Here is a 72,089-nt window from a genome sequence, read left to right as displayed (position 1 = left end):
GTACATTTGCCTGTCCCTTTCCTCCAGGTAAAATGTTTCAGGATGGGACTTTAAAAGATACTCCTCTTACTAGCTACAATTATTAAAATGGGAAATCATTAGCTCCAACTGGTCCTGTCTCTCCCCTGAGCGTCATTAAGCCTGTACTCAAACAGAGCCAGTGGCAGCCCACCTTGAATACTCTGACATGCTTTGATATGCTTGAGCTCCCTACACAGGCTGGCTGGCTTAGTTCCTCGACCCTAGACCCTCCCTGCACCCCCCTTGTTCCATATATTGAGGAGGGGAGGATAATTCTATTTTTTGTTAAGACCTACCTAGGAAAAGTTAAGCAGCCTGCTGATTTTCTATAAACACCATTAGTTATTTTCAAGTCTCCTTGAGTGGCTCTGGAGGAGGATAGCAGAGAAAGGGACAGAGGGAGTACGTGACTTATGTTTGAGAATTATTCTACAATAAGGTGATTTTTAAAAAATTAGATTCCTTCTGTATGTGATTTTCATTCAATCAAACACAAAGCTCCTCTTTATTTAAGAAAAAAAAAACTAACTAGTACAATGTTTTGTACTAACATTGTGCATTACCAAGCCTTCAAATTAAATTATAATAGAATTGAGAAAAATAGGGCTATTAAAATACTTGATCGACTAAAGTTAAGTGAGGAGAAAAAAAGTCATTTCTGCTTCCTCCTACATTCTCAATCCTCCCCCTATCCCCCAATTTGCTTCTTGCTCCCCCGTCCCCAGCCAGGGGAGATAGTTTTAGAGAATGGTATGAGGGACCTTGGGTACAGGCCCTGCCATGGCTTTAATTGACTGCCATATGGACCCTCGGATGAAGTGTGGCGTTTACCTTCCCTCCTGCTTTGCTTCTTCTTTTCATGGCATTCCAATCATGCAGTCCATATGCACTTTCCTACCATGTCCAAAGCACTACGATCTGTAATTTGAGGGAAAGAAGCTTAAAGAATTAAAAGATATAGTCATCTTATAAAGAAAAATTATATTTGCTGAGGTGAAAGGATGGCTTGAACCAGGAGTTCAAGAGCAGCCTAGGTAACATAATGAGACCCTGTCTCAAAAAAGAAAAGAAAAGAAAAGAAAAGCGTGCCTAAAATAAGTAAAGTGCTGGATTTAATAAATCTATAAATATAAAATATCATGTTAAAAGGAGAGGGGAAGAGAGAGAGAGATGGAAGACAGCTAAGATGTATTATATGCCTCCTATTCTCCAGGCACTGCACTAGAAGATTTATATAAAATTTGTCATTTACTCTTCACATCAACACCATGACATAGATAACAGACCCCTTTTATATCTGGGGAAAATAGGCTTAGAAAGGACAAGGAACCTACCCCAAATCATATGGCCTGCAGGGAAGGGATTATTGACAGGAAGCAGAAGTTAGAGCAACCCAGGCTGAGCGTAGGAGTCCCTAGAGGAGCCAGGCATTGGTAGTGGAAGACTGGGTTGGCAGGGCTTGGGGAACAAAGTCAAAAAGTCACTTTACCCTTGTGTAATGGGTCCTGCACTCATAAGGAAACAGAACAGCTAGATCCAGGACTTGTCAGGAAGAAGACCCTTAAACTTACTGGCATCCAAGTTACTAAAATCTTCTAGACTGAAACGATACTGACCTGGCCCCTGGAGAACTGCTTTTATTGAGCTGGGCTTTGCTGTGGTCACCCCTAATGAGCTCCATTCCTATGCCTACCCTAAGAATTATTGCTGAGGGCCCTCTTCATTATATTACACAAAATTTTCTTTATGACATGCTTTGAGAGAATTCTTCCTGGCATTAGTATCGGCATCAGGGTGTAATGCTGTGTTTTAACTCACAGTCCCTATGACATGGGCAGTTAATGAGCTCCCCTCTTCTTATCTCATCTCCAGTGAGCTTGGCCACTGTTGGCGGCCCAGCAGTAACCAGGAGTTGGGATTCTTAGGGATACATTATTTGTATCCCCCTTATTCCTCACTCTTGTTTCTCCTTTCTTTTGTTCATCTACCTTTAATTTAATCTTAATCAACTGTATCACTATAAGAACCTTGAATCTTTTTCCAGAATAGGGAAGAGAAAGGGGAAGGAAGATCAGAGACAACTAAAAAAACCAAAAGAACTATGAAGGCTAAGTCAGAAAGGATGGCCAATTCTTCATAAGCACAGGGTAATGAATAAGATGGAGCAAAACAAACCTCAAGAAAACCAAATCAGAGCTAGCTAATAGGCAGGAGCCATGAAGCAAGCTGTGATGTTAGGAGGAGCACGGTGCTGTATGAAGCATGAGCAGGACCATTTGACTCCCACTTAGACAACTAGTGTAGCAAGAGAAAAGGGGGAAAAGAAAAGGGGAAAATATCATTTCTGCATTGCTATTCATTACTCAGAATGATTTGGAAATGCTAGTTCACTAATATTACCCTAGGATTGATCTTCTGCTTCTGATAGGTTCAGTAATCTTGTTAGACCTATGGTGTTAAAAGATGTATATTTACGTAGCCTGGAAGTGCTCAAAATCTCTCTCACCTTTCCATAAGTCCTATCTCATTCCAGAACACAGAGGTGCCAAACTCTTGCTTTCACCTCTTGTCATCTTCTTACTCAACTCTCTAGGAATAGCAGCTCATTCCACATGCTGTGCCTTAAATGTACACATACCCACATTCCTTAGCTTCCCAAATGTGGCTAACACTAGTCCAAGTGTGTCATAAATGCCTTTGGAAGAGGGCCATACAACAGAGAATAGCTGACAAATGCTGGTACATCACCACGCCCAAAATTTAGGCTCCACTTCCACCAAACCCAAAGGTCTCCCCTTTTTTCCTGTCCAGAGCCCACCTAATTTCTCTACCTCTATAGATGGGAACATCTACTGTATTTCATGTTCTTATAGGGTACATTGTGGTCTCTATTTTGTGACAAATATGGCCTACTCTAAACTAAATCAAACCAAGTGGCACAATGACCACGTAGTCCATGTCCTCTCCAGTCTGCTTTCTGGTGTGTAGCAGAGACAACTAGGCCTGTGAATCACACCTGCCATTTCTTAGCCTCCTGCTCTTGGCATGAAAATGCTCAAGAAAAAACCCTGTGCCTTTTATGCACACCAAATTTGAAAATATCAGAGCTCAAATCTGGATGTAGGAAAAAAGTTCTAATTCTGCAGGTAGCAAAGTCACACTCCAGATAATAGATCCAAATATAACACTTAATGTCTTTGAAGTAAATGTCTCTCAGGACAATGAATGAATATTAACCTTACATCTGCCTGACCAAAGAGATCACTAAGAATAGGGAAGGGTCTGGTCTTCTCAAAAACACCCTCCAGCTGCCCCACCCAAGAGTGCAGAGGCTGCTTGCAGGCCCCTAGTTGGCAGTTTTCCAATTACATCCATGCTGAGATCTACTCTTTCCTTGGCAACCTATTAATTACCCCTTTATGACTCCATTGTATGTGTTTTTGATGCTGGTTCTAACATCCTTCAAGGCAGTAAAAAATCTTACATACAAAACTTCAATACATGAAAATGCTCAAACCAGCTGATAAGCTAAATAATTATTGTCATAGCATTGCAGTGATATTGTGCATATCACAGTGATACTGTGATATTTTGAAATATATGCTTTTTCAATAAAAATTTGATCATTTTAGTTTAAGGTTGTGTTGCCATATATGGTTGGCTTAAATATGAGAATAAATATTTTTAAACTTAATAGACAGAAACTGAGTAATAAATCAATCCCTGAGAGAGTGAGTCACTCCAGATATCATAAAGACTAAAATAACCATGTGAGTTTAATTGACATAAGTCAGCCTTCTTAAGCTTGGATGCTCCTGCGGGAATGATAAAATGGATGCTTTGAAGCTGAAGACCAGACAGCTATTCATGATGAACTCCCAAAGTGGGCTGAGGAGAGTGTCAGGCTCCCAACTCTGCCAGGATTAGGGCAAAGAAGTCAGGAAGATGTGGCCAGGTCTTCTTGGCAAGAGAGAGGCTTCCAGTCTCCATTTTATACAGCTGTATCAGCTTTGTGATTAGCATCTCATATCCCAGAGGATCACCCAGGCAATATACAGCAAGATATAAATATATATATATACACAAACATATACCCACACACATATATACAGTTTTTTAAATTCCTTAAAAAATTTTTTTTCAACTTTATTCCCCCATAGATTTTTTCTTTTTTTCTTCTTTTTTTTCATGTAGTTATAATTTTTCATTGTTTCCTTCTATAATAATAAGGGCTTCATTTTTTCTAGTTTTCCTGCCCATTATTATTGTTCCCCCCAATTTTATCCCTTAAGGGTTTTTGTATTATTTTGATTTAAAATATTTTTGTTTTTCTTCTCTATTTTGTAGAGGTGGGGTCATGTGTCTGCTCAGGCTGGCAAAGGGACCCACCCAACCCCCCAAGAGGTTGGAATTTGTGGGTGTGGGTCAAAATACCCTATTGTACACAACTATTATTCTTGTCTCTCTCTTTCTGTTCCTCTCTTCCTTTTGTCAATCTTCCTTTTTACTCCCTCCCTTTCCCTTCTCATTTCTCTTTTCTTATCTTTTATCCCTTCTTGCTCTTTACATTTCTCTACCTTTTAGTCCTATGCCAAAAGGACACTTCAACATCTTAGATCAGAGGCACAGTAACTTAAAAAAAGCAGGAGTAAGTTAAAGGAAAAAGTAGGGGAAGGAAACAGACAAAAAGAAAACACTCATGAGGAAGAAATAGCAGAAAAATCCTGGCAACATGAAAACAGAACAGACCCCCCCCAACCCACCCCAAGGGATTATGAGGTAGCTACTGCAGAAGATTCTACCTATAAAGAAATGTTAGAAATGACAGAAAGTGAATTTAAAATGTGAATCATAAAAACAATGAAGGAAATTGCTGAGAAAGTGGAAAACAACGAAAAGGAAATTCAAAAACAGAATCAAATAAGAGATGAATGAAATGAAGAATATAGAAAGCATATAGTGGAGCTTAAGGAACTGAAGCAATCAGGCAACTTAAAGATGCAGTATCAGTAACAAATTAGACCATTAAGAAGAAGGAATCTCAGAGGTAGAACATAAATTATCTGAGCTAACACAGATAATTAAAGAGACAGAAAAAAAAGAGAGAGAAAGCAGAATGTCACTGACAGAATTACGGGACTTCATGAAGCATTCAAACATACAAGTTATAGGTATCCCATAAGAAGAAAAACACCCCAAAGGAATGGAGCCCTACTAGACAATATCATAAATTAAATTTCCCCAAGTATTACCAAAGATTCTGACACACTTCTTTCAGAAGGATATCAAACCCCAGGTCATCTCAATTCAAACAGAGCTTCTCTAAGGCATATTGTTATGAACCTGTCCAAAGTCAAGATGAAAGAGAAGATTCTGCAAGCAGCCAGGAGTAAGCACCAATTGACCTACAGAGGCAAATCCATTAGGGTGACAGAGGACTTCTCAAATGAAACTTTTCAAGCCAGAAGAGAATAGTCATCTACCTTTAACCTATTTAAACAAAACAATTTTCAGCCCAGAATTCTATATCCTGCTAAGCTAAGCTTTAAAATTGATGTAGAAATCAAATCTTTAACTGATATGCAAACATTGAGGAAGTTTGCCACAATACGACCCACTCTACAGGAAATACTTAGACCTATTCTACACAATGACCACCATAATGGACCACCAACAAACTAAACAACCAGAAACTAAGGACAAAAGCTAGCTTTCACAATGGTGCAAAATATAAAGCTAAGCAATGAACTTTCACAAAATAAGATGAGTAGAACTCCACTACACTTATCAATTATCTCAATAAATGTTAATGGTTTGAATTCCCCATTGAAGAGGCATATGCTGGCTGATGGGATAAAAAAAAGCACCAGTCATTCATATGCTGCCTTGAAGGACAAAGTAAAACTCAGGGTTAAGGGATGGAAAACAATTTTTCAGGCAAATGGAAATCTGAAGAAAGGAGGGGTTACAATCTTATTTTCAAATACAAGTGGATTTAAAGCAACTAAAGTCAAAAAAGACAAAGATGGACACTTCATATGATCAAGGGACCAATACAACAGGAAGACATTTCTGTTGGAGCCCGAATGCTAGGTCATTGGCTCCAGCCCATGAAACTGCCAGGACGCGGACCACTGTACAAACTTGCTTGGGGTATGGCTCCCCATAGGTGCCAGGGAGCGCGTTGTCTCAGTCAGGTCAGAGGTGCCTGAGTGCCTTAAAGGTACAGCAGTCAGTCTTAGTAGGAGCCTTGACTAGCTTCTCCCATGGCTATTTATAGAAGTGATCCTGTGGCTATATACACCACAGGTGTGGAGACTGCCAAGCAATGATGTATGTGCTCTCATGCTTTTTAAGGAGAGACCAATCCCTTCCCTGTTCCCTTATTACCAAGGTATCTCCTACACATTTCAATTCTAAATATTTATGCACTCAACTTAAATGCTCCCAGATTTATGAAATAGATCTTAATTAGTTTGAGTAATATTATATCTTATAACACCATAATATCAGGGGACTTTATTGCTCCTCTTACAGAGATGGACAGATCCTCTAAAAAAGACACTAAACAAAGATACAAGGGACTTAAACATGACACTAGAACAAATATGCTTAATAGACATGCACAGACAACTCCAGCTCAAAGCTAAAGAATATACATTCTTCTCATTGGCCCATGGAACATTCTACAAAATAGATCACACCCTAGGACACAAACCAAACTTCAACAAAATTAAGAGAATTGAAATTATACCTTGTATTTTCTCACACCACAAAGCAATAAAGGTGGAACTCAAATACAAGAATAGTTTTCATCCACACACAAAGGCATGGAAACTAAACAACCTTATACTGAATGACACTTGGGTCAAGGAAGAGATAAAAAAGGAAATCATTAACTTCCCTGAGCATAATAACAATGAATACACAAGCTACTAAAACCTGTGAGACACTGCAAAGGCAGTCCAAAGAGGGAAATTTATCACATTAGATGCCTAAATCTGAAAAACAGAAAAAGAACACATCAACAATCTAATGAATTGTCTTAAAGAAATGGAAAACAAAGAGCAATCCAATCCCAAACCTAGGAGAAGAAAAGAAATAAGCAAAATTAAATCATAAATAAATGAAATTGAAAGTAAAAGAATCATTCAGAAAATTAATGAAACAAAAATGTGGTTGTAGAAAAGTAAATTCTTTAATAATCTCAATCAGAAAAGAAAAGGGGGAAATAACAACTGATACCACAGAGATACAAGAGATTATCTCTGACTACTACAAAAAACTCTATGCCCAGAAATTTGACAATGTGGAGGAAATGGACCAATATCTGGAATCACACCATTTTTCTAGACTTAACCAGGAAGAAATAGATCTTTGAACAAACCAATATCAAGCACTGAGATTGCAGAAACAATAAAAAATCTTCCAACAACAACAACAAAAACTCAGGACCAGATGGCTTCACATCAGAATTCTAGCATACCTTCTAAGATGAGCTACCTATAAAACCAGAACCTATTCCAAAGCATTGAGAAGGAAGGAACCTTCCCCAACATATTCTATGAAGCAACATCCACCTTGATTCCAAAACCAGGAAACCCAACTAAAAAGGAGATCTGCAGACCAATTTCACTAATTAATATGGACACAAAAATACTCAACAAAATTTTAGCTAATAGATTGCAACTGCACATTAAAAAAATTATATATCATGATCAAGTAGGCTTCATTCAAGGTATACAAGGCTGGTTTAACATATGCAAATCCATACATGTAATATACCACATCAATAGAAGCAAAAACAAAGACCAGGTAATCCTCTCAATAAATGCAGAAAAAGCATTTGACAAAATTCAGCATTCTTTTCTAACCAGACCACTTAAGAAAATAGGCATAAGGTGGCACATTTCTTGAGCAGCTTGAAGCCATCTATGACAAACTCACAGTTAACATTATACTAAATGGAGTAAAACTAAAAGTTTTTCCACCTAGAACTGGAACCAGGCAAGAATGTCCACTATTGCCACTATTATTCAACATTGTGCTGGATGTTCTCACCAATGGAGTCAGGCAAGAGAAGGCTATAAAGGGCATGCAAATGGGGGAAAAGGAGATCAAACTCTCACTCTTTGCTGACAATATGATCTTATATTTAGAAAACCCCAGAGACTCAATTACATAACTCCTGGAAATGATGAGGAAATACAGTAACATCTCAGGGTATAAAATCAATGTCCACAAATCAGTAGCCTTTGTATATGCCAATAACAGCCAAGATGAGAAGCAAATCAAGGACACAATTCCCTTCACAGTAGCTTCAAAGAAAATGAAATACTTAAGAATATACCTAACAAAAGAGGTAAAAGTTCTTCTCAAAGAGAATTGTGAAACCTTAAGAAAAGAAATTGCAGAAGACACTAACAAATGAAAGAACATACCATGCTCTTGGCTGGGAAGAATCAACATTATTAAAATGTCTATTCTACTCAGAGCAATCTACAGATTAAATGCAATCCTCATTAAAATACCAACATCATATTTTGAAGAACTGGAAAAAACAGTAACTTCATTTTGTATGGAACCAGGAAAAAACCTGCATAGCTAAGGCTATTCTTAATAATAAAAACAAAGCTGAAGGCATCACCCTACCAGACTTCATGCTATATTACAAGTCCACAGTAACCAAAACAGCATGATATTGGCACAAAAATAGAGACAGACATATGGAACAGAATAGAAAACCAAGAGATGAAACCAGTCTCTACTTGCTGTCTGATCTTTGATAAACCAAACAAAAGTATACACTGGGGAAAAGAAACCCTATTCAACAAATGGTGCTGGGAGAACTGGATAACCACACGTAAAAGACTGAAATTCCACCCACACCTTTCAGCACTCATAAAAATTGACTCGAGATGGGATAAAAGACTTAAATCTAAGGCACAAAACAATAAAAATCTTTGAAGAAAGTGTGGGGAAAACTCTTGACAATGTTGGACTGGGTAAAGATTTTATGACAAAGACTTCAGCGGCCATCACAACAACAAAAATTAACAAATGGGACTTAATTAAGCTGAAAAACTTCTGCATAGCTAAGAACACAACTAATAAAGCAAAAGACAATCTTCAGAATGGGAAATGATATTTGCAGGGTATGACAAAGCGTTGATAAATAGAATCTACAGGAAGCTAAAATTAATCAACAACAACAAAAAAGTAAACAATCCCATCTACCACTGGGCAACAGATATGAACAGAACCTTCTCTGATGAAAACAGACAAAAGGCTAACAAACATTTGAAAAAATGCTCATTGTCCCTGATCATCAGAGAAATGCAAATCAAAACCACCCTGAGATATCACCTAACTGCAGAGAGAATAGCCCACATAATGAAGTCTCAAAGCTGCAGATGCTGGCATGGATGTGGAGAGAAGGGATCACTTTTACACTGTTAGTGAGATTGCAAACTAATATAACCTATTCGGAAGGAAGTAGAGAGAATCTTAAAAGAACTCAAACTAGACCTCCCATTTGATCCTGCATTCCCATTATTAGGCATCTACCCAGAAGAAAAAAAATCATTTTACCGTAAGGACATTTGCACTGTTTATTGCAGCTCAAATTAGCATTACCAAATTGTGGAAACAACCTAAATGCCCACTAACCCAGGATTGGATTAATAAGCTGTGGTATATGTATACCATGGAATACTATTCAGCCATTAAAAAAGATGGAGACTTTATATCTTTTGTATTAACCTGGATTGAGTTGGAACACATTCTTCTTAGTAAAGTATCCAAGAATGGAGAAGCAAGAATCCAATGTACTCAATTCTAATATGAAGGCAGTAGATGATTTAATATATATCCTCATAAGAGAAAAACTTCAATCAATTCAAGATGAGGGGCAGGAAAATGAGGGAGTGGAGAGAGGGGAGGAGGGAGGGAGTTAGGAGTTATGGTGTATGGCACACACCTCTTGGGTGCAGGAGACAATTATAAGACAACTTCTAAGAAACAGAAGCAGTGTAACCTAATTTTTTGTACCCTCAATGAATTCCAAACAATAAAAATATTTATTTAATAAGTTCATCAATAAATGAGAGAACACACACATTAGAATTATTAATTATAACAGAGGATTATGGTAAAAGGAATTGGTAAAAGGTAAAGAAGAGCTCAGACAACTCAATGATAAGAAGATAAACAACTTATTTTTTAAATTGGTATTTGAATAGATACTTCACAATAGAAGATAATATGAATGACAAATAAATGTATGAAAAGATACTCAACATCATTAATGCCGTGTCTGAAAGCAGCAGCTGCTACTTTACCACAGTCAATTGCAACGTGGAAATGCAGGCTTAGTGCTATTAAGTATTCTAACTTTTCCAAAAAAGATACAGATTCAGTTTTTACCTAAAATCTTTCCTTTTTCAAAGTCTGAATCAAATTCAAAATATTTTTAAAATATCACATAGGTCAAACAAAGCACATGCGCAGAACTATGGCTTGTTTGTGACTTCCATTAGGAAGTCTAGGTTTTCTATCCGGAGAGAGACATGATAGAGGGTGACTTTTGAGAAGATGTTTCTGGCAGCAGTGTGCACAATCTAGGCTGGAAGGGAGAGGGTGAAGCCAGGGAGAACAAGCCGCAAGCCCTCTCCTTGGGGAGGAGAGGAAAGGCCTAGGGTGAAGGCATGAAGCAGGGTATGCCCCATTCAATCCTCCCTCCATAAATGAACTGGACAAGGCCCAAGCAGAGATGGAATCTCTGTAGCATCATTTCCCCAAGGAACCCAGCACATGCTGTCTCCATTCAAAGACCACTCATCTACTGACATTTGTCAACGCCACTCAGCCAAGATCCCACCCCCTGAGATGCCCGAGGGACCTCAGCACTTTCTATATGGCACTAGTGAGGGAATCTGCCTACCAGTCCCAGAACGGTCATTGTTCTGTTACCTTAAGTAAACGGCAGGAGTGTGGAGGCTGCTCCACCTGGGTACCCAAGGGCAATCCTCTGGACAACCAGCCCTTCCTCTCAGATAAAGTAAAGGAGCAGTAAGAAAACATTTGCAAAGCACCCCCACCACCCCGCCACAGTTTGCAGGGGTGGGGAGGGGGTGCCCTGTAAATTATTAAGAATACTGACTTGAGCTAAAGGGAGCCATGGAAACTTCATTATTATGCGTGGAGTGCGGTTGTCTTTAGAATATTCTGCTTGCTTGGTTTCTAATTTCCTTTTCTTACCATGAGTCTTTCTTCCTCATAAATCCTTGCATCTCAATGTTCTGTTCTTTCCTCTTTTGTGTTCTGAACTAGGAGTTCTCACAACCCCTCCAAGGTTAATCTACTCCTCCGAACACCGCAGGCTGCAGGTGGTACAGTGCACGCAAACGGCTCCTGAAGGCAGCTGACGCCCTCCTGCCCTCACCCTCTGGAGGGCCGGCTGCTCCAGGGACCTGTCAGGGAGGGAAGGGAGGAGGGCGCGGGAGCGGCTGTTGGGAGAGCGAAGTGGGCAGGGAGTCCTCCCACTCTTCCCTCCTCCTGGTCCAGCTGCCCAAAGAAACACTCTCCAGCTGTTTTTCTAGAACAAATCAACCAGGCACCAAGGAGCATTTTGTTAATCTGACAGCCGGCTGATCACCGAGGCAGGACTTCCGGTCGCCCCCCTTCGCCCCCCAGCAATGGCACTTATCCCAGAAGAGGCAGCAAGTGCCCTCTAGTGGGGGTGAGACTCACCCTGAGAGGCACATTCTCAGATCCTGCCTGAATTGGGTACTCAGAGGCTTAGCAAATGACACCAAAAAGAAAAAAGAAAAGGGAGGAAATAGAGAAAATAGGCAAATAGGCGATTGGAGTCTTCATCTCTAAAAACCAGAGAGAAAGGCTGCCTTCGTATCAGGAGGAGTCTAACGTATGGTGCACCATTGTAATTAGGCCACACTTCTCAGCCAAAAGCAGCACGCTGGGGAGGGGCCAGCAGTGACCTCTGAGTAGGAGTGTGAGTGTGTGGTGGGCTCCACTGGCCGGCTCTAGGAATCTGTTCCCTGGTACAGAGAGTGCCAGACCTCAATTTGCTCCTGCCCCCTGCTCCTGCCTTTGAAATGTGTTGAAGCAGATACAGCTGTTTAAACTGGCGTCCTTGTTTATCTTTGGGTTCCCAGGACCTAATATTTAAGTACCTGAACTGAATGTAAATTGCTGTAAGCTTGTTTACTGCAAAATAATAGAAAAATTTCAGGGGATAGTGGTTGGGGCCACAATTCAACCATTCTGATTTCTCATACAAACTACCCTGCTCCCCAGTTTCCGCCAGATATTAAAAGGAGGAGGATGGTGCTGGACTTAATATTTCATGCCCTGAGGTCAACATAATATAATGGGGAAATCTTGGCTTTTGGAGTCAGACTAAACTGGATTTAAATATGAGCTCTTCCATTAACTACTAGTTGTGGGATCTGTAGCGGTTTAAAAACTTGTAGACATCGATTTCCTCATCTTTAAAATGGAAATATTAGTATCTATGTTAGAATCTATATATTTTGTTAAAAATAATGTAAACCATTTAAGTCATGCATAAGCATGTTTAATAGCATGGAAATTTTATGGTATTTTAAGTACCAAAAAAAGAAACATTATACAATGTCACCATTTCATAAAATGGAATAACACCATTTTGGGGGTGTCCCAAGTTTTCTGCATGTTTGTGCCCATCGCTACCACATACACATAACCCCATGTTGGAGACATGTGGGCCCACCTAGTACTTGGGTCCTGCAATGCCAGCGTTCTAATTTGGCCAGACTGAAGAGAAACTCAGGCATGGAGGGCAGGTGTAACATGTTTTATTCAGCTCAAGGGCAGCTGGTGAGCTAAGATATGTGGGAGGTCCACCCTGGCTCCTGGCAGCTAGGGAGATAAATTATACATCACAATCTGCATTCCACAATCCACCCAAGAAAAAGGTCCTGTACACCTTTATACCTAGAACAGAAGCAGCAACATGCCAGCTGCACTTGCACAAGCATGACTTCACTGTACGCTACTATGGCTACCTAGGAGCACAAGGTGCCTTCCCATAGGTGAGAAAGCCCAAACACTTTTCTTTACCCTCAGGTCCCTATCCACTTTTGCTGGGTCTCTTCAAGACCACTCCCTCCGTGATCGCTATTGCTTCCTCAACGGAGGAGTCGCTGCATCTTTACCATTACTGCTTGCTCACATTTTCCCCAGAAAAGCACGGTCTGGAAAAAAAAAATAATAAAAATTTAAAAAAGCACCATCTGAGAGTTCACATTCCAACCCCCACAATGAAAAATACTGGTGAGCGAATGAATAGCTGCCTTACACTTTCAGGTTTATACACATTGAGCTAAAGGGAATTAATTTAATCTAAGACACAAGAGACTTAGCACTGTCAGAAATTAGTATTTAACCAGTAACTATCTTGTTTATAAAATGATAGAGAAAATGTACTAGAATGGACAGTCTATTGGTCTGCTGTACTCTATTGTTAGTAAAAACTGGTTCAACCCTTTGGAAAACTATCTATCAAGAGTCTATAAAACAGCATACCGTGTATACCAGTCATTCTACACCTACAAATCTATCCCAAGAAAATAATTTAGAATACGTAAGAAACTTTATGCATAAAGATGTTTACCATACTATATTTATACCAGTGAAAAACTAGGGAATAAAGACTAGAAAAAGTAACTGCTCAAGGAATAAGTATATTATGATATAACCAAAGGTTGGAACAATTACTTAAATTGTGGCAAATGGTCCCCCCAAATGGCTGCCAACATTATGAGTGATCTTTTTATTTGAATATTCACCTCAACATATAAGAAGTGAGAATAATTTTGAATTCAGTAAAAATAAGGTTTACTATTTTTTTGATTCAACCAATATTTTATTAAATTACTTATATGGCCAACTCACTGTGTTAAGTATTGTGTGGAATTCACATAAAGGAGATGTAGTCTAGTAAACGCTTGATTTTTGTTCCATTTATTTGTTCCATAATAAGATTTAGTGAGCAGTGAGTTTTGAAAATTATAACACTTTTCCTGTATTGAAAAGGACTTACAGGCTTGTACATTGGGGTTTAAATTACATGCAAAATTGTGCGTGTGTGTGGCATGTGGGTGCATGTGTGCATACATTCATTCCTTTTTTTCTGAGAAGAGGTGAATTATTTTCTGAATTCTCAGAAAAGTTCAATGACCCCCAAACATTAAAACTTATGTGCACAATGCAAGATAAGCTTAGAACTGTAAGAGAGACTCAAACAAAGGGCTCTTTCTGCCCCAGGCCCTTCAACTGCCTACATGGCACTTGGAACTGGGCTACATGCTAAGAACCAAGTATTATACAACGTAAAAGAACATAAGCCTCAGGATTAGAAAGCAATTTTAAAAGTTAGTGTTAAACAGTTCAGTGTTACAGAAAAGAAGGTAATAGTTGGTAACTTCTGAAATAGGAAAGACAACTCTGAATAGAGTCTTGAAGGACTTGTAGGGCTTGTGCGATTGGACTCAAGACAGTGCATCCTAAACAGAGCTACAGAGGAGGCTATGAGCAGGAAATGGCCAGGGACAGAAGCTCCTTGCATCCTTTGCCAAGGGGCTTTTAGACCCAAACATTTTGCAGCCCAACTGTTCTTCAGCCCAGTTCCTAAGGTTGACACCCCTGTTACGCATTGATGGGTGGGCCAGAAAAAAAGCTTTACTATTTTAAAAAGATAGGCTTTGGATTAGGTAATCTCTAATATCACTTGTCACAGGTTGGGTTCTTTGGAAGCAGATGTTGAGTCAGAGTTTGGGTTTAAGATGCTTATTTGGGATCAACACTTGTGAGAGGAAAGAGGCTTAAGCAGCAGCAGAAGTTAAGCTGCAGTACAGACCCAAGGAAACATCAGCCACTCCACTCAGGAGCTCTAGAGCAGACACTTCGCACAAGAGTATGCCACATTGGGTCAGAATGGCCTGACCTTTATTTTGTCTCCTCGTTCAGTCACCAAATGCAGGCTGCATGCAAAAGGGCATGACCTCAGATGAGGTGGTCTTTTGCGCTGACGCCAAATCCCAAACAGCTATAGCTGGTAGCTGTCTGCTGATTACACTCCTCACAGCTGGGCAGCAAGCCTTTCCTGGAAAGATCTGGGTGATGCCTTTCCATATCTGCTACTTCTCTCCTAGGTCTGTGTCCTTATGCTACAATTTAATGTGCTTATTTATTGAACAAACATATTAGCAATGATAATGTTATATAGCATCTTTATAATGCTTTCACATATGGCACACTTCCCTAATTCATAGTATTGAACCAAGGAGAAGACTCTTGAGGGATTTTTTTTAAAGCCCTGCACATATTTTTGTGACATCTGCATTCACCATACTTCAGTAAGAACATTTCACCTAAGAGCAGTTAAAACTGTGAAAAAGTTTGTTTGTGCTTCCCTTTCTCAACACATCACTTTCTCCCTGCTAGTAACTTCTCCCTTCCCTCATACACAGCTATTGTCCTAATACTGGTAAAAAGTCCCTTCACTCATTGTGAGAGCCTACCCCAAGCTCCTCTTCATGTAGTTCCCTCTCTTTTTTTCTGCAACTGGCTAAAGTTAGAAAATGACCAATACATTCATTCATGTATTTTCTATGACAAATGACAAGGCACTATTCTTCCAAACATCCTCAATTTGAAACTCATTTCAATAGTGAGCCCTAGATATAATACCAAAAGCAACAGACAAACAAAAATAGACAAATTGGACTTTATCAAAATTTAAACTTCTGTGTATCAAAGACTGTTATCAATGGAGTGGAAAGGCAACCCTTTGGGAATGGGAGAAGGTATTTGCAAATCATATACTTGATAGGGACTGGTATCTAGAACATATAAGGAACTTCTACAACTTAACAACAAAAAAATCCAATTCAATACTGGGCAAAGGATTTGAATAGGCATTTCTCCAGAGAAGAAGTACAAAGCCAAAGAGTACATGAAAAGGTGTTCAACATCACTAATCATTAGGAAAGTTGTAAATCAAAGCCAATGAGATACCACTTCACACATCATTATAGTAAAACAAAAACAAAACAAAAAGTAGCCAATGTTGATAAGAATGTGAAGCAACTGAAAGACTTGTTCATTGTTGGTGGGAATGTAAAATGGTACTGCTACCATGGAAAACATTAAAGTGGTTGCCGAAGAATTTAGACATAGAATTACCAGATGATCCAGTAATTCCACTTCTTGATATATACCCCCAAAGAACTCAAACAGACATTTGTGGATCCATGTTCATAGCAGCATTATTCACAATAGCCAAAAGGTAGAAATAACCTAAATATCCATCGATGAATAACTGGGTAAACAAAATATGGTATATACGTATGATGAAATATTCTTCAGCCTTAAAAAGGGAGGAAATTCTTATATCTGCTACAGCATGGATGAACCTTGAAGACATTATGGTACATGAAATAAGCCAGAAACGAGAAGGGCAAATATTATACGATTCCACTTACATGAAGTACCCAGAAACTCATAGAAACAGAAAATAGAAAGGTGGTTTCCAGGGTCTAGGAGGAAGAGCAGAATAGAGAGTTACTGTTTAAAGACTACAGAATGATGAAAAATTTCTGGAGATGGATAGTACTGACAGTTGCACAATTATGTGAATATGTATGTATATTTAATGTCACCAAACTCTATACTCAAAAACAGTTAAAATGGTAAATTTTTGTTATGTAAATTTTATCACAATAAAAAAAAAAGAGAGAGAGAGAGAGAGAATATCACTGGCTGGCAAGGCTGTAAGGCCAAGGCATATAAGCTCAATGAAAGCATGAACTACATGGCATAAAAGCTAGAATTTGAAATTAGACAGTCATGAGTTCTAGTTGTTACTCTGCTGATAAATATAACCAAAGAGGCCTTGAATAGCATATTCCATCTTCCAAAGCGATAATTTCATTGTCTCTAAAATGGTGTTAACTATATGTACTGTAATGGACTTTGCCTATCCAGTATCCATGTCCCCTACTTATAAAAGGATGTCAAATTCTTTATTGAACAAACATATTATTCTTTATTGAACAAACAAACCCTTTGCCCATAAGGTTTGGTTGACTGAATCTACTCCCTAGACAAGAGATAGGGAACTTTTTCATAAGGCCACATTCAAGAAACTTCAATCAGATACATTTTAAAATGTACTTTAGTTTGTAAAAATGTAAGTACTATGCACTTAATAATTTCAAAAGCTAAAAACTATTTGCTAATTTTAAAATGAGCTAATCTGCTTTTTGTTGGAAAGCATTGGATTATTCAGTTGCAGCATGGAGGGCTGCAATTTCACTTGATCGTCTAGATGGGTCTCAGTCACTTGTGACCTAAAGGGTGTCTTGATTTGTGTTAGGTAGGAGAATGTAGATTTGTAGCACCAAGTGGTTAAAAAGCTAGAAAACATTTTTGGGACATGTTGCCAAAGGTGTGGGTGTTCTGCATTTTTCCAGATTTCAACTGGATCTTTCTTAGCATCAAACAGTGACTTTAAAATGTCATCTGATGAGAGCTCAATCAATTCCATCTGTGGTTCTTCAGGAACCTTAGTGATATCAATGAGGTGAGGCTGAAATGTTAACTTGATGTCACAATTCTCAAAGTCAGTGAACCTTTCTTTGTATTCTCCAAAAATAGGTCTATAATAGCTGCATATTCTTCAAATGATTCACATATATCATCCTGCTCATCAGTGACCTTTACAACCTGGGGAATATGTTCATCCAAAATTTCCCTTTGAGATCTCACCTAACATGCACAATGTGAGGGTGTTTGGCACACCCCCTGGGTGGAGGGCTCAACTACAATGTGAACTCTACCTTAGAAATGAAAACACTGGGGTGGCACCTGTGGCTCAATGGGTAGGGTACAAGCCCCATGTACCAAGGGTGGCGGTTTCGAGCCTGGCCCCTGCCAAACTGCAACGACAACAACAAAAAGAAATGAAAACACCGTGCTAACCAGTTTGGATGTATGCATTCCAAAATGTATATAAAATCAGCACATTGTACCCCATAAATGCATTAATATATATAGTTATGAATTAATATAAAATAAAATTAGCGATCACAATAAGTGTCATTACTCTGTAATGACAAAGATATAGTGGATGTACCTTAAGTGTAATATTAATAAATATATCTTAAATTTATTTTCTAATAATTAAAAAAAGAAATGAAAACAATGTAACCTAAACATTTGTACCCTCATATTAATCTGAAATTATATATAATTATAATAATAATATAATTATATATATAATTGATAATATATAAATATATATTAAATTATATATTATTACATAATTATATTATTATATATTTATATATTATAAATTATATATATAATTATATATATAATTTATAATCTTAATTTATATATATATATATATATATATATAAATTTTTCCCTTCTGGGTAGATGCCCAGCAGTGGGATTGCAGAGTCATGGATTAATAAACTGTGGTATTTGTATACCATGGAATACTACTGAATACTACTCAGCCACGAAAAAGACAGAGACTTCACATCCTTTGTTTTAACTTGGATGGAAGTGGAACATGTTATTCTTAGTAAAGCATCACAAGAATGGAGAAATAAGAATCTCATGTACTCAGTTCTGATATGAGGACAATGAAGGTCCTAGTACACAAGTGGGGGTGGGAGATAGGGAGAGTTGAGAAAGGGAAGGAGGGAGGGTATGGGGGGTCGTGGGATAGGGTTCACTTTTGGGGAGCAGGACACAAATATAAGAGGGTCCTTATCTAACAAAAGCAATTAATGTCACCTGCTTCAGTGTACCCTCAATGAATCCCCAACAACAACAAAAATTCCCTTTGAAAAAGAAGTGTTTTGAAAAAAGAGCTTTTCTGAAATGCTTGGATGTTTTGCCACATATCATATATGGACTATTTTATTTTGCAAAGAAATATTCAAGTTGTTCAATTCGACAAGGTATCACACAGAAATGCTATATTACTATAGAAATCTTTCTTCAGTAATTTGCATTGCTTGATTCTGTTATTCATAAAATTTAACTATCTGTTCTCAGAGATAAAATTTTGGTTAATACCTGTCCCTGCAACAGTCAACACACTTTAGAATGCTGGGAAACTTATACTGAATACCTCATTATTTAACTTTAGCATGTTCCAAAACTAATGATACTCCGTTCCATTTGCGTGAATATAGTTAATACTTCTTAAAACTTGTAAAGTGTCAGTTAAAATAGTAACTTTAACACAGATATTTTGCTGATTTATGATATGATGAAAAGAAATGAGAGCATCTGAATCTGTTAATACTTTTTTATCTGTGCAATAAACCCTTCATGTTTTCCTGTCATGGAAGGTGCACAATCTGTACATACACTCACTAAATTTACCAAATTCAGTACAACTCATGACATTCATCTTGAAAGTTGTTAAAAATATTTATTCTGTATGTTTCATTCACAAGAGTGTCCAAAACAAGTAACTCTTCATAGCAAAGAAAATCTTTTGTTATGACCCAAATGAAGTATAAAACCTGCAATTAGTGGTGTCAGCTGATTCATTCAAAGCAATTGAATAATATATATTTTCCTTTAGAAGTATTGCATGAAGTTGTTCTATTAAGTTGAAGGCTAATTCATGCTGCCAATCAGTTATAGTTCTCTTTGACAGAGGCAGTTGTTTCTATTTTGAAATGTTATCAGGGTCTAAGCATGCTACAACTTTGCCAATGCATTCTTTCACAATTTCTACATCACTCAATCGCTTCCTTTTTTTCTTGCATATATAAGCTACTTTATAAGTTGCTTCAGTGACATTATTTCTAGGTCCTACTGCTGCTTGAAAGAATTTTCTTTGCTTTTTTATTTTTTAATTTCTGCAATATAACCTTTCAAACATCTCTCTCTAATTTAAAATGTGTGGCAGTTATGAGTGTTACAATGCTGATGAGCATTGAATTTGTTTAATGTTGATATTGCAGTATCACAAAGCAAGCAAATCATCTTGTCTTTACCAGAAACAAGATAATATTGCAATTCCCAATCCTTATTTAAAAATCTATTTTCTTCCTTTTGTGGTCTCTTGGTCTTCTTTGACATGATGGGCTGTTGAGTAGACAGAATTAAAAAAATACTATTGAGCTGTGCAACCATTCACAGATTTTGCTTTGAACATGAACACAGTGCAACATCACCAAAAGCTGATAACAGACTGGCATACTTAACCCCCAAAATCTCACCAACCAGCCTCATGTGGTAGTGGTACCAGTCAGGTAGAAGAAGTTAGAACTAAAACAGAAGAGTAGCAGCCGTCAATTTAGCCCTTATGGCTTACAAATGTTCTAATTGTGCTGGTCAATCTGGGAAGATTATTACATTGAAACTCATTTTATTCTTTGGTATTTTTTAAATATGTTCATTTTTAAATGAAATATAAATGAGATGAAAATATACTAATAAAAATAAAAGGATTTGTTCTGTAAAATTTGGATCCAGTGACAAGGACGTTCTTCAGGACCTAGAAGGCCAAATGTGGTCTTAAGGCTCTGAGTTCCCCACCCCTGCTCTGGACATGGGAGGGCTTATGACCCAGGTCTGATCAATCAGTACATTCCCTCCCTCTGAACAAGGCAGCTGGTTCAGGAATGGGCTTGAAATCAAAAGAAGTCCAACAACAGAGCTAATCCCAAGATTTTGCTGGAGCAGCCTGAAAGAATTTTCCTCTTTTAACAGGGGCTGCCAACATGATAGAAGGTAATTGGGGAGCTATTGTCAGCCATTTGTGACTATGAGGATAAGCCTACCAGAGAATAAAGAAAACAGAGAAAAAACAGAGCCAAGAGATGAAGAGAGTGAGACTGGATCAAAATAGCACTATCTAGTCTCTGGACTCAGCAGCTCCTGAAGTTCACATCTGTCCTTTTTTGGTTACATGAGTAAGTATGTTTGATTTTTTTGTTTATGTCATTCAATTGTCCTTTCTGTTCCTTGCAGCCAGAAAAGTCCTGACTAATGCACTTACCTTGCTGTGTTGTTGAAAGAAGTAAATGTAATGATTATAGAGCAGCCTGGCACATCATTCTCTGTCCTGTTCATCTCTAAATACCACCCAGAACATGGTTAAGTGTCCAACAAATTTTGTTGGGTGCATAGAAAGAATCATGAGAACATAAAATTTCCAATGCCATGCACACGTTATACAAAGTCAGAGTATAAACCCAGGAAAGCCTTGTGCTGCCCTGAGTAGTGAGTTCCCTCCTTTATGAAGCTGAAATGGGCACAATGTGCCAGCAGACGAAAGCTCTATTAGTATAGGCTCATCACTTCAGCCAATTACATTGAACACTCATTTAGTGCCTACTATGTACAAAGTGCTGGTGAAAGAACAGTGGGGAACACAAGCAGACACTTGCAATCAAACACATGATAAGGGTTATTAGATGATTACTGCTATGGTTTGAACATATCCCCCCAAATTCACAGGTTGGAAACTTAATCTCTAATGCAACTGTGTTAAGAGGTGGACCTTTAAGAGGTGATTAAGGCATGAGGGCTCTGCCATCATGAGTAGATTAATGCCATTATTTCAGGAATTCGTTTCTGATATAAAGAATGAGTTTAGCCCTCTTTCTTTTCTGCCATCTTGTATACTCTCTTGCCATCAGCCTTCTGCCATGCAACAACACCACACAAAGACCCTAGCCAAATGCTGACCCCTTGATATTGGACTTCCCAGCCTACAAAAAACCTGTGAGAAATAAATTTGCTTTCTTTATAAATTAAACAGACTGTGGTATTCTGTTACAGCAACACGGGAGATTACACAAAGAACTAGGTCATCTTAGCACTCTGGGAGGGCCAGGCAGGTCATTCGCCTAAGTTCAGGAGTTGGAGACCAGCCTGAGCAAAGTGAGACCTCGTTTCTACTAAAAATTGAAGAACTAGCCAAATGTGTGGTGATGGGCTCCTACAGTCTCAGCTACTCAGGAGGTTGAGGCAAAAGGATTGCTTGAACCCAGGAGTTTGAGGTTGCTGTGAGCTATGATGCCACGGCTCTCTACCCAGGGCAACAGAGTAAGACTCTAAAAAAAAAAAAAGGAGATCTGTCACTCTGTATGGAACCATACAAGGCACTTCTGGGTGGAAGTGGCATTTGAGCTGATTTTTGAAAACAAGCATGCATGCACACTAACATTGCCAGGAAAAGAATACCTAGGATAGCAGAAGAGTAAGCTCCTTCAGCACTCCTACATAAATTAGCCTTTGCAAGTGGGGAAGGTATAATTCTTTTTAATAAGGCATTAGTCTGGTTTTTTGTTTCCACCAACTTTTTCCACTCCCTATACTTCCTCCTTTGGAAGAAAAAAATCTTCTCTTATGGCAAATAATGTAATGAACTAATATAACATTAGTTCAAAAAGCATCACATCAAGGTATAATATGATTCTTGTAATTATTTGACAAATAAGCTCTGCAGCTAGAGGAGGGAGATGAATTGCTTTCCACGTGATTTAAGGGATGCTGAGCACATACCTGTAATACAGCTAATTCTAGGACTCAGAGAAGTGCAGCCTTTCAAAGACCAATGTCTCATTCATTTATTCTACCAAAAGCTCTTAATTTATCCATAAGGCAATGACTGTGGGGTTAGATGAGTAACAATAGATGAGATCCTTAAAACCACCACATCTCACCTAAAATGGACTATACCTGCAAAAACTTTATTTTACTAAGGAAGTAGCTATAATTGCTACCAAAGAAGTAGAGTGATTTCAGGCACTGAAAACAATAAGGTACCAAAACAACACTGAAGGTGATCTGACAGGAAGCTAGAGAGACTCCAGAACTCAGTAGCATTTGGAGTGAGAGTCTGAGAATCTTGATGCAATAATGATCCAGAATGCCCTTTTCCCTTATCTAGTCTATGGATCCTTTAAAAACCAATTCAGTACCACTGGACTTGGGAATTCTATTCCTGGGTATATGCCCAAGAAAACTGAAAACATGCTCACTAAAGACTTGCAAACAAATGTTCATAGCAACGTTCTTCATATATCCCACAGGTGAAAACAACTGAAATGTTAATAGATGAACAAAACGTATATCCTTATGATGGAAAATTACTCAACCATGAAAATGAGGTAGTTATGATATGTATAAACTTTTAAAACATTGTACTAAGTGAAAGAAGGCAGACACAAAATGCCACATATTGTATGATTCCATTTATATGAAATGCCTAAAACTGGGAAATCCATAGAGACAGAAAGTAGGTTATTGGTTGCCAGGAGCTTAGAGGAGGAAAGAAGGGAGAGTGACTGCAAATAGGGTTGAGCCTTTTTTTTTTGGGGGGGGGTAATTAATAAGTTCTGGAATTAGATAGTGGTGATGATAGAACAATTTACACTAAAATGGAATTGTATGCTTTAAACGAGTGAATTTTGTGGTATATAAATTATAGCTCAATTGAAAATTTAAAAAAAAATTTTAAAAACATAGGTTTTTTTTATAAAAAACCTAAACTTCATGAAGTTCCAACTTCATGAAGACTTCCTTAAACCTCCTGGTTACAATTAACCACTGTGTTCTGTGTGCAGCCCTTAGATCACACTTTCACTGTGGAAAAGCATTATTTTTTTTTTCTTTATTGTTGGGGATTCATTGAGGGTACAATAAGCCAGGTTACACTGATTGAAGCATTATTTTTTTTTAAACACACCTGCTGCCTTTGATGATTGTGAGTTCTTTGGAGGCAGGACAACGTCTTGTCTATGTCTATATCTTCAGCAGGGCACAGTGCTTAAAGCTCAGTACGTATTCAGAAATACATGTTGAATTGAAGAGATTATTTTCTAAGACTTTATAATCTATAGAAATATTGAGCAATCCATTTTTAATATAATAAATATTATTTATATAGTGTGTGTAATACTTGGTGATATAAAAATGAAAGATGCATCATCTCCACCTTTGAGGAACTTACACGTTTGGTGAAAATAAGTATATTTACATACCTACAGTACAAGGCAGAAAATAAGTGCCAGGTGAATGGCTAATATCTACACCTCATAGTTCAAAGAATTAAAAGACCGCCTTGGGGTGACAGGGAAGACTTTGTAGAGGTATTGGCATGAAAGTGAGCTTCAGGGATGCAACATATGCTAACATGAAATCTTCAGCTGAGGCAGACTCCAGGAAAAAAAAAAAAAAACACTTTCAAAGCAAGTAAAAAGTGGTAAGAAGAGGTGAAGGGGTAGACAATTCTTAAATTTTCGCCCATACTGATGGCATAAAGTGATGCTGAATTGGAGATCAGAAACATTTTTTGGAAAGGATTTCTTTGGAGAGAGAGTTATTAGGTTTGAAGAATTCTACCCTCATTAACTGGGGCAGGGTGGATGAGAGGGAAGGAGGGAAAAGAGAGAGAGAAAGGGGGGAGAGGATAGGAAAAGAGGGGGAAGAAGGGTGATAGGGGAGGAAAGAGGTGCAAGGAAGGGGAAAGAGGTAAAGAGAATTCACTCCTTAAATCAGACCAAGCACAGGACTTTGATGAACCATTTGCAGAACTTAATGTGTGGCTGCTACAGTTTGAGGGACACAGGGGACTGCTGACAGGGTCATCTAAATCAGAGGCCTGAGGTGTGGGATGGAGCTGCACTCACAGAGTTTACCTGGGTGATCCATGTGCGGGAGTGAAGTGTCTCAGTAGAAGACAGCTGGAGATGAAATTGCTCTGGATGCCCAGGGATGGTGAATGGGTAGAGGGGAAGGAAGGTCTCAGAGCAACCCATGAAATTCTCTGAAGAGAGAAATCAGCTTTGAACATCTGCAAAGTCCAGAGAGGACCAGACTGGTCACCTCCCCAGTACTAGTCAACTAAGATCTTTGCTAAAATCCCTTTACTGCTCTGCCTCCCCAAGCTTCAGACACTGGAGGGGTTGAAGGCAGCTTTAGAAAGATGGGAAAAGAATCATCAGAGGAGGTAAGAGAGAAGAAAGAAAGAGCCCCATTACTTTCAAATTTCAGACTTCGAACTGATGGACAGTTTGGGCTGGAGGAGTGGAGAAACTTCAACTTTAAATTAAGATTGAAGTTATAATCCTTACTTCAAGGATATAATCCTTACAAAAGGACTGTCTTTTTAATTGTAATTGTCCCTTTTTTGTTACTTAGTGATTGAGTCCTTTTATTCCTTCTGAGAGACAACCTCTGTTTTTGTCTAGGGGCAAGGAAGAAATGAATAGCCCCTTGGTGGTGATTTAAAAAGAGAGTGGAAATCAAAAATGAATTTGTTTTAAGAACCCATTCGACCAGTTGTTCATGTTCAATATAAACAGTACAGGTAGAAATAGGAGAAGGACTCCTGAGCAAAAAAAAGGGATACAGGTAGCCAGATTCAAGATCTATGCGGAAAAGGACACAGACAAACTCTACCTCTGTGGTGGAGATAGAGAGGGGGAATGAACCAATTAGATGGGCTTCTAGTGCCAAATTAAAGAGTCACTTAAATAATGGAGTACAATTTCAGTATTTTTTTGTATTTATTTTACATAATATATTTTAAGTATTTGAGATCACTAAAACTAAGTATTTGATACTTTTTATTTACGTATTTTAATTGATAAGTAAAATTGTATGTATTTATTATATATAACAACATGATGTTTTGGTATGTTTATGCATTATGAAATGGCTACATCAACTTAATTAACAGATCCATCATCTCACATAGTTATTTTTTTGTGGTTAGAACACTTAAAAACCTACTCTTAGCATTTTCAAATACACAATTCTATATTGTTATTAACTGTAGTCACCATAATGTACCATAGATCTCTTGAACTTACTCCTCCTGTGGAATGAAAATGTTGTGTCTTTTCTTTTTTATTAAATCATAACTTTGTACTTTAATGCATTTATAGGGTTCAGGGTACTGCTTTGATATACAACATGAAATGCTGACATTGAACTGAGTAACACATCCATCACAATTATACTCATTTCTAAATAGTTTTGAAATGTACCATTGCATCATGCACGTTAGGTGAGGTCCCCCCAAATATCCTCCCTCCTCTAATATCTCCCCTTCCTTCACCCCCCCCCTTTCCTTCTACTTTCTGGACTATAGTTATGTTTTGCCATTCGTATTAAGTGTGTAGGTGGTTATATATTGATTTCATAGTAGTATTGAGTACATTGGATACTTTTTTTTTCATTCTTGAGATACTTTACTAAGAAGAATATGTTTAGCTCCATCCAGGTAAACATAAAAGATGTGAAGTCTCTATCTTTCTTTATGGCTGCATAGTATTCCATGGGAGTACATATACAACAATTTGTTCATCCATTCATGGGTCTATGGGCATTTGGCTATTTCCATGCCTTGGCTATTATGAATTGGGTTGCAAAAAAGTTTGGGTCTTTTGATCAATGTCTCTCCAATCTCCCAGCCTCTGGTAACACCATTTTACTCTCTATTTTTATGAGTTTGACTTTTTTTACACTCCACATATAAGTGAGATCATGCAGTATTTGTCTTTCTGTGTCTGACTTATTTCACTTAACATAATGTCTTCCAAGTTCATCCACACTGCTGCAAATGATAGGTTTTCTTTCTTTTGGTGGCTGAATAGTATTCTATTATGTGTACTGTGGGTGCCAAAAATGAATACACATTATAAGAGATGTTCTCTGTGAATTACTTATTATCTTATGGATATACTTTGTGCACCTCTTGTAATTGCAGAAATCAAACATGACTGGCATTTGTCTTTTGTGATTGGTATATATTGAATATTACAATATAAACACAGTTTTTTTTTCCTTTCTTAAAATGTGTTTACATTTTTTGGCCCCCTCTATATATACCATATTTTCTTTATCCATTTTACACTTAAGTCAATTCCGTAATTTGGACATTGTGAATAGTACCACAACAAACATGGGAATGCAGCTCTTTGACATATTATTTCCTTTGGATATAGACCCAGTAGTGCTAAACCATTGCTAAATCATATGGTGCTGTAGTTCTAGTTTTAGTTTTTTGAAGGGCGTCCATACTGTTTGCTATAATGGCTGTACTAATTTACATTCCCACCAATAGCATACAAGAATTCCTTCTTCATCCTTAACAACACTTAACTTTGATCTTTTATATAATAGCCAAGATCTTTTATATGATAGGGAATCTCATTGTAGTTTGGATTTGCATTACCCTGATGATTAGTAATACTGACCATTTTTCACATATCTGTTGGCCATTTGTGTGTCTTCTTTTCAGAAATGTCTTTTCAGATCTCTTGCCCTTTTTAAAATTGGGTTGTTTTCTTACCATGAAATTGTTTGAGTTCCTTCTATATTTTGTATATTTATCATTTATCAGATATATGGCTTGCAAATATAATCTGCCATTCCATAGGAATGTCTCTTCACTCTGCTGATTGTTTCCTTTGCTGTACAGAAGCTTTTTAGTTTTTTGTAATCCCATTTGCCTACTTTCACTTTTGTTGCCTTTGCTTTGGGGAGTCATATACAAAAAGGCTTTGCCTACATCAATGCCATGAGGATTTTCTCCTGTTTTCTTCTAGTAATTTTACTTTCCAAATTTTTCATTTGAGTTGTTTTGTATGTGGTGTGATATGAAAAATCTAATTTCATTCTTTTGAATGTGAATATCCAGTTCTCACAGCACTATTTATTGAAGAAGGTGTCCTTTCCCCATTTTTGTAAAATATCAATTGAACATAAGTGCGTGGATTTATTTCTGGGCTCTCTATTCTGTTCTGTTGGTCTATGTGTCTGTTCTTATGCCAGTACCATGCTATTTTGATTACTATAGGTATGTAGTAGATTTTCAAGTCAGGTAGTATGATGCCGCTTGCTTTGTTCTTTTTGCTCTAAATAGGTTTATCTATTTGGGGTCTTTTGTGGTTCCACACAAATTTTGGGGTTGTTTTTCTATTTCTTTAAAAAATGTTATTGAAATTTTGATAGAGATCACATAGAATCTGTGCTTTGGTAATACGGATATTTTAATCATATTAATTATTCTTTGGTAATATGGATATTTTAATAATATTAATTATTCTAATACATGAACACAGGATATCTTTCCATTTATTTGTATATTTTTCTATTTCTTTCATCAATGTTTGATAGTTTTCAGTGTATAGCTATTTCACCTCCTTAGTTAAGCTTATTCCTAAGTATTTTTTCTTTTTTAGCTATTGTAAATAGGATTACTTCCTTGATTTCTTTTTTGAACAATTTGTTGGTAATGTATAACAACTATTGGTTTTTGTTATGTTGATTTTGTATCTTGCAACTTTACTGAATTTGTTTACTAGTTCTAATAATGTTCTGGTAGGGTTACCTTTTATTTCTTCTTATTGTCTGATTGCTCTGAGTAGGACTTCCAATGTACTGTATTAAACAGAAGTGGTGAGAATAGGAATCCTTGTGTTTTTCCTGATCTTCAAGGAAAAGTTTTCACAGCACTATTACCTCACAGCAATGTACTTTCACAGTAATGTACCTCAACACAGTAAAGGCCATATGCTTTGTATAACGTATGGCCTTTATTGTGTTGAGGTACATTCTTTCTGTACCTAATATATCGAGAGATCTTATAAGGGAATTATGAATTTTGTTGAATGCCCCTTCTGAATCTATTGAGATGATCTTATGGTTTTTGTCTTTCACTCTATTAATGTGGTGTATCACATTTGTTGAGATGTGTAAGTTGAACCATCTTTGCATCCCTGGGATAAATCCCACTTAATCATGGTGAATGATACTTTTAAAGTACTATTGAATTCAGTTTCCTAGTATTTGATTGAGAACTGTTACATCTATGTTCACCAGGGATATATGGCTTATAATTTTCTTTTCTTATAGTATCCTTGCCTGGCTTTGGTATTAGGATAATGCTGGACTTATAAAACGAGTTTGTAAGTTTTCCTTCTGTCATAGTCTGTTCAGGCTGTTACAAAAAATATCTTAGACTGGGTAATTTATAAACAACAGAAACTTTTCACTTACAGTTCTAAAGGCTGGAAAGTCCAAGATCAAGGATCCAGCAGATTTATCTTTAAGAGCTTACTTTGCTTTAAAGAGGTGGTCTTCTTGTTGCATCCTCACGTGGTGGAAAGGCATATGAGCTCCCTTCAATCTCTTTTTATAAGGCCACCACTCCATTCACAAGGGCTGAGCCCTCACAACTTCATCATTTCCAAAGACTCCTACCTCTTAACACTATCACATTGGGGATTAAGTTTCCACATATGAATTTGTTGGGGGGAACACTGACATTCATACCATAGCACTCTGCTCTTCAATTTTTTTGATGAATTTGAGAAGCATCATTATTAGTTCTTTGAGTAATTGGTAGAATTCAGCAGAAAAACCATCAAGTCCGGGGCAGCGCCTGTGGCTCAACGGGTAGGGCGCCGGTCCCATATGCCGGAGGTGGCGGGTTCAAGCCCAGCCCCGGCCAAAAAAAAAAAAAAAAAAAAAAAAAAAAAACCATCAAGTCCTGGACTTTTCTTTGATGGGAGAGGTTTTATTATTGGTTCAATCTCCTTACTTATTATTATTCTGCTCAGATTTTTTTTCCTTCATCAAAAAACTTTTATTTTTTTCTTTTTTGCTTTTCTACATTTTTTTAAAATTTCAGATTAATATGAGGGTAAAAATGTTTATGTTATGTTACATTGCTTTCATTTCTAAGGTAAAGTTCAAATTGTAGTTGAGGCTTTTATGATCCCACAAATTGCCCTCCCTCTTCACCCCTTACCTTTCTCTCTTCTCCCCACTTCTTCCTCTCCCCTTCCCCCTTGCTAGACTATACTTCTCTAAAAGAATACTTTCTTTCCTGTGGGCATATAATTGTTTATGTATTGGTTTCATATTAGTATTGAGTACATTGGATACTTTTTTTTCCATTCTTGAGATACTTTACTAAGAAGAATGTACTTGAACTCCATTCAGATAAACACAAAAGATGTGTATAGTATTCTCTGGTATACATATACCATAGTTTGTTAATCCATTCCTGGGTTGATGGGCACTTGGGTTGCTTCCACATCTTGGCATATGAACTGAGCTGAAATAAACATTCTAATGCAAATGTACTTGTGGTAATACAATTTTTTTCTTCTGGGTAGATACCTAGTAATGGAATTGCAGGATCAAATGAAAGGATCACTTTTAGTTCTTTGAGAATTCTCCATACTTCTTTCCATAAAGGTTGTATTAGTTTTCAATCCCACCAGCAGTGCAAAAAAGTTCTCTTTGCTCCATATCCATGCCAGCATCTGCAGATTAGGATTTTTGTGATGTGGGCAAATCTCACAGGAGTTAGGTGGTATCTCAGAGTGGTTTGATTTGCCTTTCTCCCCGGGCCAATGAGCATTTTTTCATATGTCTGTTGGTCATTTGTCTACCATCTTCAGAGGAGTTTCTGTTCAAGTCTCTTGCCCACTTATAAATAGGGTTGCTTATTCTTTTCTTGTTGATTAATTTGAGTTCTCAGTAGATTCTAGTTATCAGCCCTTTGTCAGATTCATAATATGCAAAAATCTTCTCCCATTCCAAAGGTGGTCTGTTTGTTTTAGTTGGGGTAACCTTAGCTGTGCAGAAGCTTTTTACCTTGATCATGTCCCATTTATTTATTTTTAGTGTTGCTGCAATTGCCAAGGGGGTCTTTTTGATAAATTCTTTTCCCAGGCCAATTTTATCAAGAGTTTTCTTCACAATCTCTTCTAGAATTTTTATTGTTTTATGCCTTAAATTTATCTCTTATCTAGCAACAGTTAATTTTCGTCAGTGGTGACGGATGTGGGTCCAATTTTAGTCTTCTACATGTGGGTAACCAATTCTCTCAGAACCATTTATTTTTTATTATTTTATTTTATTTTTTTTTTATTGTTGGGGATTCATTGAGGGTACAATAAGCCAGGTTACACTGATTGCAATTGTTAGGTAAAGTCCCTCTTGCAATCATGTCTTGCCCCCATAAAGTGTGAACCATTTATTAAACAGGGATTCTTTTCCCGCATGCATACTTTTGTTGGTTTTTCAAAGATCAGATGGTGATACGTGGCTGGGTTCATCTCTAGGTTCTTTATTCTTTTGCATAGTTTTCTATTTTTGTGCCAGTACCATGCTGTTTTGATCACTACAGACTTACAGTACAACCTGAAGTCTGGTAATATGTGCCTCTAGATTTTTTTTGTCTTAAAATTGTATTGGCTATACAGGATTTTTTCTGGTTCCATATAAAGTGAAGTACATTTTTTTAAGTTCTTCACAGTATAATGTTGGTGCTTTGATGGGGATTGCATTAAGTCTATAGATCTCTTTGGGTAGTATAGACATTTTAACAATGTTGATTATTCCTAGACACAAGCATGGTATGTTCTTCCACTTGTTAGTATCTTGGGCTATTTCTTTTCTCAGGGTTTCATAGTTATTTTATAGAGATCCTTCACATCCTTTGTTAGATGTATTCCCAGGTATTTCATTTTCTTGGAGTTACTATAAAGAATATTTTGTCTTTAATTTGATTCTCAGTTTGACTGCTATTGACATACATGAAGGCTACTGATTTGTGGATATTGATTTTGTATCCTAAAACATTACTATATTTCTTGATCACTTCTAAGAGCTTTGGAGTTGTGTCCCTGGGGTTTTCCAAGTATAAGATCATGTAATCTGCAAAAAGCAAGAGTTTGAACTCCTCTTCATTTGAAGACCCTTGATCTCCTTCTCTTACCTGATTGCTTTGGCAGGGACTTCTAGCACTATGTTGATAGCAGTGGCAAGAGTGAGCAACCTTGTCTAGTTCCAGTTCAAAGTGGTGGAAATGCTTTCAGTTTTATTCCATTCAATATTATATTGGCTTGTGGGTTTGCTGTAGATGGCCTCTATCAGTTTAAGAAATGTCCCACCTATCCTGCTTTTCTTAAGTGTTCTTATCATAAAAGGGTGTTAGATATTATCAAATCCTTTTCTGCATCAATTGAGAGAATCATGTGATCTTTGTTTTAATTTATGTGGTGAATTACATATATAGATTTAGATATGTGGAACCAACCTTGCATCCTTGGGATAAAACTCACTTGATCATGATGTGTAACTTTTTTAATATGTCACTATATTCTGTTTACTAGGATCTTATTGAATATTTTTGCAGTGATATTCATTAATGATATTGGCCTATAGTTTTCCTTTTTTCTTGGGTCCTTTCCTGGTTTTGGAATCAAGGAGATATTTGTAGAATGTGTTGGGGAGGATTCCTTCCTTCTCTATGATTTGGAATAGATTATATAATATAGGTACTTGTTCCTCTTTGAAGGTTTGGTAGAGGCCAGTGTGGTGGCTCACACCTGTAATCCTAGCACTTTGGGAGGCTGAGGCAGGTGATTTGCCTGAGCGCACAGGTTCAAGACCAACCTGAGAGTGAGACCCCATCTCTAAAAATAGCCAGGGTGTTGTGATGGGCATCTGCAGTCCCAGCAGCCCAGGAGGCTGAGGCAAGAGGATTGCTTGATCCCAAGAGTTTGAGGTTGCTGTGAGCTATGATGACACAGTACTCTACTGAGGATGATAAAGTGAGACTTTGTCTCAAAAAAAAAAAAGTTTGGTAGAATTTGGGGGTGAAACCATCAGGTCCAGGGGTTTCTATGTATTGTGATGCAATTTCAGTGCTCAATATAGGTCTATGAAAAATTTCTAATTCTTTCTAGTTGAGTTTAGGAAGGTGGTGTGATGCCAAGTATTGGTCCATTTCCTCTACATTTTCATATTTCTAGGCATAGTGTTTTGTAATAATCATTGCAGATCTTTTGTATTTCTGTGATATCTGTTGTTATTTCCCCTTTTTCATTTCTGATTGAAGTTATTAGAGATCTTACATTTCTGTTTCTGGTTAGTCTGGACAAGGGTTTATCAATTTTATTAATCTTTTCAAAGAATCAAGTTTTTGTTTTGCTGATCTTCTGAATGATTCTTGTGTTCTCAATTTCATTTAATTCTGCTCTAATTTTGGTTATTTCTTTTCTTCTGCTGGGCTTAGGGTTGGATTGTTCTTCCTTTTGCAGTGACTTGAGACAGCTCAATAGGTTGGGTACTTTCTTTCTGTTTTCTGGATGGAGATATCTAATGCTCTAAATTTGCCTCTTGGGACTGCTTTTGCAGTATCCCACAGGTTTTGATAGCTTGTGGCTTCATTATCATTTTGTTCAAGAAATCTGTTGATCTCATCTCTCACCCAGCCATTATTCAGCATAAGGTTATTTAGTTTCCATGACTTTATTAGGCCAAGAAGAGTTCTGTTCGTGTTAAGTTCAACTTTTATTCCATGAGAGGTCTGCGAATATAGAAGGAATAATTTTTATTCTTTTGAATTTGTTCAGGTTAGACTTATGTCCTAAGATACGATGAATTTTGGAGGATGATCCATGGGCTGATGAGAAGAATGTGTATTCAGTTTTGTTAGGATAAAATGGTCTGTATATGTCTATTAAGTCCAATTGTTCTAGAGTTGTGTTTAAGTTTATTATTTATTTGTTTAGTTTCTACTCGAAGGATCTGTCCAGTACTGTCAAAGGGTGTTAAAATCTCCAACTATTACAGTGCAGGAAGATATATTGTTCAGATCATCAGTGTTTGTTTTATGTATTGAGGAATTTTTAGGTTGGGTGTGTAATATTAATTATTGAAATCTCTTCATGTTGAATGCTTCCCTTGACTAGTATGTAGGGTCTACCCTTGTCTTTCCTTATTTTTGTTGGTTTAAATTTAATTGTATCTGCAAAAAAATTGCAACACCTACTTTTTTGATTTCTATTTGCCTGGATTGTTGTTTTCCATCCTTTCATCCTGAGTTTATTTTATCCTTTGAGGTTAGGTGTGTTTCTTGGAAACAATAGATACTGGGCCTGAGTTTTTTTTTAACCAGTCAGTCAGTTGTGTCTCTATAGAGGGATATTCAAGTCATTCACATTTATTGAGGGAACAGATAGGTATGGTAGAGTTTTGATCATTACATTTTTCAGAGGTCAGAGCTTATTTAAAACCCTCGTGCCATTGCGGAAGCTAGAATTTGTTATTTAATTTCTGTGTTTATTTTGGTGATGGACCATCACACTCATCATTACAAAGAATAGGTCTGAGTACTTCCTGTAGAGCTCGCTTGGTTATGGCAAATTTCCTCAACATTTGCATGTCAGTAAAGCATTTGATTTCTATATCACAAATGAAATTTAGTTTAGCAGGATACAGAATTCTGAGCTGAAAATTGTTTTGTTTAAGAAGGTTAAAGGCTGATGACCATCTCTTCTGGCTTGAAAAGTTTCAGCTGAAAGATCTGCAGTCATCCTGATATTTTTCCCTTTGGAGGTAATACTTTTCTTATGCCTGGCTGCTTGCAGGATTTTCTCCTTCATATTGACTTTGGCAAAGCTAATTATAATGTGTCTGGAAGATGCTTTGGGCTGTGTCATGCTGGGGTTCTGAAACTATCTACTATCTGAATTTCTGTTTCTACTTGGGAAGTTCTTACCAGGATGTCTTGAAGTAGAGCAACAGCGCCTTTAGGACCATCCTCTTCTCTTTCAGGAATCCCTATAATTCAGATGCTTGATCTTTTAGAGTAATCCCATAACTCTCTCAGGGAATATTCTGTTTTTGTTCTTTTTTCTGCTTCTTTGAATGACTTGCACAGTTCAAAAGTCTTGTCTTCTATTTCTGAAATTGTTTCCCCCATGTTCTACTCTATTACTGAGAAGCTCTACTGTGTTTTGAAGCTCCTCAAATGCCTCTTTCAATTCCCTAAGCTCTGCTATATCTTTCCTCATTATGTCCATAGCCTTGGTGACTTTGTCTTTAAATTCACTAATTTCTTGAGACAACTTTTGGACTTTTTTTGTTTTGTTTTGTTTTCTATTTCCATCTTCTCCTTATTCTAATCATGTTATTTGCCATCCATATTCTGAATTCTATTTCTGGCATTTCAGCAATTTCTCTATGGATGGTATTTTCTGCTGTATCTCCCTTATAATCTCTTGGGGCAGTTGATCTGCTCTGATTTTTCATGTTGCCAGAGTTCTTCTGCTGGCTCTTCCAGCAGAAGAACTCTGTATTTTCAGCTTTTTAAAAATATTAATTATACTTTTTTTAGATGAAATGGTAGGTTATCCCTGAATAGTTATTGAGAGATTATCTAATCGGGGACCCTTAGGAAGCACCATACAGACATATTTTGTAACTAGAACTGGCAGGGTGAGACTGGCTCTGGAGGCCCCAGGATCTGGAGCTAACCTCCCCTCCGCCAAGGAGTTGGAACTTGTGTTTGTGATCCTTCCCCTACAGCCTTGTGAAGGTCCCTTTCAGGACTGCAGCAAGAGTCTCTGAGGGCCAGCTTGCTGAGATAGCACAACCTGATTCTGTCCCAGTGTTAGACTATTCTCTACACAATTCAAGAGTCAGGGTATTTCACTGGAACATCTACTGCACAGAGAAGCAAATATCAAATAAGTTCAGAGAGTCTCCATGGGTTGCTGGGCACAGCAACCAGGCAAGGGCTCTCCAGAGGGCTGGAGAAAGGTATCCTCTAGCAGGAATGAGAGCCAGGAGAGACCCTACTTTCCCACACAAAAGTTAGAATTGTGGCACCAATGTTTTCTTTCCCAGCAGGAGGTGTGCCACTCAGTTCAGTAGCCCACACAATGCGGAGTCCTCTCAAAGAACTTGTCAAACACTCTGGCCTCTGCAGGGGACAATCCATCAGGCAAGGGGGGGAGGGGCAGGAAAAGGTGGGCTATGGGTTTAGGACTATAGATAGAATATTTGTTCACTTTTACAGCAGGTAGAGTGGGGACTAGACTCAGAGGTGGAAATTCCCAGGTGTAGGAGAACCAGGACCTCATGGCTTTCTCCCACGGGGTGAGGTGAAAGGCCCTTGGTTCCCTGCTCACTCACTGAAAGCCCATGGTGAGCCTCCATGTTGGGGGAGGGATCTCCTGTCCCCTTGGCAGCAGGCACCTTCAGACTAGTTACTCCATACCTAATTCTGTTATCTTTCTTCCCCTTTCTCAGCCTTGCAGCTTGTCTCATTGGGGATGATGTACAACTTGATTGCTTCTCCTTGTGCTTAACTTCCCAGTTTCAACTTCTCTGAGTTCCCTGGACAGGAACTTCAAGTGAAAAGCTTACTTAGTTGGCCATCCTGCCCCTCTAAGAGGTGGTTCTTTTAAGAAGTGATCAGGCTATGAAGGCACCACCCTCATGCATGAATTAATAACATTATTATGGAGTAAGTTCCTTATAAAAGGACAAGTTTGGGCCCCTCTTGCTCTCTTACCCTTTCTTGCTTGCTCTCATGCCTTCCACCATGGAGGACACAACAAGAAGGCTCTTGCCAGATGCCAGTCCATCAGTCTTGGACTTCCCAGCCTCCAGAACTGGCACTGATTAATTTGTGTTTGTTATAAATTCCTCATTCTCAGATATTCTGTTGTAGCAGCACAAAACAGACTAAGACAACCATTATTTATAAATAGTCCTATCTCTTGGCTGACAACTTTGAGGAGATTTTCAGGGCCAATGTTTCCTTTCTTTGCAGAGATAATTTTTTAAATTGATAACTTTTATGGTTTGAACGCTGTATCCATACAAAATTCATGTTGAAACTTAATCCCCAATGCAACAGTAGTAAGAAGTGGCACCTTTAGGAGGTGATTAGGCCATGAGGATTTCATTCTCATGGATAACATTAATTCCCTTAAAAGGGGCTTGAGGGAGCAAGTGTTCCATTTTTGGCCCTTTTGTGGCTCTTTTGCCCTTCTGTCTTGTGAGCACACAAGGGCCATCTATGAGGCAGACAGCAAGCTTTCACCAGATGCCAAATCTGCTGGCACCTTGATCCTGGACTTTCCAGATTCCAGAATTGTGAAAATAAATTTCTATTATTTATAACTTGTCTACTCTAAGTATTTTGTTACAGCATCCTGAATAGATTAAGATAATAGCAAACTATTTATAAAAATTGTTCAGCTTTCGAGGAAGTATTTCTGATTTGTCTTCATTTTCCCATTTCATCTGACATAAATGTAGATTCTAGTGCAGATGCTGTATTACTACCAATAGTGTTCTGTTCATAATCCATTCATTGGAAATCTTTGTAATGGAATTATTTTGCATTAGAAGTTTTACTTTGTTAATTGTTATTTTCTTATGTTCTTGAAGTACAAAAGACAGCTTTCTAAACAAGTGTGCCTATATTTGATTCCAAATTTTAATAAAGCAATTTGGTATGTCTCAAGACATAAATGATTCAGATCGCAGATCTTTTAAAACTCTAAAATAACAGTATCATAACACAAGAAACTAGTATTTCAGTACTTTAAAACTGCATGGAATATTCAAGTAGTGGAATACTGAAAGCTGATATTGTAAATCACTCCATTGTGGGCAATGGGGAGCCCGTAAAGATGTTTTAAGAAGGAAATTATGAAGATATATAAACACAAACAGACTCTGTTAGAGTTGTTAAGAGTTGTGGAGAGTATCCCACCTCCTTCTCGTCAAAAGTCAGCAACTTCATTATGAGTCACTGACAATGTATATAGGAAGTTCATTAATGATGGAAGGAGAGATGGGAGAAAGGCACGGAAGAAATGTTTTCCTGTCATCATCCATTCACCTTTCATTAGTAAAAACAGTTCCCTGAATCTCCTTTGAAGAACTGTCTGAAGCTCTCATGGCTCGTGTGGTTTGGTTAGGCTTGACTTCCACTTCGACTCAGAGGGTGGTCAGAAACGATGGTTCTGGAGTTCAGCACAAGTCCCAAATCTAGCAAATGATTCCTCTGAGGCTCAGAATTTCTGCTGGCATGGAGGAGGGAGCTCTTTATTTCCAATTATACCAAGTAGTAAAGAGAGTAAAACTGCTAGAGCCATTGTGTGATGCAGTGGGGACCTCTGAGTCACCAGATAAAGTTTGAGGACAAAGGCAACAGAGTGGGAAATGGAGCTAGAGGCTACAAAAGAAATCAGAAAGCAAAATTATATGAGCTTCTATCTCCAGCTAAACCTGAAGGCAGTTCTCCTGAAGTTTTCAATTATGTGGGCTAATCAATTCTTTTGTCTTCTTTCTTGTTAAACTGGCTGGAGTCAGGTTTTTTGCCATTTACAACAGAAAGAGTCTTAAATGACATGCAAGAAAAAAGTAGGAAGCCATTCATTAGGATTGAGGTTCTGGTAGAATGAAAGAGACTCCTTGGAGAGAAGTCATGAAGGAAAAACAAAGTTTCTATCTCTCATGTTAGAAGGGATTATCTATGCTAAATACCATATAAATTACTAACCCCTCCCCAATATGTTTAGCAGTATAATATCTGTGGCTCAGAGTGTAAGCATAGTTGTCAGACAAATGTGGATTGAAATTTAGATTACTTAGCTTTTGCCACTTAAGATCTGCACATCCCTGGACAAGTTATTTATCTGTTCTCTAATTTCAGCTTCTTTCTCTGTGAAAGGGTGATAGGATAGGACCTATTACTTGAATAGTAAGGATTAAATGGCATAATTCCAGGTGTAATGGAATTCCATTGGAACCTCAATCCTGATGAATGAATTCCATTGGAATTCCAAGGTGTAAGCATTCAACATTCAACTATTATTACTATTATTTTTTTTCTTTTTTCCAAACTTACTGGAAACATCACTGGGGGAAAAATTTTGTTGGAGGTGAAACTATCAGTGTTACCTGCCTGAACATCTATTTTTGCCTCCTTTTCTATCATACTAATAGAAGAGATGACCCTTAGTTAAAGACATAAGCCTTCTCCTGTTCAAGGCTGATCCCTTCTCCTTTATTCTATATAATATCACAAGAGAGAAGGTTATGAGTAGGTAGCCAGAGGCATGCCAGGAACCATAGACAGCCCAATAGAGAACAGTTCTCTCCAACTGTTTTCTCCAAAATTTCCAGCTCCATAGGAATTTTGTTCTATCAATTATTCCTTTTTGTCTTATTTCTTCTCCACTGGGATTTCACCCCATTTGATAAAAAAAAAAAAAAAAATCCATACTAAAATAAATAATCCCCTCCCTGACTCCTCATTGGTAGTTCTCAAAGCGTGAAGAGCTCTTATTTCTGAATCACCTGGGTGCTTGTTGGACTTACTAGACTAGCCAGATCCAGTAAGACATATTGGTGCTCTTGAAGCTGCAGGCTTAACAATTAGCCCAGGTGATTGTGATATGAAGTAGGAGAAAACTGTCTCTATCGGGCTGTCCATGGTACCTGGCATGCCTCTGGCTACCTACTCATAACCTTCTCTCTTGTGGATACTATGGGTATTTCACTTTCCCATGTTCCTCAAGCTGTGAAGGGCACCAATCACCATCCCCCTAACACATACTCTGATTTTATAGACCAAAAAACCGTAAGAGAAAAAAAGACTTCTGAATCTCTGTACCATAAGTCTATTCCATTCATGCCTGCTCTTCTTTTCCTCCTGCCAACATGGAAAATACGTGCTTTCTTCTTCTAAGGTTAATTATGACATTTCTCATCTTCTCCTACCCTCCTAAGCACTTCACTGGATCTATTTTCCTGTTGCTCTCCCTACCTATAGCCATATTTATATCAACATGTAAATCTTCAAAAGACAATCCTCCCTTAATTTCATGAATCAAACACCTCCAGCTACAACACTTTTTCACCTCTTCTCAATTAAACTTCTTGAAGATGTCTATACTTATCTCCCACTCAGTTTCCATATCTATTTAATTTCCACCCCACTATTTCACTGATACTGTACTTACTAAAGTAATGAAAGAGTACTTTATAGTTTAATCCAGTGGACACTTGAGCTTTATATTACTTGACTCCTCATTTCCACCTGACACTGCTGTCTAGTCCTTCTTCTGAAAAACCTTTCTTCTCCTGGCTTCCTTGACTATAAAGACCTAGTCTTTATATTCTTTCTTTCTGTCACTCCTCACTGCATTCAGGTTTCTCTTTCTGTGCTCTTCCTTTAAATCAGCAGTTCTCAACCTGTGGGTCGTGACCCCTTTGTAACAATGAAAATACATCTCAGCATTAGGAAGGTTGAGAACCACTGCTTTAAATAGTGGTGTTCCTCAGAATCCTGTTTTAGTCCTCCTTTTCTCTCTCCCCAGTCTACCCATTCAGTCTGGGAATCTTATGTACTCCTGTTGTTTCAATTACTAACTATGTGCAGAGGAGTCCTACATAAGCATTCCTAGTCCAAACTTATTCTGAGCTCCAACCCACTTAATCAACTGTCTAAAGGCCATTTCCACAAATACCTCATAATCTACATATTCAAAATTAGCTTGCTCATTTCTGGTTTAACCTCTTTCCCAGGTGAATGTCATTATCTGCAAGTTGTCCAGGCCAGAAACGTAGGCATCATCCTTCCTCCCTCCTCCCTCTCACTCTCTAATACCATCCTTGACTTTTTCTCACCTTTACTGTCTACTGTTAACTATTTCCTAAATGTCTCTTACATAGACTACTACAACAGCCTTCTGACTGCTAAATGTCTCTTACATAGACTACTACAACAGCCTTCTGACTGCCCTTTCTCTAGTTTTGCTCCTTTCTAATCCAGAGTGATACCTGGAAAAGTCACAGGTACACTGCCCATCGGGCTCTAAATATCTGCTGTGGTTAAATTTAAAATAATACTGTTTGGATCAAAGATGGCAAATGAGTAACAGCTTCCCTGCAACTGGGCATGGTGAGACTGGGGAGATAAGACTGGCTGGTGATCTCTGGCTGGTGATATCTGCCTATAATCATCCCTTTGAGGATGAAGGGAGTCAGCAAGGGACTTCTGGACCCCAAGAAGAGGACAAAAGCAGTGGGAAACTGGCAAGTGGTTGCGTGTGTTTGATCGACCTAATCACGCCGGCAACCCTGAGTACAAGCAGCAGTGAGACTGCAAACCGGAAAAGCCTTACCTGTGAACTGTTTTGGTGTTTTTGGACTTGGCACTCAGTTGAACTGCCTTGGGGAGAGCTTAGGCAGGAGTGCAGAGAACTTTGGGCATTGTCTGGGGCCCCAGACAGAGCCACTGAGCTGGGCTGCAGGGAGCCACTGTGTGAGAGAACTGCCCTGGCAAGCTCCGCCCTCTGGATCCCAGAGCAAGGAGTGGGCAGGACCTAGTAACCTAGCAACTGAGCAACCTAAAGGCAGGGACTGAGCTGCCATACAGCATTAATCCTTAGGGGCAGAGCGAGACGGGTTTGGCACACTGGAGGCTCGGGCTGTTGCCCTGGGTAGAGTGCCGTGGTATCACAGCCCATAGCAACCTCAAATTCCTGGGCTTGGTGCTGCCTGGACCTCCATAAGATCTGTGCCATGACCCCGCACCAACTGGGCCTCCACATGCCCTGACCAGGAACTGCGGGACCTGTGCAACCCTGCAACCTCCCTTCTGTGTCCTCCCAGCCTCCACACTGACCCGCTCGTCTGACCAGGGATACTGGTTGCTGCATGCCCTCTGGAGCCCTCTCTGCCTCTATGCAGAGCCCTTCTCCTGGCCAGAGACTGCTGAAGCCTTGGGCTCTCTGTGCCAAAGTCACTCGGTGCCAGGCACTCTCAGAACCATGTGCACCACCTCACGCCCTGTTGCTGGATCCGGGTGTGCCACATGCCGGAGCCGCTTCCACAACCAGAACTCCCTAGAGGGAGCAGCCCCATAGGCTCAATCCCTACAAAGATCAACCAACAATAGAGTGATTCCGCTGGGATCTAATCTTGGAGAGACACCTCCCCAGAGACAACGGTGAAAAACAATCATGAGGCGAAATCAACAGAAAAACTCTGGCAATATGAATAATCAGAGTAGATCAACTCCCCCAAGGATCAATGGGGCAGACACAGCACAAGATCTCATGCACAAACAAATAGCTGAGATGTCAGAAATCGAATTCAGAATCTGGATAGCAAATAAGATTGAATTAGAACTCCAAGCAGTAACCCAAAAGATATCTAAAGAATTCAACAAATTCAAAGACCAAATGACCAAAGATTTTGACATATTGAGACAAGAAGTTGCATCCCTCAAAGATCTGAGAAACACAGTAGAATCCCTCAGTAACAGAATGGAGCAAGCAGAAGAAAGGATTTCTGACATTGAACACAAAGTTTTCGAACGCTCCCAAACTCTCACAGAGGACGAAAAATGGAGGGCAAAAACAGATCACTCTCTCAGAGAGCTCTGGGATAATTCGAAGAAAACCTATATTCATCTTGTAGGGATCCCCGAAAGCGACCCGAAAGCGACGAAGTGGCTTCACAAGGCACAGAGTCTCTTCTCCATGAGATTATGAAGGAGAACTTTCCAGACATGCCAAGAGATTCTGAAATTCAGGTAGCAGACAGTTTCACAACTCCAGCATGACTCAACCCGAATAAGACATCCCCCAGACACATCATAATCAATTTCACTAAAGTTAATATGAAGGAGAAAATTCTGAAAGCTGCCAGATGAAATAAAACCATTACCTACAAGGGGAAGAAGAGGATGGTCATCGACTTTTAATCTCCTAAAACAAAATAACTTTCAACCCAGGATCCTATACCCAGCTAAACTGAGTTTCATTTATGATGGAGAAATTAAATACTTCAATGACATTCACATGTTGAAGCAATTTGCCATTACTAAACCAGCTCTTCAGGATATTCTCAGACCCATCCTCCATAAAGACCAGCGTAATCCTCCACCACAAAAGTAAACTCACCCAGAAAAATTTTGATCAAATTCCAACTTCCACAGTCACAAAAGGATTAAAAATGTCCACTGGACTCTCGAAAGGCTTATCAATATGCTCAATTAATGTGAATGGTTTAAACTGTCCTGTAAAGAGGCACAGGTTGGCTGACTGGATACAAAAACTCAAGCCAGATATCTGTGCAATACAAGAATCGCATCTTACATTAAAAGACAAATATAGACTCAAGGTGAAGGGATGGTCATCTATATTCCAGGCAAATGGAAAGCAGAAAAAAGCAGGCATTGCAATCCTATTCGCAGACCCAATAGGCTTTAAACCAACTGAAATAAGGAAGGATAAGGATGGACACTTCATATTTGTTGAAGGTAATGCTCAATATGATGAGATCTCTATTATTAATATTTATGCACCCAACCACAACGCACCTCAATTTATAAGAGAAACTCTAACAGACATGAGCAAGCCAATTTCCTCCACTTCCATAGTAGTTGGAGACTTTAACACCCCTTTAGCAGTGCTGGATAGATCCTCCAAAAAGAAGCTAAGCAAATAAATTTTAGATTTAAACTCAACCATTCAACATCTGGACTTAACAGACATCTACAGAACATTTCATCCCAACAAAACTGAATACACATTCTTCTCATCAGCCCACGGAACATACTCCAAAATCGACCACATCCTAGGCCACAAATCTAACCTCAGCAAATTTAAAAAAATAGAAATTATTCCTTGCATCTTCTCAGACCATCATGGAATAAAAGTTGAACTCAATAACAACAGGAACCCTGCATACCCATACAAGAACATGGAAGCTAAACAACCTTATGCTGAAGGATAGATGGGTTATAGACGAGATTAAGAAGGAAATCACCAAATTTTTGGAACTAAACAACAATCAAGACACGAATTACCAGAACCTCTGGGATACTGCAAAGGCAGTCCTAAGAGGGAAATTTATAGCACTGCAAGCCTTCCTCAAGAAAATGGAAAGAGAGCAAGTTAATAACTTAATGGGACATCTCAAGCAACTGGAGAAGGAAGAACACTCCAACCCCAAACCCAGCAGAAGAAAAGAAATAACCAAAATCAAAGCAGAGCTAAATGAAATTGAAAACAAAAGAATTATACAACAGATCAATAAATCCAAAAGTTGGTTTTTTGAAAAGATCAATAAAATAGATAAACCTTTGGCCAACCTAACCAGGAAAACAAGAGTAAAATCTCTAATTTCATCAATCAGAAATGGTAATGATGAAATAACAACAGACCCCTCAGAAATTCAAAAAATCCTTAACGAGTACTACAAGAAACTCTACTCTCAGAAATACGAAAATCTGAAAGAAACAGACCAATACCTGGAAGGACGCCACCTACCAAGACTTAGCCAGAATGAAGTGGAAATGTTGAACAGGCCTATATCAAGTTCTGAAATAGCATCAACTATACAAAATCTCCCTAAAAAGAAAAGCCCAGGCCCAGATGGCTTTACGTCAGAATTTTACCAAACCTTTAAAGAAGAACTAGTACCTATACTACTAAACCTCTTCCAAAATATAGAAAAAGAAGGGATAATTACCCAACACATTCTACAAAGCAAACATCACCTTGATCCCCAAACCAGGGAAAGAACCAACAAGAAAAGAAAATTATAGACCAATATCACTAATGAATATTGATGCTAAAATACTCAATAAGATCCTAACAAACAGAATCCAACAGCACATCAAAAAAATTATACACCATGACCAAGTGGGATTTATCCCAGGGTCTCAAGGCTGGTTAAATATACATAAATCTATAAATGTAATTCTGCACATAAACAAACTAAAAAATAAGGACCATATGATTCTTTCAAGTGATGCAGAAAAAGCTTTTGATAATATCCAGCATCCCTTCATGATCAGCACACTTAAGAAAATTGGTATAGAAGGGACATTTCTTAAACTAATAGAGGCCATCTACAGCAAACCCACAGCCAATATTGTATTGAATGGAGTGAAATTGAAATCATTTCCACTTAGATCAGAAACCAGGCAAGGTTGCCCATTGTCTCCATTGCTGTTTAACATTGTAATGGAAGTTTTAGCCATTGCAATTAGGGAAGAAAAGGTGATCAAGGGTATCCACATAGGGTCAGAAGAGATGAAACTTTCACTCTTCGCAGATCATATGATCGTATATCTGAAAAACACTAGGAATTCTACTACAAAACTTTTAGAAGTGATCAAGGAATACAGCAATGTCTCAGGCTACAAAATCAACACCCATAAATCTGTAGCCTTTATATATACCAACAATAACCAAGCCGAAAAAACAGTCAAGGACTCTATTCTTTGCACAGTAGTGCCAAAGAAGATGAAATATTTGGGAGTATACCTAACAAAGGATGTGAAAGATCTATACAAAGAGAACTATGAAACCTTAAGAAAAGAAATAGCTGAAGATGTTAACAGATGGAAAAACATACCATGCTCATGGCTGGGAAGAATCAACATTGTTAAAATGTCCATACTAACCAAAGCAATATATAATTTTAATGCAATTCCTATTAAAGCTCCATTGTCATACTTTAAAGATCTTGAAAATATAATACTTCGTTTTATATGGAATCAGAAAAAACCTCAAATAGCCAAAACATTACTCAGCAATAAAAACACAGCAGGAGGAATCACGCTACCAGACCTGAGACTGTACTATGAATCAATTGTCATCAAAACAGCATGGTACTGGCACAAAAGCAGAGAAGTAGATATCTGGAACAGAATAGAGAATCAAGAGATGAATCCAGCTACTTACCGTTATTTGATCTTTGACAAGCCAATTAAAAACATTCAATGGGGAAAAAATTCCCTATTTAACAAATGGTGCTGGGTAAACTGGCTGGCAACCTGTAGAAGATTGAAACTGGACCCACACCTTTCACCATTAACTAAGATAGATTCTCACTGGATAAAATATTTAAACTTAAGACATGAAACTATAAAAATACTTGAAGAAAGTGCAGGGAAAACTCTCGAAGGAATCGGCCTGGGTGAATATTTTATGAGGAGGACTCCCCAGGCAATTGAACCAGTGTCAAAAATACACTACTGGAACCTGATCAAACTAAAAAGCTTCTGCACAGCCAAGAACATAGTGAGTAAAGCAAGAAGACAGCCCTCAGAATGGGAGAAAATATTTGCAGGTTATACCTCCGATAAGGATCTAATAACCAGAATCCACAGAGAACACAAACGTATTAACAAGAAAAGAACATGTGACCCCATCTCAGGGTGGGCAAGGGACTTGAAGAGAAACTTCTCTAAAGAAGACCGACGCACAATCTACAAACATATGAAAAAAAGCTCATCATCCTTAATCATCAGAGAAATGCAAATCAAAACTGCTTTGAGATACCACCTAACCCCAGTAAGAGTAGCCCACATAACAAAATCCCAAAACCAGAGATGTTGGCGTGGATGTGGAGAAAAGGGCACACTTCTACACTGCTGGTGGGAATGCACACTAATACATTCCTTCTGGAGGGATGTTTGGAGAATACTTAGAGACCTAAAAATAGACCTGCCATTCGATCCAATAATTCCTTTACTAGGTTTATACCCCAAAGACCAAAAGTCACAATATAACAAAGACATCTGTACCAGAATGTTTATTGCAGCCCAATTCATAATAGCTAAGTCATGGAGGAAGCCCAAGTGTCCATTGACCCACGAATGGACTAGCAAATTGTGGTGCATGTATACCATGGAATATTATGCAGCCTTAAAGAAAGATGGAGACTTTACCTCTTTCATGTTTACATGGATGGAGCTGGAACATATTCTTCTTAGCAAAGTATCTCAGGAATGGAAGAAAAAGTATCCTTTGTACTCAGCTCTGCTATGAAGCTAAATTATAGCTTTCACATGAAGACTATAACCCAACTATAGCACAAGACTATGAGGAAAGGGCCAAGGAAGGGGAAGGGAGGGGGGAGGTTTTGGTGGAGGGATGGTAATGTGTGGGGCCACATCTACCGTGCTTCTCAGAATGGGTACAGGCGAAACTTACTAAATGCAGAATACAAATGCCTACATACAGTAACTAAGAAAATGCCATGAAGGCTACGTTGAACAGTTTGATTAGAGTATTTCAGATTGTATATGAAACCTGCACATTGTACCCCTTGATTGCACTAATGTACACAGCTATGATTTAACAATAAAAAATAAATATATAAAAAAATTTAAAATAATGCTCTAAGCTTCCCAGCACCAAAGGCAAAAATAAAAAGTAATCTTCATACTTTTAATGCTTGTTCTAAAGCTAACACTTTGCTCTAAACCAAATTTCTCAGGAGGAAATTTATATAGGAAGAAATAGGTCATATAATGGACAATGTGCTCAACAACATTTCTGTCATACATCCTGCATTTCCATTCAGCAAGCATTTATGGACTACATACCATTAGCCAGGCACTGGGTTCACAACTGGAGATAAAACAGTGAATGTTGTTGTTTCTTATCTCATTTCAGGACTGAAACTGAGTTTTTGAATAATATTAAATATAGTCCTCTGAAGATAACTTGGTGAGGGGAGAGCTTGTTTCCCAAGCCATCCCTGCCTGGTGGTTAAAACTAGGGTCAGAATAACAGCCACTCATTGTCTCCCCTCCTCACCCCAGGGACCCCCAGTCTGTCCCCAGAGCATGATCTCAGAACTTTCAGCCTCTCTTTTAATCTGCAGCTCATCACCATACCAAACAGCACACACAGAACTGGACTCTCCAAGGGCTGTCTTGCATGTGCTGACAATGCTTTCAACTACCATGTGGAATCTGTCATTTTTCAACCTCACCTGCTCTGGCTTCCTTCAGAGTTCTGCTTCTAAGACATCCCCCAGCAATACATGAGCCCAGACAGGATCACTGCTATTGCTTGTACCAGTTTAAGAAGCCACTTGGGATGACTGTGGGTGACAGAGTGCAGGATGTGGACTAGGGTTGCTTTGTCCATTACTGCAGATGGCATTGGCACCCATTGCCTTGAAGCTGCTATGCTGTGTTAAAACTACCAAGGCTACTGAAGTGCCCCTCTGCATTGAAATTGCAAGATGTTTTCACTGAACTATTAAGAAGAGCAATCTCCAACCGCTGAGTTTACATTTCATTACATAGTTCCAAAGCAGTGCTGTCTGGCCCTCTAGTGCCTTACTGACACTATAGTAAAACAGTCTCTTGGTCTGCTTGGACTACCATAACAAAATACTGTCGACCTAAAAAGAAGAGGCTGAAGCAAAAACTGTGATTTAAAGAGTTTATTTGAGACAGACCCAGACCCAAGTAATCTTGGATATAAGCTCCTTTGGTCTTCACTACAGGCAGGTTATTAAGGCAAAAAAATGGAGGGACAGGGAGTGGACTGATACAAAATTCTGTCAGGAATTCTTATGATTAGTGATTGACTATACATGGTTAATCTATAGAGTATAGTATTGAGTAGAGCAAGGCATTATTAGGTTAATGCACAGCCACTGCGGTAAGTGATAAATAACATAGCTTTAAAGGGGGGAAGCAGGACAAAACTGCTGTCTCATTTTAATGCCTCTGGGACTAATAATTTGAAAGAGTTCATATTCCTCCTCAATACAACAGAGTGGGTGTCATATTCAATAGAAACTTATTTTCTCATAGTTCTGGAAGCTGGAAGTCCGAGATCAGGGTGCCAGAATGGTTGGGTGCTAGTGAAGCCTCTTTTCCTGGCTTGCAGTTGTCACCTTCTTGCTGTGTGCTCACATAGCCTTTCCTCATTGCATGGGGGTGGAGGGAGAGCTCTCTCTTCCTCTTTTCATAAAGCTACTGATCCTATAAGATTAGGACTTTTATGACCCCATTTAACCTTAATCACATCCTAAAAGCCCTATCTCCAAATAGTAACATTTGGGGGTTAAGGCTTCAATATATGAATGGGAGGAGGAGCCCACACTTGAGCCTATAGCAAACAGTATTCATTTTTTAATTACATCAGTACACACTGTAAGACTCTAAAACTTTAGTTCAGGGACAAAAGTTGGACAATGTGCAGTGTTCCAAAATGACCCATCCCCCCACCACGAAGCAATCAAAATTTTCCAGCTTGACGAACTGAATTTAGACTTAAGCCATTACATCTGCCCCAGTTTGATTCAAGGATTTACAACAATGAAAGAAATGGTTAGACTCTCCCTACAAAGGCCTCTCCTCTCAACCTGGCCTTTGAGATGGGCACATAAGGTTCTAAGTCTGAGTTCTATTGTAAAGATCTGGGAACGCAGGCTTGGGATAGCTGTACATTCAATAGAAATTAGACCAGCAGGTAGTAAGGCTGGCATTGCTCTGGGTAAACTAAGGTTCTTGGTCACTAGGTCATCCGCAAGCAAGGCCTGGATTTTTCCCCAAGAAATATTCTGGATGTAAGTAAACACATAAGTAAGTTTAAAATTCTACATGATTGCGAGGACTTATCCTTGACAATTTTGTAAACATAGAAGGGGGATAGTAAATGAAGACTAAATATAAAGTACCTAGTGTCATGCTTCGCAAGGGCATCTGGGCTCTTAGCTCCACCAACCACATTTCCAGGACTCGAAGGAAGTTTTCTATACTCAACAATAGACAAAAACTACTCCCCTCCACCACCTAATTCTACCCCTGTCCTCTCACTTCCTCCCTATTCTCGCCTGGCCAACTCGCTGGCCGTACATATTCACCTCTACCACTTACCACTTAGCCGGCCCCGGCAAGGTCAAGACTGGTTGGTAGGGCCTGACGCGAGGACTGCGGCGGCTGGCCGGGGCAGCTTTCCCACGGGCGCCCCGGTGCGCGCAGCCTTATGGGAGTTGTAGTTCTCACCACTCAGAGCCTCCAGACTAGGCGTCGCTGCGGGACTCGTCTTCCCGTGCTCCTCTGCGCGGGTCCGCTTGGGACAGGTCCGAGGGTGAGTAATGAGGTGGGTGGGATCTTGCTCAGGGAAAAGTGGAATCAAGTTGTCTGTGACAGTGGAGTCGCTACCACCAAGGAACTCGGGGCTGCTTCCTGTACGTACCTTCCAGAGGGCTGGAGGCCAAACTTGATATGCAAGTTTAAGGTTCCCTAGAGGGCGAAAGTTACGGAGCTGAGTGCCCTCCCCACCTCGGCCCACTCTGTTGCGGGACCAACTCTAACCTGGTCAAAACTTCCCCGGAGTATTCACTGCTCCCACCTCCGCTTCTTACCTCACGTTCTAACTCGGGATCTCCCTTAGGGCCGGGAGTCGAAGTGGTCCCGGCTTGCTGGGGCGCTGCATGGACGTTCTCGAGAGCTCCCGCGAACTTGAGGGTGGCTGCTGAGCCCCGACGCCGCCGAGAGCTCCTATTCGCCTCCTGCAGCCACAACCCAGAGGGCAGTCGAGGGGCTGTCACCATGATCACCCGTGTCTTCAGAGCGCGCGTGTGGGCCCCGGTGGGCGTCCTGACCTCGCTAGCGTACTGCCTCCACCAGCGGCGGGTGGCGCTGGCTGAGCTACAGGGGGCCGACGGCCGGCACTGCGTGGACCGTAACCTGCTGGAGCTGAAAATGGTGCAGGTCGTGTTTCGACACGGGGCGCGGAGTCCTCTAAAACCGCTCCCGCAAGAGGAGCAGGTGAGAGGTCGGCCGGGCGGGGATCGTGGGATGAGGACCGGGTGCCAGGTCAGGGGACTTGCACTTTCGGAGTTTCAGTCGCGCGGAGCGGGGCTCAGGCTGGGAATACGTGGAAAACTCCACTAGCCACTATGCTACCCAGGCTCTTGAGCAAAGGTGCTGTCTTGGCGCCCCCAGCCGCCCGCACCTTCCCCGGAACTTCCAAATTAGCCCGATGGTTCAGCCAGTGCTTGGAAATCTTGTTAAAATGCAGATTTTGACTCAGGTGTAGGGTAAGGCCAGAGAGTCAGCATTTATTACAAGTGCCTGGGTGAACCTGAGTACAAAGATGCAGTGCCCTTCTGTGTTTTGAAGTTTGTTAGAGTTACAGGGACCTTTGTGACAAGGTCCCTGTAACTTTTTGACAAGAACTACCTTAACTGGGATGACAATGTAGATAAGAGGTCAATGACTTTGGAAACAAATTTTGCAACAGCTTTTCCCCCCACGATTTGCTGAAGACCATTTCAGATTTCTTGAAGGGTTTTTGATAATATATGCTATCCTTTGGGGTTCTCCATTTACATTTCAGGTTTTTAAACCTGCAGTGGAAGGGATTTGAGGTACGAAAAAAAATATGCTAGTCTGTGGTTATGTCTTAAAATCTGTCTGGTCTGGTTAGGATAATTATTACTAAAGCAACAAACAAATGATTAGGTTTTTCAAATGATTGCTTCCTGGATGTGACCTTTCATATTAGGAAGGCCTAATAGAGGAATAAGCTACCTGAAATCCCCCCAACACACATACACCCCGTCAATTTACCTGTGGTTAATCTTGTGTGGTTAATCTTCCAGGTTGATGTTGAAGTAGGTAGAATGGGTTGTCCAAACCTAATAATAGATAAACTCTTCATGATCACATTTGCTTTCCAGACATTCTCAGGGGTGTGTCTTCAAGTTGTACAACTGAAACCCACTTTTAAAAGCTGATCACACATGAAATCAAGTATCTAAAGCACTTCCCACATAAATAAATATGCTTGGCAGACACTTAATTACCAGGTTTCTAGTTAGACTTTCTATGGCTATACTACTTTTTTCAGTCCCTTATTTTGGCTTTTTACATGAGATCATTAGATTTTCTTTATGATTTTGTGCACACATAGCTCATCTCTAGTGCATACTCCTTCCCCATGCTTCTCTATTCTTATTATAGAAGGACTGAAAGTATTAATAATATATAGGAATATACACATATTCATGTTAAAGACAAAGTTATCAATGGTGGTAGAGAATAACACTTTGAATGTCTAGGCTTAGATCTGGGTATGTACAGTATATATATACTCAAGTCCCTGGAAAAATATTATTTTCCTTTCTGCTAAGCCAGAGGTATGATGGCTATCTTTTGCCTTTATGGTGGAAGGGACTGTTGGATCTTAAAATACAAGTTTCATTCATCCATCTGTGTAGCCACAAAGTATGGAGCACTCGAGGCCATGGCCTGGCTCTGCAATTAGAGAAGGCACATTACCTCTCCTGCCTGTTCATATTCTCCAGACTTTAGGCAGATACTTTAAATGTTATCTGGTATAAAGTCTTGTGCATAAAAGCCAAGGGTGGGACCAATTCTCTTCAATTTAGGCTATGAGCAAATGTCATCAGCCTTTTATAATTTGTTTCTGGATACTCTCTGTCAGGTTTTCTTTTCAAGATCCAATTAGATAGAGGTTGTTATTAGGATTTTCCAATCTTCCTGGTTCTGCTATTAATTATAGTCAGAAGGGACTACCTGACAATAATTCTAAAACTAAAATTGGCTTTTGTACATGTTTCCTGATTTCTGACTGGTTTGTAGATAAACTATGTGATGAGTCACTTCTTTCGATTATCTCGCAAATTCTCAGAAAGTAGCATTCTTTAAAACTAGATGTATCATTCAGTTATTTTCTTAAGGTTTGAATGGCTCTTGGCTTAACCTATTTTGATAGAAGATTGCATCTATGCTTTAGAAATAAACTTGATTGGCTACTTTTTCTGATCATTAGAGTATATCCAAGTGCATTTTGAAAGAGATTTGGCCTTGCTTTCCAGTTTCCTTTAATTCTCCTCAATACAGTGACATACATGATGACCTCCATCCAGGCAGGTTACTCAGTTTTTATAAAGTAAAGTCTAAGCTGCCCCAGCTTCACTGTTGATTATGGCATTTGGCCCCTTATTTATTTGATAATATAGCCAACCTGAGAAGTATTGTGTCACCATCTTTGTTGCTTAAAGCATATCCAAAGCTCAGAAGAGAGAAGTGATGTTCAGGAAGCATGCAGGAAGGATGTGCTAGTCACTCCATTTGTTCTTCTGGATCAATGGTTCTTAACCTTAGCATAGCACTGAACTCAACTGGGAAGCTTTAAAAAATACTGATGCCTGGGTCTCCCTCTGAGAGATTCTGCTTTAATTGGCCAAGGGATCTAGACATTGTAAAAGCTTCTCTGGTAAGCTTTGGAATGATCTGGACTAGATAGCATCTACAAAGTGAAAACCCGACCCAAGAAAGATCCAGATGTGATTAGCCCAGGATGGGGCTCAGGTAACAGTAGATTTTTAAAAAATGTCCTAGTGATGCCAGTGTATAGCCAAGGTTTAAAACCATTGTTTTATTCTAAAATCTACACCTGGAAAGTTTTTTGTTTACTTTTACACAGATTTTTTTTCTTATACTGGAATGTAGCATATTGATCCCCACATAGAATTGCTTGAAATGTGCTTGATAAGATGCTATCATTCTATGTTGAGAAAACTAGGAGAATGATCCCACATTGCTGTGACTACTGAAAAGATGTTCATTATATTACCCTGTCCTCTCTATGAGGACCCTTGGGAGCAATTTTTCTCTTAGTGTTACCAATGGTATACTTCACCTGAACAGTTGGCTTGCTTTGTGTTTAAACTTGTCTAGCTGATCAAGTTTTTCTTTTTATATAAAAGCCAGAAAGCTTGGTGCCAAATCTGTGGCCCATAGATAAGTAAATGGGTCTTTATGGTGTCTTTTTTTTTTTTTTTACCATTTATGTTAAGTATCCATTTTTGTTGTCTCTACATTAATTTGCTTTAGTCTTTCTCACTTACTTTGAATTGGTTGTCTTAGTATATTTTAGGTTTTGCTATCATCTACTTCATTACTACTTAAAGGTGGAGTATAATAAATAAAATAAGTAGAATTACCAAGTTAGTATTTGCCACTAACTCAGAAGCTGAAGAGCAGGAACAAGAATGAGAGTGTGAATGTGGGCTGTACGCCACAAATGAAACTTATGTATCATCCTCTGTTGAAAATCTGGAAATGTATGCTCTGTAGTTGGCATGCCCTGCACTTCAGGAGTTGACTCCTAGGAAACACCAAAGGCCCTCTATTGGTGACTTTGCCTAACAGGAGGAGATGTCCCAGTGAGGCTGAGTGGCCTGGTGGACCAGCCTCATGCTGTTTTGGGAAAATCCCAGTACAGAAAAACTGCCCTCCAAACTGAGATAGTGCTGAGAGAACAAAGAAATGATCTAACCAATACAGCTTAACAAGTTAGATGAGTTAGTTAGAGGTTACTTACACAGGGCTCTCATTTCTAGTTAAGGTAGGACTCCATTGCTCACTCCTGGACAATGGCAGGAGTTCTTTGTAGCATAAGATCTGCATCATTTGCTTGTTGTGGAGCATTAAATTGCTTTTCTGGAAAATGGCACAGAGCTCTCTCTCTCTCTCTGCATCATTATATATTTACATACAATACAGGTTAAGCATGCACAGAACCTCCCAGTAGGCAGGGACTTTAGGCAGCTTTAAACAGTTCAAACTGGTGTTAAGACTTATGACCGCTGATGCAAAAGGAGCTACTTTAAATACCTTTTGTGGTTTGTGTTATATTTCTTTTAGCTTTTTTTGTTTTGATTTATATGGCTAAATTCAAAAGAAATCTGCACAAATTCTGTTAAATGTTAAAAGCCAGTGGCAGGGAACTTGTATTTCTCTTTCATGTGCCAGACTTTGGACTTACAAGGATGGAGAATTTAGTCTCATCTTTAAAGGAGTTTGCAATTTGGTGAAGAAAGGAGAAAAAACAGATGTCAGTTCTAGGAATATGTTGGGAGCATGGGGAACACAAAGGAGTATCTCAAAATATCTAAAACTGAACTCACCTTTCCATCTGTTCTTCTCTCTTGTTCTTAGTTTTCATCAAGGAATACCTCCATTACCCTGTTACTGTGAGTGCACAGGCTCAAAATCAAAGTACTTTTTCTTTATTCCTTGTTACCTACCAGCACAGCCCCCAAATAAATCTTTTATCTACTCGTCTGCCAAGTCTAACTTAAATCTCTTCTATTCCTACTACCTTAGATGAGGCCTTAGGCTTTCATTGTAGACCATTGCTGACATCTTCAAATTGGCTTTTCTGCATCTAGACATCCTATTCCAGTTGTGAGATAACCGCTAGCTTTCAAACTACACTGTGGCCCCTGTGGCTAGGCTGAGTTGCTCTGGGTTCCCATTCATACTTCAACTAGAGAAGTTCCAGTTTTTGCCTTAATATATACAAATCTAAAGTTAAACTTTACTTATTATTTACTAGTTAAAAAGTTTGCAAACCATTCCCAAGTTGAAGCAAACCAAGCCACTTTTGCTGTATATACTCTTCACCATGTCTGCTTGCTCAAGCTTTCTAGCTGTCCTTGGAATTCTGAATGCCTTCTGTTTCCATCTATCTCCTAATCACAAGTTCAGATCTTTGCTTGTCTAAATAATATTTCAAATGCCATTCCTTCCATGAAACTTTTCCTGGATCCCTCAGCCAGAAAAGATCTGTCTTGTCTTTGAACTACCATGGCCTTCATATAGCTTCTTACTATACATTTCAGTTTCTAGCACGGTATTGGTGCTTATTTGCATTCGTAGCTTGCTTTGCTTGCCTACCTGAAAACCCAGGAAAGACAGGAAAGTCAAATTATCTCAAGTTCATTATCTTCCACAGGATCTGACAAGTTGTTGGAGCTATTAATTGTACCTCCTGTGTGCTGGGCTCTTGGCTGGGCATCCAGAATATAGAGGTCAATATATGACCCAGTCTCTGTTCTTAAGAAGCCAAGTCTACTGAACAGGGCAGACTAGTAAAGGAGCTCTCTTAAAGGATCCAAAAGAGAGCCACCAAAGCTGTTGTGAAAGCACAGCGCCATGGTCAAAGCTGCTGGGAACATTTAAGTTGACTCTTATGGAATGAACAAGAGGCTTTCATTCCATAAGAATTTAACATTAAAGGAGAAAGAAAATTCCAGGCAGAAGAAACATTCAACATCATGTTGAATGGCTGTAACATATGAGAATGGTGCTAGGAAACAAAGTTGTGTGGCTAGAGAGTAAATGTATAGGGCAGGGAAGAAGTGAGGGGGTGCTAGAGGGGAGGCGGGTCCTGCATGCAGCTGTGAGCTTTTGAAAGGCTTTATCTGGGGGAGTTAGAGGATCAGAAAGAGGGAGCAGTGATTACCTGTGAAAGAAGCAAGAAGGTCTCAATGTGAACCCGGCTCTTCTGATGTCAGCTAGGGCAGCACCAGTGGGGCGGAGGCCCAGGTGTTGGAGACTGAGTACAGGTGGGACTGAGACAATGCCTTTTGGAAGAATGGAGGTTCTCCTCTGTGCAAAGAGAATCTGAGACCCCCAGTGACACTCTCCGGGGGTAGTTGGAAGGACAAAGATAAATACAATGGAAAAAAGTAGGTTTTATATGTTAGTTTTGAAACACAGCGAAGTTGTAAGAAATTGAGTTAAATATTATTCTTTTGGTTTTGTGCTATAGGAATTTAGGTTAAGAAGAACCACTGATAGCTGGAGTGGTCACTGGTGGGGAGGTAAGGCTGGAGCTATCCTTGAACACTGAGGAGCAGGTAGATGGGCAGATAAGGTAATCCCTCCAGGCAAGGGAAGCAAGGCTGAGAGAAGATGCAGAGGAAGCAGTGGGCAGGGACTGGGCTGTGCAGGACCAGACGAGCAGTGCAGCGGGGTACAGGGTCTGGCAGAGATGTAGAAGTTCCTGGGGGTCAGATGCCTCCTTCTGAGACATTAGAAAAAGCTATTGATGTGAAGCAAGTGGCTCAGCAAGATTAAGTGATCTTGAAGTACACAACGCATTCTTATTTTTTGTAGTTACCATTCTGTGCAATAAATTACTAAAACTTATTCCTCCTAACTGAAATTTTGTACCATTGAGCAACATCTCCTTTTTCCCCAACCACTCTCTCTGCCAACATGTGGTAACTATCATTCTACTCTTCGTTTCTATGAGTCTGCCTTTTTTAGATTCCACATGTATAGTCATACCTTGGAGATATTGCTAGTTCGCTTCTAGACCAGTACAATAAAGTGAATATTGCAATAAAGCGAGTCATACGCATTTTTTTGTTTTCCAGAATATGTGAAAGTATGTTTACACTAAATGGTAGTCTATTAAGTGTGTAAAGCATTATGTCTAAAAGAACAATGTAGGTACCTTAATTAAAGATGTGTTATTGCTAATAATGCTAATAATCGTGTAAGCCTTCAACAAGTTGTCATCTTTTTGCTGGTGGAGATTCTTGCTTTGATGTTGATGACTGCTGACTGACCAGGATAGAGTGGTAGTTGCTGAAGGTTGGGGTAGCAGTGGAAATTTCTTAAACTAAGATGGCAATGAAGTTTGCTGCATCAATTGACTCTTTCAGTCTTAAAAGATATCTCTGTAGCATGTGAGGCTGTTTGATAGTGTTTTGCCCACAGTAGAACTTCTTTCAAAATTGGAGTCAGTCCTCTCAAATCCTGTCACTGCTTTGTCCACTAAGTTTATGTAATACTTTAAATCTTCCATTGTCACTTCCACAATGTTCACCACATCATCACCAAGAATAAATTCCATTTCAAGAAACCCCTTTCCTTGCTCATCCCTAGAAAGCAACCCCTTATACATTCAAGTTTTGTCATGAGGTTGCAGCAATGCAGTCACATGTTCAGGCTCCACTTCTAATTCTAGTTCACTTGCTACTTTTACCACATCTGCACTTCCTCCACTGAAATCTTAAACCCCTCAAAGTCATCCATCAGAATAGGAATTGACTTCCTCCAAACTCCTATTAAGGTTGATATTTTGACCTTTTCCTATGAATCGCAAATGTTCCTATGGCATCTAGAATAGTGAATCTTTTCCAGAAGGTTTTCAATTTACTGTGCCCAGATCTATCAGTAGAATCACTGTCTATGACAGCTATACCCTTATAAAATATCTTTCTTTTTTTTTTGCAGTTTTTGGCCAGGATTGTGTTTGAACCCAACACCTCCAGCATATGGGGCCAGTGCCCTACTCCTTTGAGCCACAGGCACCACCCTAAAATATATTTCTTAAATGGGAAGACTTGAAAGTCAAAAGTACTCCTTGATCCCTGAGCTGAAAAATGAATGTTGTGTTAACAGGCATGAAAACAACTTAAATCTCATTTTACGTTTCCATCAGAGCTCTTGGGTGACTAGGTGTATTATCAATGAACAGAAATATTTTGAAAGGAATTATTTTTATGTTTTTTTAGCAGTAGGTCTCAACATTGGACTTAAAATAGTAAACTGTAGTATAAACAGATGTGCCATTATCCAGGCTTTGTTATTCCATTTATAGCACCCAGAGTAGATTTAGCATAATTCTATTTTTTTTTTTTTTTTTGAGAAAGGGTCTTACTTTATCACCCTCGGTAGAGTGCCATGGCAGCATCATAGCTCATAGAAACCTCAAACTCTTGGGCTCAAGCAAGTATCTTGTCTCAGCCTCCTGAATAGCTGGGACTTCAGGTGCCCACCACAATGCCAGACTATTTTTTGGTTGTTGCAGTTGTCGTTGTTTAGCAGGCCACGTCTGGGATTGAACCTGCCTGGTGTATGTGGCCGGCACTCTAACCACTGAGCACCAAGCCAATTTAGCATAATTCTTAATGGCGCTAGGATTTTAAAATTGTAAACAAGTATTGGCTTCAATTTAAAGTCACCAGCTGCATTAGCCTCTGACAAGAGGGTCGGCCTGTCTTCTGAAGGCAAGCATTGATTTCTATTCTCTAGCTTTGAAAGTCCCAGATGGCAACTTCTTCTAATATAGGCTGTTGAATCAAAGTTGAAAATCTGTTGTTTTTCACTGTGTGCACAGTGGTTATGGTGCCAGCCATGTACACCAAGGTTGGTGGGTTTGAACCTGACCAGGCCAGCTAAAGCAACAATGACAACAAAAAAAAAAAAAAAAAGGAAAGAAAGGGAAACGAAAGGAAAATGAAAGAAAGAAAGAGAAAGGAAGAAGAAAGAAAGGAAGGAAGGGAAGGAAAGAAAGGAATGAAAGAAAACAAATCTGTTGTTGTTTAGTGTAGCCACCTTCATTGATGGTCTTAGCTAGGTCTTCTGGATAACTTGCTGCAGCTTCTATATCACTTCCTCCTGCTTCATCTTACACTTTTATGTTATAGAGATGGCTTCTTTCCTTAAATTTCATGAACCAATCTCCACTAGCTTCCAAATTTTCATCTGCAGCTTTCTTACCTCTCTCAGACTTTATAGAGTTGAAAAGAGTTAGGGCCTTGCTCTGGATTAGTCTTGGCTTAAGGGAATGTTGTGTCTGGTTTGATCTTCTATCCAGACCACTCAAACTGTCCAAATCAGCAGTAAGGCTGTTTCGCTTTCTTAAGATTCTGTATTTTCCCTGGAGTAACACTTTTAATTTCCTTGAAGAATTTTTCCTTTGTATTCACAATTTGGCTAACGCTTCGGAGCAAAAGGCCTGGCTTTCAGCTTATCTCAGCTTTCAACATGCCTCTCTCACTAAGCTTAGTCATTTCTAGCTTTTGATTTAAAATGAGAAACATGCAACTCTTCCTTTTGCTTGAATGCTTAGAGGCCATCATAGGATTATGAACTGGCCTAATTTCAATACTGGGTATCTCAGGAACAGGGAGGCATGAGGAGAGGGAGAGCAATGAGGGAAGGGCTAATCAGTGGAGCAGTCAGAACACAGTGTTTATCCATTAAGTTTCCTGTCCTATATGGGTGCAGCTCGTGGTGCCCCCAATTAGAATAGTAACATTAAAGATCGCTGATCACAGATCACCATAAGAGACATAATAATAAAAAAGTTTGAAATATTGTGAGAATTACCAAAATGTGAAAGAGGGACAAGCAGTAAGCAGGTGCTGTTGGGAAATGGTACTGATAGACTTGCTCAATACAGGGTTGCCCCCAACCTTCAATTTGTAAAAAATGCTGTACATGCGAAGTGCAGTAAAGCCAAATGGGATAAAATGATACATGATTGTATTATTTAAAAAGTGGATTTTAAGTGTTTTCACCGCATAAAAATAAGCATGTGAGGTAATGGATTTATTAATTACTTTATATTAGTTAATTGTTCCACATTGTAAACATATATCAAAATATCACATTGTATCTTATAGATATGTAAAATTATTTGTTAATTAACATTAAAATATATTCTTAAATGTAATGAAAAATAATTTTTTGAAAAAAGGTTAATTAGGCGGTTATGTATATATGGATTGTGGGGGTGGGAGGAAGGAGCCCATCACAGGTTTTTGCCTGTAGTAGTAAGGTTTGTACCCTGACAGTAACACAATGGAAGGGCCACTGGGGTAACTTTCTTCCAGCCAGTGATCAATGGGGTGTGGTGTGGGGGTGGTAAAGCAGCAGAGAGCCACAGGGTTGAGTTCAGGAGCCTCGGAGAACTGCGGTAGCATCAAGAGAGACACGGCAGGTTGGGAAGAGGAGCTGGTATATGGGATTAGGAGAAAAGAGATTTGTTTCTATAACGGAAGTCATCACGTCTGACCCAATGAGAGTAAGAGTTTTACAGGCAGTTGGAGTTCAAAAACCTATGGCTACCTTTACGTTTTGAAAACCATAACAGTACAATTGGGGAAGAATCCAGATTGCAAGGAGTAAAGGCAGCTGATGAAGAAGCAGTCTCCTTAGATGATAGCTGGTTGTTTCTGAAATTGTGTGAAAGGAGGGCAAGTGCATGGTAGTTACAAGGTGCGTTGAGTAGAATCCTTAAGGGGAGAACAGGGCATTGAAACCTGCAGATTGATTTCCTTAGAAATTCTTACAAACATGGCCACTGAGACCATATCCCATTCACTTATTCGTTCATTAATTCATTCACCAGGTATTTGTGTGCAGTGCATTCTGGCCACTCCTCCTTTTTACTGGGTTGTGGGCTTGGTGCCAGAGCAGCCCCTTCACAGTGACTGCTTGTGTAACAGTAACAGGACTTGGGCTAAGAACATCTGCAATAATAACGCATCATCTTTTCTTCTCTTAATTGGAGCTAAAGTTTTTTTCCTTCCTTCCCATGGGACAATTATGGGCCTAGTGTCAGAGTGATTCCAGCCATGTGTTCTGCGTGCTTCTGGATATTAATACTGTAAGTTTCAAGAGCCTTTTTTAACAATATGCTGTTTTTTATGGTCACAACAGGTACAGTGGAATCTCCAGCTATTAGAGGTCCCGCCCCAAACTCAGTTTGATTACACAGTCACTAATCTAGCTGGTGGCCCGAAACCACATTCTCCTTATGACTCTCAGTACCAGGAGACCACCCTGAAGGTGAGCAAGGCCTCCTTGATCTGCCAGCTCCTTGCAAAGCTTCATTGATTTTCTTAGGGCTGCATTCTGAGGCTGTCAGGTGTTTTCAGTCTTCTCTCTTTTCTTCCCCACTGTAGGGGGGCATGTTTGCTGGGCAGCTGACCAAGGTGGGTATGCAGCAGATGTTTGCCTTGGGAGAGAGACTGAGGAAGAACTATGTCGAGAACATCCCCTTTCTCTCACCAACGTTCAACCCACAGGAAGTCTTGTGAGTCACTTGAAAAAGGGATGTAGTATATGATTTAAGGTTTTGAGAATGAGGAAACCTGTCCTAACCCTTTAGATCATTCCCAAGGTACTTTGGGGGACAACTTATCACAACGCAGGATCCTATGAACAGGTGGTTGGTGGAGGTCACATTCATTGGCCTTCAAGATTCTTAGGGACAGCCACTGCACACAGAGGTAAAGCGTTCTTCCTAGCCCCATAATTCCCCTTATGCAGTTTTGAAAGACTCTTGGCTACTCTTTGAAATAAAGTAGAGTATATGTAACTAAATGTTGCTTTTATGAGTGTCTCTACCTTTAAAATTTCTTTTCAGTGTTCGTTCCACTAACATATATCGGAATCTGGAGTCTACCCGTTGTTTGCTGGCAGGGCTTTTCCAGCGTCAGAAAGAAGGTTCGTATAGAAGTCAGCTCCTGTCCCAGAAGCTTGCTCTTCTCACTTCCGAAGCCCCTGTCCCTTTCTTGGTGCCTTGTCACTTGGCCTCTTCTCTCCTGCACATATGCCGTCCCTGGTGTTCCTACACTAGTTCCTATACTATACGTCCCTTTCCTGTCTGGCCTTAAGTTCTGTCATTACCAGCCTGACCTCCACCTCAGCAGCAATGTGTCAGCTGCTCTGATGTCCCTCTGCTCCTACCTCCTTCTCTCAAGCTTCTGCACAGGTGCACAAGGAAGTCCTAACCAAGTATTGTGAAATTTGGGGGACTTTTTGCTTAGGTGAGAAACTGTTGCCAAGGAAAGAGGGGAGGAGGGACACTTTAGGTAGGACCTGAGACTGTTGCTACTGTTTTGGGTTTTTTTGAGACAGAATCTTACTACGTCACCCTTGGTAGAGTGCTGCGGTGTCACAGCTAACAGCAACCTCAAACTCTTGGGCTTAAGCAATTCTCTTGCGTCAGCCTCCCAAGCATCTGGGACTACTGGTGCCCGCCACAATGCCCAGCTATGTTTTTGTTGCATATGTCATGGTTGGTTAGCTGGCCCGGGCCAGGTTCAAACCCGCCAGCCTCAATGCATGTGGCCAACACTCTACTCACTGAGTTACCAGCGCTGAGCCTATTGCTACTATTTTGATCTTGGTGACAGTCTGCAGCATGACCCAGATGGCATTAACTGTATTCTGTCCAACCTTTCCTCATTGAGAAAGTCTGTTGAGTTTGGGTTTTGCCTTATGACAGCCAGTGAAAGATTACAGTCAGTGGTTCCCAATCTTTTCACCTCCAAGGGTTGCATTAATTGTTTTCCCTTGTGGATCCCATGTATTGAGAGCCTTTGGCCATCACTGAAGCCTCATTTTGTCATTTGTAACTGATTCAAATTTACATGTATTCATTGGTCTGAATTTGAGATGGCCATGACCTCACTCATGGTGCCATAAAGCAAAGGTTCTTGTTATTTTGTTTAGCTTCTTTAAGAGTATCTCAAATAGAAACAAAATTTCTGTTAAACCCTTAAGAAATATGTAAGATAATAGAAACTTCAGGAAAGAGGAGGTGGGTTGAGTGCTGCTGCTAGTTCTGGCCAAAGTTGGCTGCTGCACACAACAGCATACATCTAGGTAACATAAACAAGACAGGCTCCTCTTACCTCATGGGAGTCCTTGAATTCAGGAATAACCCACAATGCCTGATCTTCTCAAAGGTCTCACTTGCTCAGCTTTTAAAAGGCAAATGCCTTGTTCTTAGGAACACTAAAAAAGTGACTAAGAAGGAACAGTGTTTCTTGGTGGCACTCTTATCCACAGGCAGATCCTAGACTGAGGCTGCCCTAGCTTTCCAGCGGGGAAGGAAATGGTTTTATCACTAGTCTAATGGTTTTATCACTAGTCTCAGCTCTGGCTGTCTAGATAGAAGCTCCTTGCAGTGGACCCAGAGGTATTGGGACTTCAGTTTGACTTCTGTCACAGCTACCTCAGTGCCTTTCCCAGTATCAAGGACTTGAATAGACCAAAGAATCCCAGAAGGCTCCACCATTACGGAAATGGTGGAACTTTGGGATACTGCTTTAAGAGTCAAATCCAGGAGAATCCCAGAGGTTTCTGGGCAAATTACAGGGACTCAGGCTGCAGGGAAAGCTGACATTGTTGGTCTGCCCCATTTGGTCTTTCATTTATTCAACACATATTTGAGTGCCTTACCCAAGTGTGCCTTATTTATCATAAAACATATGTCTAATCTCCAGACACCAATATCAGACTCCAGATGGAAATATTAGATGTTTATAGTTGTAAGTTCAACTATGTTATAGAGGTTCAAATAATGATTATTTGTACAGTCATTCCTTGGTATCTGTAGGAGGTTGGTTCCAGGAGTTCCCCCAGCCCCCAAGGATACAAAAATCAAGAAATGTAAAATCCACACAGATGGAAACAAATGAAGCCCTCCCAACAATACTAATAAGCCAAGCAAGTTGAAATTTACACAGGTGAATCAGAAAGGACGCATTCGACTATGTTTCTTGGAAGTAAAATAATGGACCATAACACAGTCTGTCTTAAAACTTTAGTATATAAGAAATGTTGTTTGTAGTCTGATCTTTGGTTCCAAGCAGTTCATTCTCTGTTTTTCACATGGTAAATCACCACACTGGCCTATAGGATTGGACCTCAGGAAGCAAGAAAGTAAACTAGTTTTGATGGAGTCATTGTTTATTAGACTGCCTGACTGTTGGTAGTGCTTTGAAGTAGATATTTTTTTGGAAGGGGTCTGGGAAGTGCCAGTCTCATCCAGGTTTGCACCTGCTCTGGTCTGCACAAAATCAGGCTGCTACTTGCTGTGTCCATTACTCAGACCATAGGAGAGCTCCTGTTGCCAGGGCCTGGGCATGTTGAAGATATTCACTGTTCTTAAGGAGTAACTGGGATGATCCGCCTCTTCGAACAGCTCCATCTCTGTAGACAAAGGGAAGTGGAAGGGGTGAGGACAAGCTGAGGCTTCTCCTTTCCTATGCTTCCTGCCTTCCTTCCAGGACCCATCGTCATCCACACTGATGAGGCAAACTCGGAAGTCTTGTACCCCAACTACCAAAACTGCTGGAGCCTGAGGCAGAGAACCAGGTAACTGTCCCTAGATTCTCACTCAGCAATGGGGGACAACCTTTTATCACCTTTGCTGGAAGGTCCCTGACTCTACCCAGGCCTGCACAAGCTTACTCCACTGGTGGATAAGAGATAAGAGGGATTAAACTACACCCAGGTCTGACACCAGGTGTTCAGGAAGTGAAGAAGCTCTTGCTCACAGCAGCAGGCTCAGAGTGCAGGTACAGGAAGCCTGGGAAAAGCCACATGCCAGGGATGGAGAGATGGCACAGACAGCCACAAGTGGCCTCTGCCGTTTACAAAGCATTATCCTCCTGACAACTGTGGGCTCTCGGGTGGGGTGGATGAGGAAATAGATGGGTTAAATAAAAGATGATTAAGCCCATCACCGACCAGCAAATCCAGGTGTACAAACACAGGAGGAAGAGTTCCCTTCTCTTACGAACACACTGTCATATGGGACAGACTGGTTTGTGCCATTGACACTTCAGTTCTTGGGTATTTCCGGGTTGTGCAAACACTGTATAGTCTGTATTCCACACACACAATAAAAAGGACAGTGCAGTTTTTAGACAGACCTGGGCCAAGCTTGCATCATTTTTGATATAATAGAAATGCTTGAGTAGTATTTGGAAAATCCAGCTTTTTATTCGAACCTTGGTACTTGCTAACTTACAAGTCATTTCACCTCATGAAGGCTTAGTTTACACATCTATAAGACTGGAATAATGCCAGCTAACTCCAGTGGGTTGTTGTGGGGAGACAATGAGATCCCACCTGTTAAATGAAGCACACTTTGTAAACTGTTAGTCACTGTACAAAATAAGGCCTTACTTTTTCTTTTTTGTCAGTGGCCGAAGGCAGACTGTCTCTTTGCAGCCAGGGATCTCAGAGGATTTGAAAAAGGTGAAGGAAGGGATGGGTATTGACAGCAGTGAAGAGGTGGATTTCCTCAGCCTCCTGGACAACATAGCTGCTGAGCAGGTGGGGTGACTGTCTTCCCAGGCCCTGGGGTTGAGGGAGCCTGGGATTGGCACCTGGGACTGGCTCTAGAGGTAGAACTGGGTGGAGAAATGTGGTAGGTCCTTTCTGGTTTGGAGGCAGCTATGCTAGGACCTACAGATGGAATGGCTGTTGGGACTAAGGGGTGGGGAGCCATCCGGGAGGACTCATTCACATTTAACTCCAGATCAGAGTTTCTTGAGGCATATTCCCCAGAATACTCAATATGTGAATGTGTAAGTTTGGGTCAGCAAGGGGTAGGTGAGAGGGAGGGAGAGGTCAGGTTCAAAGAATTTTGGAATCCCTATTTATTGGATTACTTCTTGGAGAGTCTATATGTACATCAACATAATTTAAAAATCTGGGAGCCTGTAGTAAAGAAAGCTGGTTAATCTTTTTTTTTTTTCTTAAGACTGGTTCTTGCTTTGTCACCCAGGCTGGAGTGGCGGTGGCATAATTATAGCTCACTGTAACCTCAAATTCCTGGGCTCAAGTTATTCTCATGCCTTAACCACCTGAGTAGTTGGGACCATATGCACATGCCACCACAGCTAGCTAACTTTTTAATTTTTTTGTAGAGATGGGGTCTTACTATGTTGCCCAGGCTGATCCTCAAACTCCTGGCCTCCAGAAATACTCCTCCCGGGGCTTCCCAAAGTGCTGTGATACATGAGTGGGTCACTGTGCCTGGCCAAGAGCTGGTTAATCTTTAAGTCTGTTTTCCTCAAACGTATTTAGCCATAGAATCTTTGTTTATATAATAAATACATAAAGAAGACTATACAATGGGAAATGTTTCTTTAGATTCAGAAATTGGACACCCCAAGGGAGTATAGGGCCCTCCTTCTTTCTCCTGTGAAAATGATGGTGTGCCCTGAAGGCAGAAGTGCACCGTGTGCTTATGTGTGACATAGATTTATGGTTGTAAGGCAAGAGTGCATGTAAAGTATTTGTGTGACACACTTTTTAGAAGCCATTTGGGGGGAAATGAAGGCTAAATGGAAAATTGTCAATTCCTTGCCTTATATTTTATTCATCTTTTTATTTTAAGTTTAAAAAAATTCAAATGTTTTTTGTTTTGGAGTGAACAGGGTGTCATCAGAAAGGGAGGAAAAAGGCCAGGAGCAGTGGCTCACTCCTGTAATCCCAGTACTGTGGGAGGCCAAGGCAGATGGATCCCTTGAGCTCAGGAGTTCAAGACCAGCCTGGGCAAAAGCAAGACCAGGTCTCTACTAAAAATAGAAAAACTAGCTGGGCATTGTGGCAGGTGCTGTAGTCTTAGCTACTCAGGAGGCTGAGGCAAGAGGATGACTTGATCCCAGGAGTTGGAGGTTGCTGTGAGCTATGATGCGACGGCACTGTACCCAGGGCAACAAAGTGAGACTCTGTCTCAGAGGGGGAAAAAAGAAGAGAAAAAAAATTGTCTTGGCCTTCTGATCTCTAGTAATAGCTTCAGTAGAGCCTTGGGGACATAGCTTCTTGAGCTGTTAGGGAGCTCCGAGAAGGCAAGCCTCTGCAGGCTCCACAGATGCTGATCAGCTGCTGATCAATACGTGAATAGCATTTCTCTCTAAAACTATACCTGTGGCCTTTTCAGGTTCACAGCCTCCCGAGCTGCCCGGCACTGAAGAGATTTGCATGGATGATTGAACAGAGAGCTGTGGACACAGCCTTGTACGTCCTGCAGAGGGAAGACAGGTGAGAGGCCTCTGGCTGCTGGCATAAAGTCACGCTTGGTCAGACCTCCAAGTGTGGGGGGAAGAAGAGTTACTTGCACACACTTACACCTGCCAACTGGTGTCCCTGCATGTGAGGAGGCTAAACCCACCACAGTCAGCCGGCTGGCAGGCCGCGGGTTGTCCTTATCTTCTGGAGCAGGGACTGGTGACTTAGGCATCCATTCCTTGTTACACAGAACAGGCAAACCACTCTACAGACTTGCGGTTAACCACTACGTTTTTATTTTGCTTTAATGTTTAACGGATTAGGGTAGGGGGCTGCTGAAGGAAGAATAATCATTTCTCACTTTACAATTTACAAATTATTTTCATGTTCACACCGTGAGTTAGGTGTGATTATTCTTGGCTTTATAGATAAAGAAACTGGAGCTGGGAGATACTGGCTACCTGGTCAGAACTTAGCTGGCAAGTGGCAGAGCCAAGACTTGGACCCAGATCCTCTAGCTGCCAATATTGTGTTTTCTCTATGTTCCTGGTACATAGGACTTAGAGTTCTGTTTCTTTCAATCCTATTTCCTGACTGCCAGAATGGGAAGTTTCTTTCTTACCAAATTTCAGAAGACATCTTTTTCTGATTAGGAGCATTCAGCTTGCTCTTAGACCAGGTAATGAGGTAGAAGAGGGAGATGAGAAGTGGAGGAATAGTCCTGGGAAAGACAAGTGGTGGGCAGGCATCTAACATTTTAAGAATTTACACGGTCAGTTCCATAAAAATAAGAGCCCCAGACTGAGTTCCTTCCAATGCCCACTTGTGCAGTAGCTTATGGCATTCAGAGGGCTCTAGCCAAGCCATGCAGCTTACTGCCCTCCCTCGGACTTGCCAGGTTCCCTTTGCTGTTCATGAAATGGCCTTGCCAAACCTAAATTGTCACTGCCCTCCCCTCCTATCAGCACACATATATAGTAAATTTTTTAGGTTGAGTGGGCCATTCAATTTCTTTTGCAACTACTCATCTCTGCCCTTGTAACATGAATGAACCATAGACAACATGCAAACAAACACACAAGGTTGTATGTATTCCAATAAAACTTTACTCACAAAAACAGGCAGGTTATATTTGGCCTATGCCATAGTTTGTATTCTCTGGGTTTAAATCATTGTAAACAGGACTTTATCCACCGGGTTTTCTATTTGAATTATCCTTGGTTTTATAAAACAGATTTTTTTCCAAGGACAAATGGTTACAACTTCACAATGCTATCCAACTTGGCTTTGCCGGTACACATTCTTCTAAAAAGTTTATGTTGCATACAGTGTTGGTTGCATACTCTTCATCCAGGGCTGCAACATTCCTTGATGTATAGAAGTTGCAGCTTACACCATTATAAAGACTGGTCTAAGCCAATCATGGCAACCTTATTCCCTTTTGTCAGTGATTGGGTTCTGGGAATTCTTAGAGAGGTTATTATTTTTTTTTTCTCTTTGATAAAAAACAAGAGGCACAAAAACAAAGCCTTTTTGTACTTTCCAGCCCCCATCTTCCTGCTTTGTTCACTTTTGTGAGTGGACAGATGCAGTTTGCGTTATAGTATTCATCTTGTGACATGAGGTGACATGCCTGAGAATGAAAGTGATGGAGCCACAGAGCCAACCCTGGGGGCACTACCATTAAATCTCTTTTTAAGTCAAATATATAAGTCATAAATAAGAAATGTTATTATGGTTTAATCTCCAAAAGAAGGAAGGCTAATACAAAGGACACATAACTAGGGTGTTCTTGTTACTTCTGATCATTTTTCTAAGGGTCTTCTGGAATTCCGAGAAATTATTACCCCCCATCCTTCCCAGCTTCATTCTTTTGTTTCTCAAGACTAGTTCTTCATAACTTCCATGTGTTGCTCCTCTCCCACTTCCCCAACCCCTCCCATCTCAGTTGTACCATGTATATCGTGGTGCTTAAAATGTTATTTTTATTCACAGAGAGCCCTCAGACTTCACGCAGGACCATTTCTCTCCTTCCTTCCCATCATTGTCTCTTGTGTATTACTTGTCTTTTTCTCAGCTCTATCTGAGCTCACGAGGTCCTTGGGGGCAGAACCAGCCTGTGTCCCTTGAGTGCTGAGTGCCCTCTTAGTGCTTAAATCTTGTTCACTCTTCACAGGGAGAGTCTTCAGATGGCAGTAGGCCCATTCCTGCACATCCTGGAGGGCAACTTGCTGAAAGCTGTGGACCCTACCACTCCACCTGGCAAGATCAGGTGCCTGACATAACAACGTTTGCTTCAGGCAGGGCTGTGGGGATTTCTGGCTGCAGGGAGGGAACCCAAATCTTAAGAGAATGAGAAGCAGGATATCAGTGACTAAAGGTAGATTTTTAAGAGGCCACAAATCCCAAAGAGGTTTGCAACTTTTTTACCCTTCTTCCTGTTGTTCCCTTCCTATCATGTTTTGAAAATTTTATTTTAGTAAAAAAGAATCCTAAATTTATTTTTCTATTTTTTTATGAATTGAACATGCTTAAAGCAGAGAAGCCAATATGATATCATGCTTCTTTGATATTATAATAGTCTAAAAGTAAGATAATTGCTTAGTAGATTGATGAGGTTGAACTTTATTGAGTGTATTGTGTTATGATATCTATTAGGCATCTGAAAAGGTTGGAAGTGGCTGATGAGCCTCCAAGGTCACTTTTGTAGCCTGGAACCCCAGGTTGGGACCACATATTTGGAATATTATATGTCCTAGTGCTAGGCACTAGCTAAGCAAAATGGCGTCTGAAAACAAACGGCTTTCCCATTGTCTAAGAACGATGTTAGATTCTCAGGACCCAGCCCGACTGACTGAATCAGCATCTGCATTTGGAGAAGATCCCAAGGAGATTTGTGTACATCCTAAAGTTGTAAGGCTGTCTTCTTGAGAAAGAGAGAGAGAGAAAGATTACACATAGCTAGAAACTCACAATGAGTACAGAAAGCATAGTGGAAAGTGAGTTGAAATCAGGAATTTGGGGCCAAGATTTATAATGGCAAATCATGCAAATGTCCTTCCCCGTACTTCACAATCCCTTTGCAGTCCTTTCTGCTTTTTGCTACCTTCTGCCTTGTGTCTGCAGAATACTACAGGATCCAATGCTAGACATGCAGGTTGACAGTCAATAAATAAAATATTTGATCCTTCCCAGAAGATGGATACTGGTGTCAGGCAGATGTAGATAAAAATGGCACCTTTATTACTCACTAAAGCCATCTGGAGAATGTTTTCAGGGCCAAACAGGCTTATTGATATTCTTTTGAATGAACTTAATTCCCCTACACTGTAAACTTCCCTAACAAGGAATAGTGCTTGCACTACTAAACTTGTCACATGGCTGAATGTAGGAAGAGCATTTGCCAAAGGCTGGAAGGACCTAAAGAGAGAAGAGAGGCAAGGCCTAATCCACCCATGCTCAGTTTCATCTTTGAAACATATCGGGAGGGAATGAATGAGTGGGTGGGTGGAAAAGAAGAGGCCAGGAGAGTTACTCTGGTAGGGACCCCCTCATGGAGACATGAGACGTGGGATAAGGGTTCTCCCCACCATCTACTTCAAAGGAGTTTTATACCAGGCCCAGCTTATTTCTAGATACCAGCTGGTTGCTGGGGCAGGTATAGTTCCTTATTCAAAGGAGGCAGGCAGTGTCCTGGCTTCGAGTCCTAAAGCAAAGAATTATAGAGAACTGTTTCCTCCTTCCAGAAAGCTGTACCTCTATGCAGCTCATGATGTGACCCTCATTCCTCTCTTAATCACCCTGGGAATATTTGACCACAAGTGGCCACCATTTGCTGTGGATCTGACCATGGAACTCTACCAGCACCAGGAATCTAAAGAATGGTTTGTGCAGCTCTATTACCATGGGAAGGTAAGACCTCAGAGGTGAGATTAGGTGGTGGCCAGGCACTCTCCCCAGAGCCCCACCCACTTTGGCTGGCACTAGGTTCTCTGTCCCTAGCCCCAGTTCCACTGGTATAGTCACCTCTTCGAATCCTATAGGGCAACTCATGGCTACAGCCCAGGGTTAGAGCAGAACCTGGCATGTGGTGGCAGAGTGGAACTTGGGCCTCATCTCAGTTATGTTGCAGACTCATTCTAGGAACAGGCCACCTTCCTTCTCTTTTCCTGAGTGTCTCTGCCCAGATGTAACATCCTGTGACACCTGTTTTGAAAATTAACAACGGTGTCTTTGGGAGGTGACATCTGCTGTCAGCACCTTTGGTGTCTTCAAGGCTTTGTACAAGCAGATAATAGTGCTTTTTCTCTGGATGGTGACCGGGTAGTGGGGCCTTCCTGGCTGTTATATGTGTGCACACACATGTCACCTGGGTCAGAGACTCAGGCCTCTGGGCTCTGAAAATAGCCGAAGGGCACTCTCCTCCATGGCCTTACTGAGTTTTGTCTCTTCTGCAGGAGCAGGTGCCGAGAGGTTGCCCTGATGGGCTCTGTCCACTGGATAAATTCCTGAACACCATGTCGCTTTACACCTTAAACCCAGAAAAATACCACACACTCTGCTCCCAAACACAGACAATGGAACTTGGAAATGGAGAGTGACTGATTTATACAAGGCCAACATGTTGATTTTTCAATAAAATCCCTTTATATAATTCTATGCCTCTAGTTTTGTGTGATTGGGGAGAGGGGAGGTCAAGGGTTAATGCACCTTAACATGAGGTATGGGTGTGTCCTTCCCATGGGTATATTAAGGCCTCTTCCTGAAAGGAAAGGGGGTGTAATGATGAGACCAAAGGGATATTTCTCTATCTGGGGGCTTGATTCTAATATTAGAAGCATCTGTATGTGACACAGGCTGGGGCCACCATGACCCTGTAGAATTGTGTTGGTTTTGCACTGAAGTTCTTTTCTCCTATCTTAATTTCACAGACATTCATTGAGCCACCAAATAGCAGGCAATACAA

At 39.8% G+C, this 72,089-nt stretch overlaps 1 protein-coding gene across 1 annotated transcript; it reads left to right on the top strand.

Moving 5' to 3' along the window:
• The first annotated feature begins 49,848 nt into the window (after positions 1-49,848).
• Positions 49,849-71,778, top strand: ACP6 (acid phosphatase 6, lysophosphatidic). Its single transcript, XM_053590906.1, has 11 exons — positions 49,849-49,929; positions 50,136-50,512; positions 61,025-61,153; positions 61,270-61,400; positions 61,734-61,813; positions 64,387-64,474; positions 65,308-65,440; positions 67,056-67,156; positions 69,300-69,395; positions 70,870-71,035; positions 71,581-71,778. The coding sequence occupies exons 2-11, from the start codon at positions 50,294-50,296 to the stop codon at positions 71,722-71,724; spliced, it is 1,287 nt and encodes a 428-aa protein (XP_053446881.1). The 5' UTR covers positions 49,849-49,929; positions 50,136-50,293; the 3' UTR covers positions 71,725-71,778.
• The last annotated feature ends 311 nt before the right edge of the window (positions 71,779-72,089 follow it).

This window comes from Nycticebus coucang, chromosome 5 (assembly GCF_027406575.1).
Source record: "Nycticebus coucang isolate mNycCou1 chromosome 5, mNycCou1.pri, whole genome shotgun sequence".
Classification (NCBI taxonomy): Eukaryota; Metazoa; Chordata; class Mammalia; order Primates; family Lorisidae; genus Nycticebus; species Nycticebus coucang.
This window is presented reverse-complemented; position numbering and strand designations above follow the sequence as displayed.

Coding starts and splice junctions, on each gene's coding strand:
- ACP6 (XM_053590906.1), top strand. CDS start 50,294: ATGATCACCCGTGTCTTCAGAGCGCGCGTGTGGGCCCCGGTGGGCGTC. Junction 61,401..61,733: donor TTCAACCCACAGGAAGTCTT/GTGAGTCACTTG, acceptor ATTTCTTTTCAG/TGTTCGTTCCACTAACATAT. Junction 61,814..64,386: donor TTTCCAGCGTCAGAAAGAAG/GTTCGTATAGAA, acceptor CCTTCCTTCCAG/GACCCATCGTCATCCACACT.